The 72,089-nt window shown below is 34.7% G+C and overlaps 2 protein-coding genes across 2 annotated transcripts; both read left to right on the plus strand.

Moving 5' to 3' along the window:
* Positions 1-6,581: 6,581 nt before the first annotated feature.
* LOC136202708 (sister chromatid cohesion protein PDS5 homolog C-like) lies at positions 6,582-46,181 on the plus strand. Its single transcript, XM_065993489.1, has 31 exons — positions 6,582-6,827; positions 7,544-7,750; positions 7,870-8,051; positions 8,671-8,797; positions 8,885-9,082; positions 9,502-10,026; positions 11,399-11,962; positions 12,216-12,292; positions 12,767-12,818; positions 13,575-13,661; positions 13,744-13,845; positions 14,022-14,123; positions 14,346-14,447; positions 14,624-14,725; positions 14,902-15,003; positions 15,180-15,281; positions 15,458-15,559; positions 15,736-15,837; positions 40,684-40,785; positions 40,962-41,063; positions 41,317-41,418; positions 42,088-42,189; positions 42,366-42,467; positions 42,644-42,745; positions 42,922-43,023; positions 43,200-43,301; positions 43,478-43,579; positions 43,754-43,855; positions 44,032-44,133; positions 44,806-44,882; positions 45,632-46,181. The coding sequence occupies exons 1-31, from the start codon at positions 6,726-6,728 to the stop codon at positions 45,732-45,734; spliced, it is 4,239 nt and encodes a 1,412-aa protein (XP_065849561.1). The 5' UTR covers positions 6,582-6,725; the 3' UTR covers positions 45,735-46,181.
* LOC136202707 (sister chromatid cohesion protein PDS5 homolog C-like) lies at positions 34,741-40,596 on the plus strand. The gene is made up of 9 exons (XM_065993488.1): positions 34,741-34,883; positions 35,025-35,194; positions 35,927-36,133; positions 36,254-36,435; positions 37,083-37,209; positions 37,297-37,494; positions 37,893-38,894; positions 39,705-39,756; positions 40,515-40,596. Exons 2-8 carry the CDS (start codon positions 35,093-35,095, stop codon positions 39,711-39,713), a joined length of 1,827 nt encoding a protein of 608 aa, XP_065849560.1. The 5' UTR covers positions 34,741-34,883; positions 35,025-35,092; the 3' UTR covers positions 39,714-39,756; positions 40,515-40,596.
* Positions 46,182-72,089: the final 25,908 nt, after the last annotated feature.

Genomic DNA, 72,089 nt, shown 5'->3' on the forward strand with positions numbered 1-72,089 from the left:
ATTAATTAACATTTAATTTAATATTATAATCAAAATGACTTACGATCTCACTGTTCGAACGAGTCAGAACCTCCGCTGGGTGTGTACGCATATCAGGCATGAACTGTGGATGTGAATGTCGAGTGTACCACGATATGTACGTCTCATCACATGCTGACGGAGTCGGAGCGAGAGTGTACAAAATCAACATGAGCGTAGACGCCGTAGGGAAAAATCCCCAACTATGATTAGCAACCACAACTGGATGCTCTACTCGATACCTAGAGCTACTCCAAGCATGTACAACCTTCATGGGATTGAAAATCTGAATTGGAAAATACCCCAACTGACGGAGGCATCGATCGGGCATATACGGCTCCATCACATCTCAGTATCGTATCCATCCCCTATAAATAGTCCTAGGAGTGCGAGATACTATATCAAGACCGTACGACAACCACATCACCTGCACCCATATACAAGTTAATTAATATATTTAAATACATTATTGTTATAATTAAGTGGAAATCGTACTTGTAACACAACCAATATGTCAAGACGTAAACGAAAATCTCTCAATCGCTCATCTGTCCTAAGCTGCTGTGTCGGGATCCAGATCCGAGCTTGTGGATCATCCGATCGGGGTATGAGTCCCTCTCACTGAGGTCTAAAACACGGGAAATACTTATATATCCACGCTTGAAGAAGAGTCAGACATCCCGTGATATGCCCTTAATCTCATCTACTAGCAATACCTAACTGACGGTATAGGTATGCTAGTGTAGCTGAGTCCTAGGAGTATCCAGCCACGTCCTTTAACCCGTCCTACACCTCTAGTAAGCACGCAGGTTGGATTCAGTCACCACTCTTGTCTATAAACAAGGTGGAACCGAACATCAAAAACATCCACCCGATCACCTCTGAATCTGACATTCGGCCTATAGAACACATAGAGATGATGGAATTGCCATATATCCCGCCACCGCTCCAATAGGTAGTTGGTGTGTTGGATATAGACGCTAGCAAGTGTACTAGGTCTGATGTAGTGTTGGCAAGACCAAGTGTCATATTCCACAGGGATTGAAACAAGTTGGTTAAATGAGTTACCTTAATTGTTAGAGTTGAATATTTGGTTGGTTTGATTTTCAGACAAACTAAATATGAATAGGCAAAGTAAGAATGATAAAAGAGAGATAAATCACAGATTAAACAAGCACAGGCCTAGCACTACGCCTACGAACAACTGTAACTAAACTATTCCTTCTCAATAAAGTAAATCCATATTCCTGATTTGGGTTTCTTTCTCAATATTCACTAATGTCCGGTCTCCCATTTCCAAAGATTCTAACCAAGCAATATTAACCAAGTCTCCTTGCGTTAAAATACAAGCAAGCATTAAGATTCAGAAAGCATTCATAAATGAAACCCCAATATATGGTTGTTTTCATCTCCGTCCACTACAATATAAGCCACATAGTTATTTCAGTTACTTCGGAGCACCGTCGTGCCATCTTTGGTAACTAGCATGTATATTGGATCCTAATACAAGGTCACGTGTTGTGACTGCCTCTGCCCGGAGGCAACGGACGGAGCAGATGATGATGGGGGACGCCCAGAGGGCACAGACTGAACACAACGAGCGTGTTAGACGTCAGGAGATGGCGGATGATGTGGAGATGGACGGAGATGAGTCTATGCCTCCTCAGAGTGCTTCTTCTATGCGAGTACTTCTCGTGCTTCAGGCCTCAGCGGAAGGGAGTTACAGTGGATCCGGATCTTCTGAGGGCTTGCATGTGGCCATCTATAGCGTTAGAAAAGAGTGATGATCAGCTGAGATCATATCGCGCCTGGCTTGATAGATTGCTGATGAGGTACAATTTCCATTTAATTAAATAAACCAAATTCATTACTTGTATGTTAATGTTGTTGTATATGTCTGTAGGTGATGTGGATTCCGTATGGTCTTGATGCCATTACGGGTACCCCTAGGACAACATACGCCGGATGGATACGTTATCGGGATGTGATCGAGCCGTACATATCGGGGAGATGCGAGTAAAATGAGCAAGTACAAGAGGATGAACATTCATGGAAAAGAGCTTCAAAGTCTTAGTTTTCAACCAGAATTGGAAGAAACAGGCAGAAATAACAGTTCGAAGTAGGAATCCTCACAAACAGGCTCTCAGTAGAACAGAATAGCTTAAACAACAGCATTAACGGGTCATATGGAAGGAAACGGATAAACGCGTGGGTCGAGCATGATACAGAAGAGAGAAAGATGTTGAAACACCTTTCCACAAGATTTTGATTTGACAAAATCATCCATGATTAAGAGACAATTAAATTTAAGTGCTTTATTTTAATTGTACTAATCCGTTTGTTCAATGTTGAGTATAAATATAAATAAAGATAAAAAGTAAGACAGGAAGAGGTCAGCATATAAGCCTAAAGTATTAAGCTGAGTGGAATCAAACTTAGCATCAAAAGACAAAGACATACACGCCCACAACAAATGTCTCACAAAGATGAGCTGACTAAAAATATACTCAGCTTGGAAATTGCTGATGACAAATGATTTACGCAGTAGAAGCTGAGTAATTCTTCAGGACAGCATGAAAAAGTCGTTTGCTAAAAGACAATGATTACCGCCCCTCTGCACCAATAATTGAATCCTTGGAAAATATACAGAAGACACATTCCAAGATGTATGGGTCAATGGATTATTGGTAAAGGACAACTGACACAAAAAGACAAGCCAGACACAAGAAGACAAGCCTGACGTCTGAAGGAATGCAGAGGAAGGGAATGGCCGGAACAGTCTGAAGCTGACCAGAATCTGTCCCCTAAAAGAGCCGTTTTAACATTAACGGCTACATCATTTCAAAATGATCCATCACAGATTTTCCCTATTTAAGGACAATCAAACTTCTTGGATCATTGCCGAATTACAAGAAGAAAAATACAAGAGAGAAAAGATACAAAAGCACTTAGATACAAAAAGAGATCTTACACCCATCTTCTATTCCTTGTGTAAATGCTAGAGTGATTACTTGTAATCTTCTAAAGTGTTCTTTATTTGAAAAGGAACAAGTGTTTATCAATTGTAAAATTGAGAGTGTAGTGCTGAGTGTTTGGTTGTAAACATTCAGTGGTAGAGAAATCTAGGTGCTGGGCTGTAGCACTTAGTAGGAGTTGAGTAGACGAATAGAGGAAGGTACTCTTGCATATTCAACTGCCTTGTAATTGGTTTGTGCTCTACCTTTAAAGAGCTCAGTATTGGATTCTAAAAGCCCGGAGGACTCTGGGGACTAGACGTAGGCAGAGAGGCCGAACCAGGATAAGTGATACTGAGTAATCTCTAAACTCTCTCTCAATATATATATATGTGCATGTGTTATGTGTGAAGTTTACTCAGCATATAAAATTATTTAAAGTTGACTCTGAGTAATTTCAAGTGCTAAGTTAGAAGCTGACCTCCAAGAGTGTCAATATCTAACTTATAAACAAAACAGCTTTAGTCAATATCCGACCAAAGCTGTCTTATAGCATATCTGGCCAAGCTGACCAAAAGCTGAGTTGACAAACTCGCAAAAATAACTAAGTCAGCATACAATAAAGCGAAAAAGTTATATTAGTTCCTAACCCCCCCCCTTTGGAACTAATCACACGGGACCAACAAAAGAGAGATAAACGTGGAAAGCAAAACAACTTCCATCTTGCGCCAAGTGTAGGAGGATTGTTCACTTGTCCTTGTATTTACTTTTCGTTACTCTTTACCCTTGTAATTAGGGTTGATGTTAGGAAAGGGGTATAAATAGGACATGAGTCTTATTTTAATGGTGCCTCGTTTTCCACCACCATCAGTTTTTATTCTCTATTTTTATATTATTGTCAGAAGAATGTTTTTGGAAAGAACAAGCTATTCACTCATGTCAATGAGTGAGTAATTCCTTCTGCAGGCCTAGCCAGCCATTAAACGGCGACTGTAAGTATCTTTTGTTGATTACTGAAGTATTTCTATCCATGAATGAGTGTTATTAGTATGCTTAAAGAATAGATTAAGATCAAATCTATATTATGGTTACCGAAGATGGCACGACGGTGCTCCGACGTAACGAAAATAGCTAATCGACATATGTTGTAGTGGACGGACACGAAAACTACCACATATTAGGGTTTCTTTATGAATGCTTCCTGTTACTTAATGCTTGTTTGTATGTTAACGCAAGGACACTTGGTTAATATTACCTACTTAGAATCTTTGGAAATGGGACACCGGGCCTTAGTGAAAAATGAGGGAGAGACCCAACTTAGGAATATGGATTTACTTTACTAAGAGATAACTGTTAGGCATAGTTGTTCGTAGGCATATGGTTAGGTCTGTGCCTGTTCATCTTGAGTTCATTACATTTATCACTGTTTTAGTTGTTGTTTATGTTAAGTTTGATATTATTCACCCACTCAATATTCGAATCTAACACTTAAGGTAACTATTCTTCTCTCTAAGTGCAATCCATGTGGAATACGACACTTGGTCTTACCAAACACTACATCCGACCTAGTACACTTGCTAGCATCCAGATATAACACACCATCGATCTTGAGGCCGTTGAAGTCCGTACGTCCCTGGTCCAGCTTGAAGTATCGGGTAGAAGTGCCCGCCGACATGGCACAGGATATTTGGACCTCGTTTCCCGAGGCGGTCGTGCTTGTATTGTCTCGGTTCACTCTAGCATGGACTCCTTCGGACTGTGAGGAGTAGTACATGTTGTGGTACTACCTGCATTCACACCCTCAGCTACTACCGGAGATGCATGCACCCGGACCGACTATTCATACTCGCTCGAACAGCGAAGTGGTAAGTGATTTAAGTTTTAATCAACTGATTTACAAATGTCAAATTATATTTAATGAAATGATATTTATTCATTTTGGGGTTTTTCTTTTGCCAGTGGGTTAGCCGTTTCGCTAACCGGGGAGAAGGTGCATTGGAGGCGATAAGCCTTCTTGATGAGGATGTTGCGACTGAGTGGAGACAGTCGTACGACCAGATTTTGGATGCTTGACATTCGGCCAAGTGATTTATGACTGTGTTTTAGTAGTTTTTATTATAGTTGTACGGATTATATCTGTATTATGTACTTGGTATTTTAGAACTTTAATTATATAAGTACGTTGTTTATTACTAACTGAAACATATATACAACTAATTGAAACATAACTGAAACCATCCAGAATTATACAGAAACCATTCATAATCAATCTGTAACTTGACTGAACAAAACTGTAACTGAAAACATCCAGAACAGTACAAATTTCCTACAGAATCAACCTGAAAGATATATACAACTAACTAAAACATAACTGAAAACATCCAGAACTATACAGAAACCATTCAGAATCAGCCTGTAACTCGACTGAAAAAAACTGTAACTGAAAACATCCAGAACAGTACAGATTTTCTACACGTAACGTATGATTGTGCTGACCAGTTAATCCAGCCTTAGCCTTTATCCCCCAACCAGAAAGGTCTGGCCGTTGATAGGCTTTAATCTCAAATTTACACTTGCACGCTTTAGTTTTTCTTATTAACCCTGCATCATTCATTCTCCCTCTATAGCGTTCACCCCGTGAACATCTCAATTGCTTTTGATTTCCCCTATGTTTATGCGAAGATATTATAATCTCAAACCCAATTCGAATAGCTACCTGTTTTGCCCAATCAACAACATCTTCACACGAAGGGAAAACGGTGTCCGTTATAAAACGGGAACTGTAATCAATGCTGTTGGTCTGCCAATCTTCTAACGGTACCTGAATATATAAAAAATGCATAATAGGTATTAAAAATACGTGCAAAATTTAAAAAGTGGCATTCGAGTGCATAATAGGTATTAACAATACGCGTAAAAAATAAAAATTCGGGGAGTATTCGGGCAGCTTGCCCGTTAAAAATTAAAATTCTGAGCTTGTTCGGGCCTTTTATAGGCTAAACGGGCAGGCTGCCCGTTAAAAAGTAAAAAACGGGCCAATATTGGCCTAAACGGGCAGCCTGCCCGTTCCACCGTCGGTCGGAACGGGCAGGTCACTCTGCCCGTCCCACGACGGAATGAGTGCAGCGCGCGGCCCGTTCCGCAGGTGGAACGGGCGGTGCGCGCTGCTCGTTCCGCAGGTGGAACGAGCGGCGCATGCCGCTCGTCCGCAGGCCGAACGGGTAGTTCATCCGTTCGGCTTGCGGATCGAACGGCATGAGCCGCCCGTTTAGGCCATATCTTAAAAAAAAAAATTAAAAATTAAGAAATGAATATTTAATTTAAATTTAGATCATAAGATTACCTCGTGTTCCAAATCATGGTCTTCAGAAATGCTTGGGTCCATTTTCGTTAAAGTCGGGTTTTTAGATTTGGAAGAGAAAGATAGAAAAAAAATTTTGAGTTTTAGTCAAAAATAAATGAGGAGGGCATAAATATCAAAAGGGTGCGATGGAAATGGAAAGTATAATAGCTTGTTATATAGCAATACCCAATAAAAAATGGGCGGTAAACGTAAATAGCCATCCACGGCTTTAATCGCAGTCATCCAAACAAACAAAGCCTCAAGTCAAAACATATTACATATGCACAAAAGAGGAAAGAGCAGAAGAAAAACAAAAATTGCTAAGGAAAGTGTAGGCATCAGCTATCGGAACGCGGTCAGAACAATATGGTAAGGGAGAAAGTGTAGGCATTAATTCATTTACAGAGAGAATGGCATCCTTCGATGAAGAGCTTGAGCAGCAGCTTATGGAAGCTGGAAATAAGCTTCTTGCCCCTCCTTCTTCCGTGGATAAACTTCTTCCTCTCCTCGATGTAAGCCCTAATTGTTCCAGAAATTTTGTTTTTCGTTTCGCGAATACTGTGCTTGTCTCGGAATTTATTGTTGCGCTTCACATGGAATTAGGAGATTTTGTCTATTTGTTTGTTCTTCCAGCTCCTGTTTTTCCACCTTTTTTTTTTAATTTTATGTGTGTCCGTCGAGAAATTTGCAATCTGCGTTTAATTTTTACTTTTTTCAGTCTTTTTTTTTGTTGCATTGTTGATATATTATTTGCGATATTATACATAGACATATCAGTGTGTCTCAAGGAAAGGATATACATATTGATATGAATGCCTCTTGCATTGATGAGAATTGTAGGGTGAGAACTGAAAAAAGGAAACATATTGTTCAAACTGTGAAGATAGGATAATGATCATAAAGCCCGTGAACTTTGCACATGTTTTCTGAATAACTTTAACTTGAAAACTATGTTGTACGGACACTTCTAGTAAGTAGAGTTTCTGCATTTAGTTTAAGTGTCCATTTTCGTTTGTAGGCTATTATATGAAGGTTATGTTTTAGAAATAACATTTCTCGTATCCGTGCACCATAGCTTGAAAATTTCAGGTTATGTAGGTCTTCATTAGTTATCTTTATGCTTAAAGCTGGTACTTAAGAGCAGTTGAATTGAGCATACTTGTTTATTTGTTTTGAATACAAGTGCGTTTGCTTAGTCCTGTGTTTTCTGTCATCCCTGTTCCTGCAGCAAATTGAGATTTGTCTATCGAAAGTGGAGAAATCCCCTACAGAATCAACGCAAAGTGCACTTGCGCCGTATAAAGTTAGTCTGAAAGCATTGCTTGCGGATCAACTTTTCAGGTATTCAGAGATGAGAGCAGCAGTTGCTTCTTGCATTAGTGAAATAAACAGGATAACTGCACCAGGTGCTCCTTATGTTGATGATCGGATGCAGGTACACTAGTGCATGTGGTTCTTACATCATAAAACTTTGGCAGATTAGTGAAATATTGAATATTGTATTTGCTTTGGGTCATCTGACTCAATTTTCTTAATAATTTATCTTGCATGCAGGATGTCTTTCAACTAATTGTATCATCATTTGGAAATCTGTCCGACAAGTCCAGTCGATCATATGATGAAAGGACTTCAATTCTTGACACTGTTGCACAAGTTAGGTCATGTGCGGTGATGTTAGGTGTTGAATCTGATGCACGGATAATTGAGATGTTCCAGCATTTCCTTAGTGCTATAAGGTATCCACTAAGGGCTTTAGAGGAAGAACCACGTTTTCTTGCTAATGTTTCATCACGTGCATTTTAAAGTCATGGTTTTATACTTACTGGGTGGTCGATTTTATTATTGCATGATATGATTTCATATGGATGATTTTGCATGGTTCCTTGTTTCCCATAGTTGTTATTCACATCTTACGTTTTTATGGTTATCATATGCTGCTTAAAGTTGGTCGGAGTTTCATGGTCTTGAATGTTTGAGTTCATATTTAAATGCTTGCTTAAACATTGTAGAAATATGAGGGCATGCCAGTAAGGATTGCTCAAAGGCATGCATGCAGATAATGCATTATTGTGAAGTAATATACTAAAAATTCTGCTCAGCATGGTCCAAGGATTTCACTCTGGAGGATACCATAGTTGTGGGGATGCTTGATATTCAGGGAACTGGCTATATAATTCTTTTTTTTTTCTTCCAAAAACCCCTTTAATTTAAGCTGATATCTTCCTTCTTTTTTCAGCATTATTTTTATGGCCCATTTTCAGTATCTTGTAAGGTTATTCTGCTAGGTTTTCATACTTGCCATTTCACTGTTGAACAAAAAAAGGGTATCAATCAAGGATCTATTTTTCTTTTCAGGGATTATCACCCAGAGAATGTCTTTACATCTATGGAGACAATAATGGTTCTCGTCTTACAACAACGTGAAGATATCTCTTCAGAACTACTTTCTCCCCTTCTAGCTACTGTGAAAAAGGGCAATAAGGTTAACACTGTTACTATGATAATTTGTTATCTTTATTTTATTATTATTACTATTTGGTTTTTGGCTCACTTTGTTTACTGTTTTCAGGAAGTTCTACCTATTGCTTGTAAGTTGGGAGAGAAAGTCCTTGAAAACTGTGCTAATAAAGTTAAACCTTACTTGCTACATGCTGTGAAATCTTCGGGTGTCCATTTAGATGGTTACAGTGATGTAGTTGCTTCAATATGCAAAGAATCGTCTAGTTCTGTTAAGCAAAATGACACCCTTACTGCTGATGAAAATAAAGTACTTTTCTCATCCTTCATTTTATTCCACATTCTGATGATTTACTGACAAATTAGCGTGGCATTTGATGTGTCAAGATACTTAACTGATTGTGTATGTTACATTATGACAATTTTCCCCACTTTGTGATCTCTGGAAAGTGTACTCCACATGTTAGGGATTTCTAATTCATGTAAGTGAGCATTTTAAGAACCGTTTAGAAAGAGTTGTAGGTTGGAAGTGAAATCCAACCTGTTTACCATTCCGCTGAAGTTTATTGCCAACTGTTTTCATCTGAAAGATTGTTTATTATATATGCCTTGTATTCCCTGCTTTTACACTGCTCTCTGTTGTTGGTCTCCGTTGTTGTTGTTGTTGTTGTTGTTAGTATTATTATCTGTCAATTCTATTTTCGTACTTGATACTTTATTTTTATTCAGGCTGGTAAAGAAGCAGGTTCTCCTAAACTAGCTGATCCTATAAATGGTAAGTCTCCCAAGTCAGTTGTGAGCAATGGTGGTTCACAGACTTGTGAATATGAATCCTTAGCCGATTCATGTTCCTTAAAGAAGCAGGATGATAGTACTCATGCTGATCAGTCAAAAAGTGTTGATATTCCAAGCAATGCTGATCAGTCAAAAAGTGTTGATATTCCAAGCAATGCTGATCCTAATAGTTTGGATGCTGAGAAATTAGTTCATGATGAAAGCAAGCCTGAAGAGGCTAGCAAGGAGGGGAGAAAAGTGAATTCATCAACAAAGTCGGCTGAACCTTCTTGGAGTTCTCACTTTCATACTGAAAAGGATGCTCAAAAACCACTTGATGATAAAGCTGTTAGCAAGGATATTCTTAGCTCACCTCATGAAGAAACATTTGTTAAAGCTGCTATGGCTTCTGAAAATAAAAAGGAAGTTGGTACTAGTCAGCCTTCCTCTCCCAAGGCACTTGAGGGTGAGTCTGGTGCTGTTGCTTTTCCTTCTAAAAGTGAGAATCTTCCAATGGCTGCACACTCCAAGAAGAGGAGTTTGATCAAAGATTCTAAACTATCTGCAGATGATGTTTCTAGAAAGACTTGTGAGGAGATAAGTGATTCTGAAGCAAAGCTAAATAAACGATCAAAGAAGGAGAGTTCGATACAAAATTCTAAACCATCCATAGGTGATGTCTCCAGAAAGACTTCTGAGGGAATAAGTGATTCTGAAGGAACGCTAAATAAACCATCATCAAGAAAGACACCAGGTAAGATATCCAATGAAGAGAAAACTCTCAAAACAGCTTCATCCAAGAAGGAAATTGGTGCTACTAGTGAATCACAGTCAAACCCACTAAAGAAGCCACCTGAGAAGGTGGATGTCAGCAGCAAAATTGGTGATGGATCGTCTTTCACTCTAGTTGAGAATAAGAAACAACGAAGTCGTAGAATTTCTCTTTCTGAAAAGAATGTGAGCAGAGGTTCTATTAGAGATGATGATAAGGTAATGGCTTTTGATTCTTTGCTGTTCCTTATCTGTGTATGTGCTAATTCCATATCATGAACTTAAAGTTCATGCTTCCTCTTCCCCTGACATACTACCTTCCACAACTTCTCATTTAATGTCCAATATGATACAGAACTGATTGTGTATGTTACGTTATGACAATTTTCCCCACTTTGTGCTATCTGGAAAGTTTACTCCACATGTTAGGGATTTCTAATTCATGTAAGTGAGCATTTTAAGAACCGTTTAGAAAGAGTTGTAGGTTGGAAGTGAAATCCAACCTGTTTGCCGTTCCGCTGAAGTTTATTGCCAACTGTTTTCATCTGAAAGATTGTTTATTATATATGCCTTGTATTCCCTGCTTTTACACTGCTCTCCGTTGTTGTTGTTGTTGTTAGTATTATTATCTGTCAATTCTATTTTCTTACTTGATACTTTATTTTTATTCAGGCTGGTAAAGAGATAGCAGAAGAAGCATCCCAAGTCAGTTGTGAGCAATGGTGTTGCACAGACTTGTGAATATGAATCCTTAGCCGATTCATATTCCTTAAAGAAGCAGGATGATAGTACTCATGCTGATTAGTCAAAAAGTGTTGATACTCCAAGCAATGTTGATCCTAATAGTTTGGATGCTGAGAAATTAGTTCATGATGAAAGCAAGCCTGAAGAGGCCTGCAAGAAGAACGGGAGAAAAGTGAATTCATCAACAAAGTCGGCTGAACCTTCTTGGAGTTCTCACTTTCATACTGAAAAGGATGCTCAAAAACCAGTTGATGATAAAGCTGTTAGCAAGGATATTCTTAGCTCACCTCATGAAGAAACATCTGTTAAAGCTGCTATGGCTTCTGAAAATAAAAAGGAGGCTGATACTAGTCAGCCTTCCTCTCCCAGGGCACTTGTGGGTGAGTCTGGTGGTGTTGCTTTTCCTTCTAAAAGTGAGAATCTTCCCATGGCTGCACATTCCAAGAAGTGGAGTTTGATCAAGGATTCTAAACCATCTGCAGATGATGTTTCTAGAAAGACTAGTGAGGAGATTAGTAATTCTGAAGCAAAGCTAAATAAACGACCAAAGGAGTGTTCGATAAAAAAATCTAGACCATTTATAGGTGATGTTTCCAGAACGACTTCTGAGGGAATAAGTGATTCTGAAGCAAAGATAAATAAACGTTCATCAATAAAGACACCAGGTAAGATTTCCAATGAAGAGAAAACTCTGAAAACAGCTGCATCCAAGAAGGAAATTGGTGCTACTAGTGAATCACAGACAAAACCACTAAAGAAACCACCTGAGAAGGTGTATGTCAGCAGTAAAATTGGTGATGGATCATCTTTCACTCTAATTGAGAATAAGAAGCACCAAAGTCGTGGAATATCTGTTTCTGAAAAGAATGTGAGCAGAGGTTCTATTAGAGATGACGATAAGGTAATGGCTTTTGATTCTTTGCTGTTCCTTATCTGCGTATGTGCTAATTCCATATCGTGAACTTAAAGTTCATGCTTGCTCTTCCCTTGACATACTACCTTCCACAACTTCTCATTTAATGTCTAATATAATATAATCCATCTGTTTGTCCTGTTTTGAATTAAAACTCTCATCAAAAACTCATTTCGAAATGATCTACTTGTCTGTCTATTTTATTTGGAACTGAATTTTGCAATTAAAAATACTTTCTCAGGGATCTGAGGCTCCGAACTATGATCCTGATGATCTGGTTGGTAAAAGGGTTAAAGTTTATTGGCCAGAAGATAAAAAGTAAGCTCTTTCCCCGCCTCTTTATTTCACTTCTTTTCCCTGGGAAATAGTCAGAGCCAAGTATTGATTGATTATACTGAGAATTTTTCGGTCAGAGATGTTGCCATTTTATAATGCCAATTGCTATCTGAAGCTAGTGGTGATAAGGGTTGTTTTTTTTACCGAATGAAATCTCCCTTCGGGGTTGTCTCACTGATAACGAGTTTTTAACATTTTAACATCTGCTCTATGCTGAGCCAACTGTCTTTTCTGCCCATTTCTCCACCCACAACAAAAGAAAAGGAAGGGGTTTGCAAAAATTAAGACACATGCACAGCCTCTTTCTGAGATATGGGCCTAGGAACCATAGAATCTGTGCTGCACCCTTGCCAATTCTCTGTTTAAAAAATCACAATTTTAATATTTGGTTTTTGTTCATTTTAGGTGTTGAAATGCAGTGTATTAATTTCCATATTTCATGATATGGCTTTGCAGATATTATAAAGGTACAATTGACTCTTACAATGCTATGGAGAAGAAGCACAAGGTGAAGACTCAAATGATTCATGTTTGTTTACTTATGTGTTTTTAAATTCTTGTCACTTACTGGGATCTCCTCAGCGTGTTTATATGTGTGATTTTCTGATTCAGAGAGGGGTTAAGAGGAAGAATTTTTTGAAGGTTTTAACCCTAAATGAACAAAGAAATTTCCAAGCTAAAACCTGGAAGAATTAATAATCCCCAAATCTTGGGGTGTGAACCCTAACTTATATCCATTGAGAGGAAATCAGAAAGTTAATTGATAAAAAGTTGCATCTTACAACGAAAAATATGAATTTATACTCCCTAAGCCCTAGGACTAATGAATTACAAGAAAACCCACATTTAAAAAACATAAAGGACACAAAGTAAGGCTAAATAAGTAAAATACATAAATTAAAATGAGGAAGGATTAAAAGAGAAATTAGCCAGAGAGGAAAGACCAATTATTTTCCCTTTCCAAGAGCTAAGAACTCGTAAAGCTGGCATGCCTCGGAAATTTCTTTTCTTCACCATTTTTCGTTTTCCTGCTTCATTCCTCGGTTTCGACTCCGGGTTTTTTCTTTGGCTCTGAAATTGTCTTGGGAACACCTTGAATACACTTCCATGAATTAATATCGTCATCATTAAGTAAAGCAGCTTGATGATTTACGCTTATCCATTTTCCATTCTTCATTGACTTGATGTCCTCATCATTTTCATGAAATTTTTTGTATTCATATGTTAATCAGTTACCACTGCCATTATATTTTCTTTTCTATAGGTTCTCTATGATGATGGGGACGTGGAGATCTTAAATTTCAAAAGTGAAAAGTGGGCATTTATCAAAGCTGCTCATGTGCAAGATGAAGTAAGTGGCTTTTGATTATTTTCTGCGTATTTGCTAATTCTATATATTAGGAAAGGAAGTTAACTCTTGCTACTTTTTAAAGGTCTCTCCACCAAAATCAGTTGCAAAATTAACAAAAGATGTGCATCAATCGGAGATCCCTGAGACTTACTCCAAGAGGAAACGTGCATCAGGCAATGAAAAGGTAAGGGTTTAAAAGGGTGAAAATCATAGTTGTTTCATATGAGACATTCAGGATGAGTCCTGAGTATATATATTTTAAATAGGAGAAACAGCATAGCTGTGGCTTTTGGTTATTTTCTGCGTATTTGCTAATTCTATATATTAGGAAAGGAAGTTAACTCTTGCTACTTTTTAAAGGTCTCTCCACCAAAATCAGCTGCAAAATTAACAAAAGATGTGTATCAATCGGAGATCCCTGAGACTTACTCCAAGAGGAAACGTGCATCAGGCAATGAAAGGGTAAGGATTTAGAAGGGTGGATTAGTTATGTACAGGCAATGAAAATGTAAGGGTTTAGAAGGGTGAAAATCATAGTTGTTTCGTATGAGACATTCAGGATGTGTCCTGAGTATACATATTTTAAATAGGGGAAACAGCATAGCTGTGGCTTTTGATTATTTTCTGCGTATTTGCTAATTCTATATATTAGGAAAGGAAGTTAACTCTTGCTACTTTTTAAAGGTCTCTCCACCAAAATCAGCTGCAAAATTAACAAAAGATGTGCATCAATTGGAGATCCCTGAGACTCACTCCAAGAGGAAACCTGCATCAGGCAATGAAAAGGTAAGGGTTTAGAAGGGTGAAAATCGTAGTTGTTTCATATGAGACATTCAGGATGAGTCCTGAGTATACATATTTTAAATAGGAGAAACAGCATAGCTGTGGCTTTTGATTATTTTCTGCATATTTGCTAATTCTATATATTATTAAAGGAAGTTAACTCTTGCTACTTTTTAAAGGTCTCTCCACCAAAATCAGCTGCAAAATTAAGAAAAGATGTGCATCAATCGGAGATCCCTGAGACTTACTCCAAGAGGACACCTGCATCAGGCAATGAAAAGGTAAGGGTTTAGAAGGGTGAAAATCATAGTTGTTTCATATGAGACATTCAGGATGTGTCCTGAGTATACATATTTTAAATAGGAGAAACAGCATAGCTGTGGCTCTTGGTTATTTTCTGCGTATTTGCTAATTCTATATATTAGGAAAGGAAGTTAACTCTTGCTACTTTTTAAAGGTCTCTCCACCAAAATCAGCTGCAAAATTAAGAAAAGATGTGCATCAATCGGAGATCCCTGAGACTTACTCTAAGAGGAAACCTGCATCAGGCAATGAAAAGGTAAGGGATTAGAAGGGTGAAAATCATAGTTGTTTCATATGAGATATTCAGGATGAGTCCTGAGTATACATATTTTAAATAGGAGAAACAGCATACCTGTGGCTTTTGATTATTTTCTGCATATTTGCTAATTCTATATATTAGGAAAGGAAGTTAACTCTTGCTACTTTTTAAAGGTCTCTCTACCAAAATCAGCTGCAAAATTAAGAAAAGATGTGCATCAATCGGAGGTCCCTGAGACTTACTCCAAGAGGACACCTGCATCAGGCAATGAAAATGTAAGGGTTTAGAAGGGTGAAAATCATAGTTGTTTCATATGAGACATTCAGGATGAGTCCTGACTATACATATTTTAAATAGGAGAAACGGCATAGCTGTGGCTTTTGATTATTTTCTGCATATTTGCTAATTCTATATATTATTAAAGGAAGTTAACTCTTGCTACTTTTTAAAGGTCTCTCCACCAAAATCAGCTGCAAAATTAACAAAAGATGTGCATCAATCGGAGATCCCTGAGACTTACTCTAAGAGGAAACCTGCATCAGGCAATGAAAAGGTAAGGGATTAGAAGGGTGAAAATCATAGTTGTTTCATATGAGACATTCAGGATGAGTCCTGAGTATACATATTTTAAATAGGAGAAACAGCATAGCTGTGGCTTATGATGATTTTCTGCGTATTTGCTAATTCTATATATTAGGAAAGGAAGTTAACTCTTGCTACTTTTTAAAGGTCTCTCCACCAAAATCAGCTGCAAAATTAACAAAAGATGTGCATCAATCGGAGATCCCTGAGACTTACTCCAAGAGGAAACCTGCATCAGGCAATGAAAAGGTAAGGGTTTAGAAGGGTGAAAATCATAGTTGTTTCATATGAGACATTCAGGATGAGTCCTGAGTATACATATTTTAAATAGGAGAAACAGCATAGCTGTGGCTTTTTATTATTTTCTGCGTATTTGCTAATTCTATATATTAGGAAAGGAAGTTAACTCTTGCTACTTTGTAAAGGTCTCTCCACCAATATCAGCTGCAAAATTAACAAAAGATGTGCATCAATCTGAGATCCCTAAGACTAACTCCAAGAGGAAACGTGCATCAGGCAATGAAAAGGTAAGGGTATAGATGGGTGAAAATCATAGTTGTTTCGTATGAGACATTCAGGATGACTCCTGAGTGTACATATTTTAAATAGGAGAAACAACATAGCTGATGCTATGGCCTTCATGTGCACTTTTGAATCTTTACCCTGCATTTTCTGGATTGTTCGGTGATAAATGGAACATTAATCTTTACACTATTTTATATAATGTGCTTTAAATTCATGGTTCCTCTTCCTTGAAATACTACCCTTCACAACCTGTCATTTAATGTCTAATAAAATGCAATCCATCTGTTTGTTCATTTTAGGAATAGATTTCTGTAACATTTTGACACTGATAAGTCTTTTTAACATTGGTACAAGTAACTCTAGTTTTGTTTTTGTAATGTTGATCCATATGATGTGAATTCTGGTCGCATAATTATCCACATAACATTTCCTTTGTCGAGCATTTTCCTTTTTCCTAATACTATATATTCAGTTATTTTCCACCTTAGCATTACAAAAATATTCTATGGAATAGAACTCTTATAAAGTGCTCACCTTTGGAAATGATCTACTTGTTTGACTATTGTATTTGGCACTGAATTTTCAATTAAAAATACTTTTTCAGGGATGTGAGACTCCGGACTATGATCCTGATGATCTGGTTGGTAAAAGAGTTAAAGTTTTTCAGCCGCAAGATAAACAGTAAGCTGTTTCCTTCTCCTCTTTATTTCACTTCTTTTCCCTGGGCAATAGTCGGAAATTATTGATCAATTGTCCAAAGAATTTTACAGTCATGATGTTATACCATGTGTGCTGTGTCACGGGGCGCAGTCTGGCCAAAACCCGGTGTGGCGCCAATACTTTCCTTAAGTCTTGGCCAGCCAACTCTTACCGAAAGGGTCTATCCTCTTTTAAGCGTCCCATCAATGCCTCGGTCGGTAATCCGTCTCAGAAGGTCTCCATGTGTTCAAACCTCGCCCTAGAAAAGGCACGCACTATGGGCTATCTAGGAGCCCATAGTGTCAGTAAAGTTCCTCTATATGGGGACATCGCCTCCCTTCACGAAGGATATATGCCCGATTCTCCTGTATCTACTGGACTAGGGTGGATTTTTTAAGCAAGTACTGGCAATTGACCCAGGAGTGGCGGAGATCCAACAGCATGTGTAGTCCCTTTCCCCTATAGTGTTTCTTATACAAACTTAGCCTCTACCGTCGGCGAACATGCTCCATTCTCCACTCTATGTCGAAGTCTTTTTGTAGCCTTGCCCATGCTTGGGGTTGAGTTTGCCTATGGGCCACTCTCCCCCTTACACTCTCCCCCACTTAGAGGATCAATGTTCACGTTGATCGGGCTCGCCCCCTTACACGCTGCATCCTTGCCAATTCACTGTTTTAAAATCATGCTTTTAATATCGTTTTCTTGTTCATTTTAGGTGTTCAAATGCAGTGTATTAATTTCCATATTTTATCACATGGTTTTGCAGATATCATAAAGGTATAGTCGACAGTTACAATGCTAGTAACAAGAACCATAAGGTGGTGATGGGCATGGCATCTCTTCGGTAGGTCCCAAACCAAGGCTGAGGAAGTAATAACGCGACGAATCTCGATGAACAGGGGAAGGCGTATAACCTCCATGGCGTATCATTCCTCTCGACATAGCGTATCACTCCCAACGTATCCAAGGGGATTACTTCTTGAGCAAGGAGACAAGTCTAACACCAGTCTACCCGATTCATTTTACTGTTTTGCCATTGTTAATTGCTGTTTTGCCATTTACTCTTATTTGCTAGCGTGCCAATATATTCCCTTTATCCTACCAGTAGGAAGTGAAACCGGCTTTGAGGTCTTTGTTTTCACTCTATTTGGGTATTTAACACCTATAGGTTGTAAGGATGAAACAACTTTTTATCAATCAAACAATATTTCTCTTTGAGAGTAAATATTTCTATTTATATCTTGGGATTAACTCCTGCTAGTCTAACTAGTGAAGAAACTCTTGTTGATTTATGATCAAAATCAACACGTTCGTCTTTACATCTATATCAGTTGGTGAAGACTCGATGCCTCATGTTTGTATGGTTATGTGTTTTCATTTCCTGTCACTTCCTGAGATCTCCTCAATGTGTTTATATGTGTGTGAATTTCATTAACCACCGGACATATATTTTGTTTTCTGTAGTTTCTCTATGATGATGGAGATGATACTGTGCAAGAAGAAGTGACTTTTGATTATTTTTTGTTCATTTTCTGTGTATTTGCTAATTCCATATATTAGGGAAGGAAGTTAACTGTTGCTCTATTTTTTAAAGGCTCTTTTTAAGATGTGTATCAATCTGAGACATGCATCGTTCAATGAAAATGTATGCATTTAGAATGGTGAAAATCACGATGTCGTAGTTGACTACTAAAGGGGACAGAGACTTCTGCATAGTTTCTTCCCGGCCCCCTTACCTAGTGATTGACATTAGATTAAGTTGATCCACCCTAATCCATCAGGGACTAGGAGATAGGTATCAGTCTTGTGCAAGAGAGTCTGACGTCTCTATTGGGAAGTAGCCTTGTGGACAACATGGCTATTGGAGCTCATAGTACTAGCTCCTACGAGGGTCGAGGTTGTATACAAAGGAAATATTACGGGATGGTATTTGGAAGAGTGTTACAAGGATCGGCTTAGGTTTTGCCATGCTCTCGGAAATACGAATTGACAGAACCCATACAGGGGCCAAAAGTAGTATTTCCTATAAAGTCATGCATAAGTGATGCGTTGATTTCAACAATTATCAGTATACCAATTTGGTAACAGTTTAGGAATGCGTTAACTCAACAAAATTTTACCAAATACAGGGGTTAAAATAACTTTCTTTTTCTATCAAATTATGCACAAGTCATATGTTGATTTTAATCATTAGTGACAGTTGTGAATACATGATTGTTCAATTGGGGATTGGGGGTGATTTTACACGTGGTGTGTAAAAAAAAATTTTTTTACTAAATCGAACTTGTCCAAAAAAAAATTCGTACATATACATGTTATAATCTGAGTGGTCAATAACCAATTTTTAAGTATGAATGTAAAACTTCTCAAAATTAAGTTATATTGTGTTTAACATTCTTAACATATAATTTTTTTTTTATGTCTAATAGAAAAAGTCGGATTCAGGGAGAGCCTAGTAGATCAAAAAAAAATTTAGAAATTTGAATTTAAAGACTTATCAGGTCAAAAAATTTAGAAATTTGGATTTAACAAGGGTCTGCCAAAAAAATAGTATTTGGATTTAGAGAGGCACCTGAACCAATTTTGGGGTGCTAATTCAACATCCGTTATAAATTTTTTGGAGATAGAGAGACCGGAACCACCACAACCTCAAATTTTGTGGAGACAGGTCAACCGAAACCATTCGTGGTCATGGTGGTTCCGGCGGCCGGAGCCCGATCCCCCTTGTATTTGCCCCTGATTAGCTGAAACATGAAATCTGTCCCGTATCATTGATGTAATTTGAATATCATAGATTGGTTGTTCCTTTTTCACCTCATGTTTGCCCTTTCACTTTGAAAAGGAGAATTCTAGGATAACCGCGTAAAGAATAGCAGTGATGGTTATACTAGGCTTACTACTACTGAAAGTATTAGTAGCACATGCATTAGTACACCTGACATCGACGACGACTCTGGAGCAAAGAAGATGTTTGATAATCCTAGAATTCACGACGCGTTTATGTGCATTGGCGAGTTCAAGAATTTTACCACCAATCATTGACTGTCACATAGAACCTTCCAATCATTAATTATGTCTAAGTTATTAGTGTTTTATGAACACAGTTATAAAAAAAAAATATGTTAAATTGCTAACAACAAAGGAGGGTTGCGGTAGGTTTGTGAGGGTCACTTGGTGGCCTTTACAGCCGGTCCCAAGCCCGGACAAAGGAGGAGGGTTGCGGTAGGTTTGTGGCGGCCAGCGTAAAACTTAGCCACATCTTATGACATGAACCATAATATAAATACCGTTGGGGCGTTCCCTACTCAGCGACGCGCTGCACTTCCTAGACCCGGGTGTAGTGATAAATGTGCAAGGGTTGCTAGGTCGTCGCCCCGAAGCGGCGCGCCACCCCAGGACCCGGGGGTGGTGTCAAATATGCAAGGGTTGCGGGTAAATAAGCTAGTCCACGGTAATGGTAGGGGTAGGGGTAAGGGTAGTAGGTTACGCTTTGGGACATGGAACATAGGTTCTTTGACAGGAAGATTAGCTGAAATTGTAGATGTTATGAAGAGGAGGAGAATAAATATATTATGCCTACAAGAAACCAAGTGGGTTGGAACCAAGGCTAGAGAGATAGCTCCTTGGGGTTATAAGCTTTGGTACTCAGGAAAGGATAAGGGTAGAAATGGAGTAGGTATTCTTATTGATAGGGAGTATATTGATGAGGTAGTAGCGGTGTCTAGGAAGAGCGATAGAATTATGAGTGTTAAGCTAGTGATAGGGGATGAGGTTGTGAATGTCATTAGTGCATATGCGCCACAAATAGGATTAGATGTGTCTATAAGACAAGCTTTTTGGGATGATTTAGAGGAAGTGGTGCAACAGGTTCCTAGGGATGAAAAAATGGTACTAGGGGGTGATCTCAATGGACACGTGGGTTCTAGGCGAGATGGGTTTGAGAGTGTTCATGGAGGGTATGGCTTTGGAGATAAGAATGAAGCAGGAAATGATATTTTGGAATTCGCATCAGCCTATGACTTGAGTATCATGAACACATGGTTTATGAAGAGAACATCCCACTTAGTGACTTATCGGAGTGGCGGTAATGCGAGCCAAATTGACTTCTTCTTAGTAAGGAGTGCTTGGAGAAAGAGTTATATTGATTGTAAGGTGATCCCTGGTGAGAGTACGACAACCCAACATAGAGTAGTGGTGCTAGATTTTCGAAGTAGGAAATGTATAAGAAAACAAACACCTCAAGTAGAGACTAAGATTAAGTGGTGGAAATTGCAAGGGGAGAATCAACAAAAATTTGTGGATGAGATGACCAAAAAAGATATTTGGACTTGCAATATGGATTCAGATATAGATTCGATATGGAATAAGATGGAGCATAGTATAAGGGAAGTAGCGAAGGAAGTTCTAGGGAAATCTAAAGGTAGCATGCCACCGGGTAAGGACACATCTTGGTGGACAGAAGAAGTACGACAAGCAGTAAAGAGTAAGAGAGAATCCTATAAACTATTGGGGAAATGTAGGAGTGACGAGAACTACGAAAAATACAAAGAGGCTAAAAGGGAAGTAAAGAAGGTCATACGAGATGCTAGAGCAAAGGTGAATCGGGATCTGTATACAAGATTGGATACGAAAGAAGGGGAAAGAGACATATATAGAATTGCTCGGATGAGAGATAGGAAGACGCGAGATCTCGGAAAAGTTAATGTGTGAAGGATGTGGACCAGAAAGTCCTAGTTGGAGATAAGGATATCAAGGAACGATGGAGGTCCTATTTTGATGACTTATTTAATGGAGATCGCCAACAAGATGTTGGAGATATAAGTATCCATCACGATATGATAAATCATGAATGCCTGCGGAGAATTCAAAAGGGTGAAGTCAAAATGACATTAAGTAAGATGAAGTTGAAGAAAGCAGTAGGACCTGATGGCATCCCTATTGAGATTTGGAGATGTTTGGGAGAAAGAGGAATCGAATGGTTGACGACGTTCTTCAACAAAATTTGGAGAAACAATAAGATGCCATCAGAATGGAGGAAAAGTACCTTAATCCCTTTGTATAAGAACAAAGGCGATGTCCAAGATTGTGCCAACTATCGGGGAATCAAATTAATGAGTCACACTATGAAACTTTGGGAGCGAGTGATTGAACAAAGGCTAAGGAGGACGGTGAAGATCTCGGAAAACCAGTTTGGCTTTATGCCGGGAAGATCAACTATGGAAGCCATCCATCTAATGAGACAATTAATGGAGCACTATCGAAATAAGAAGAAAGACTTGCATATGGTTTTCATTGACTTGGAGAAAGCATATGATAAGGTACCAAGGGAAGTACTTTGGTGGGCCTTGACAAGGAAAGGCATTTCGCGGAAATATATTGACATCATAAAGGACATGTATGAGGGAGTATGCACGAGTGTACGTACTAGTGTTGGGAAGACTGAAGAGTTTCCTATTACGATTGGAGTGCATCAAGGTTCCGCACTAAGCCCATTTCTTTTTGCCATCGTTATGGATGAACTAACAAGTTCACTTCAAGATGGTATACCATGGTGCATGCTGTTTGCAGATGATATTGTGTTGGTTGATGAGACGAAAGAAGGAGTGGAGATGAAGTTGGAACTATGGAGGCAAACTCTAGAATCTAGAGGCTTTAAGTTGAGTCGAAGTAAGACAGAATATTTGGAGTGTAAGTTTAGCGGCCGTAGGAGTAGGGAGGTAGGGACAATCACCCTAGATGGGAGAGTTGTTCAGGCCTCGGATTGCTTCCGGTATTTAGGATCTATTATCCAAACGGATGGAGAAGTAGATAGAGATGTTGCTCATAGGATTAAAGCTGGTTGGTCGAAGTGGAAGAGTGCTACGGGTTTCCTTTGTGATCCCGGCATGCCTAATAGATTGAAGGGAAAATTCTACCGGACGGCAATTAGACCAGCATTGTTATATGGTACGGAGTGTTGGGCAGTGAAACACTGCCACATCCATAAGATGTCGGTGGCGGAGATGCGTATGTTGAGATGGATGTGTGGTCACACGAGAAAGGACCGGGTGCGTAATGAAATAATTAGGACAAAAGTAGGGGTCACATCTATTGAGAATAAAATGAGAGAAAACCGACTAAGGTGGTTTGGCCATGTGAGACGTAGAGCGCTTGATGCGTTGGTTAGGAGAACCGAAGAGTGGCAAAGGGATGTAGTGGTGAGGGGTAGGGGAAGACCTAAGCAAACTTGGAGGAGGGTGATCGAGAGTGATATGAGTTTATTGGGAATTGAGGAAAATATGGTAGTGGATAGGACGGAGTGGAGGGAGCGAATCTATGTCGCTGACACGACTTGATTTTCACGGTTTTATATGATGGTTCATGTTAGCCGACCCTGAATCATTTCGGGACTAAGGCTTTGTTGTTGTTGTTGTTTGCTAACAACAAAACATGCTACTTATAAACTAATTGCAAAAAAAATTGTCAAAGTGTCTAAGGTATTAAAAATGATTCTGGCATAATTACGAAAACACAAGTCTTTCATGAATATTTTTTTAAATGGTATGTAATACTCCCTCCGATTTATATTACATGTCTTTTTAGAGAGTTTCACATAAATTAAGAATATTAAAAAAACGACTTTGCTACCCCTTATTTATTGATTTCACTATTTATTTATTTTATAATAAATTCATTATTCTAATTACTTTTCAAATTGATCCAACTTGTCAACATTATGGGTAAAATTATGCTTAGGTGGCGAAATTATGGATAAAATTACACAATTTTAGACATTACATGTAAAATTGCTTCTGTCTGTCAACATTAGAGGCATTGTTGCATCTTATCCCTTGTATATATGCATAGTATTATGTTCAAGAAACGTGTACAAGCAGGGATGGATCTAGGATTTATACACAGTGGGGGCAACTATATATGTGGTGTAAAAAAATGTAGAAAAAATCAATAACAACATAAATAAATAATTTTAAGGGATAATGTGAAAAATGTCACTAACGTTTACCGTCAGGAGCTATTTTACACCTAACATCTAAAATAATGCAATTTTACCTAACATTGGCAGTCATGAGCAATTTTACCTCTAACATTGATAAGTTGAGTCAATCTAAGAAATAATTATCAAAATGTTTTTTTTAGTGATGAATCTTGTCATTTACACTTCATATGTGCGTCATTTTTATCATTAATTAGTAACATATAACATTAGACTTGAAAAAAAAACTAAAAATAAAAAATGTTGTATTTTGTACGTGTTGGACAATTTTAGAGTTAATTTCGTAAAAAATAATAATTTTAGAGTTAATAATTTTACATTAGTCATTTTCTTTATTTGAAAACAATGTATGTAGAGTTAATTGAACAACTTAATCTTTTTGTGGTTCAATTAGTCAAAAACTATTTTTTTAATTTACAAAAATATAATAGTTTTTTTGTTATTATTATTAGGGATAAGATGCACCCGAATATTGTTGGGGAAGTGCATATTTAACCCTAGGCTATAAAAACTGTGCAATTTTACCACTAATATGTTATCAAGCAAGACCAATTTTACCCTTGCATAATAGAAAATTTAAACAAAACTCATGATCTTCATGTTGTGTCCCATCTTCTTTTGATCGAATTCCGTATGTTAGGATCTACAAATTGTGATTTGGTTATTTTCACGCCTTTTTTTAATTGTAGTTTTCTTTACTTCTTTCTTTTCTTTTTCTTTTAAATGAAATAAATACATTGAAACTGTGGTCAATTTATTTTTAACACAATAGGTTATGACAATTGACTCGTGTAATAAGTTGAGGTCAAACTAGTCGAAAATGACGATAGACTGGAATAACAAAATGACATGTGTCAAAAAGCTACCAATTATATGTTAACCTATGTTGGTTTACACTGATTTGATCCTAATGCCAAGTTGAAGGGTCAAACTAATCGAAATTTAATATTGAACTGAATTGACACACTTTATAACTTGAAGGGCTAAAGCCATGTTCTTTATTCTTTAATTTCAGTATGAATCGTTTGGTTCGCGGAATAGAGAGGGAATAGAATAGCTATTCCTAAAGAATGGTTATTCCCACATTTGGTTGAATTTTTTTTTATGGAATAGCTATTCCATGGAATCTCTATTCCTTGATTTTGTGGAATAGTCATTCTTCATTTTAAGTTAGGAATAGCTATTCCTCATACTACATTTTTATAATTTACCAAATTGTCCTCCATAGTCTTCTATCTAGCGAATTTCTCAAATCCTATAAATTTTGGCACATCCATAATTCATATCTTAAAAAAAAATGTGAAAATTGAAAAAAAAAATGAAAACATGAAAAATGTGAATAACGTGAAAATGTTACAAAATAGAAAAACACGAAAATATGCAAACAAAAAAACATGAAAACACGCGAAAAATACGAAAACGCGAAAAAAGCAAAAACACAAAAACAAGAATAACATGAAAAAGTGACAATATGAAAAATACACAAAACACAAAAACGCAAAAAAAAAAACGAATTGTGAAATAATATGATAAACACGAAAACACAAAAACGTGAAAAATGCAAAAAAAAAAAAACGAAAACATGAAAAAAAGGAAAATAACAAGAAAAAGTAACAAAATGCTAAATATAGAAAGCGTGCAAAAAACATAAAAAAAAAACACGAAAATAAGAAATCGAGAAAAAATGGAAAAACCGAAAAACAAAAACGTGAAAAAACGGAAAAACACAATACCGTAAATAACAAAAACGTGACAAAACGCGAAAAATACTAAAACATGAACAAACATTTTTTGTGTTTTTACTGTTTCCACCTCTTTTTTAGTGTTTTTACAATTTTTCTGTTTTTGTGTTTTTCATGTTTTTACCGTTTTTTCGTTTTTTATGTTTTTTTGTGTCATGTTTTCCATTTTCTGTTTTTACCTACATATTTTTTTAAATAATATATATTAAATATTTAAAAAAATTATAGTAATAAATACATTTTTAAAAGAAATAAGGAATTATATTTTAGGGCAATATGATCTTTTGAATAAAAAAAATATATATTCTATTCTATCTTATTCCACCAACCAAACATAGGAGTAGATATTCTATTCTATTCCTAAAAATATCTATTCTATTCTTTGTTATTCTATTCCTCTAGAATACTCATTCTATTCCATTCCGCGAACCAAACGATACCTCAGTTCAGTTAAGTAATTTATCATTACTTATTATAATTATAATTATTTTTTTTCATTATTATTAGAACCATTATTATTTTTATAAAAATTTTATTTTAATTATTGCTATTTTTAAAGAATTACATTATTATTTCAGTTTCAGTAGAATTCAGTAGACCTGACAATTTTCGTGTTCGTGTCGTGTCAGATTTCGGATTCGTGTCAAAATCTGAAACACGAACACGACACGAAAACTTTTCGTGTCACAAAATCAAAACACGAACACGACCTGTTCTTGACACGGTAAACACGACATGCCACGAATTTTTTACACAACCAATTAAATTGACACGATCTGACCTGCTAACACGACCTAACATGCTCAACACGACCTGTCTAACACGATCCGACCTGTCATTCCAAATATTATGAATTTTATTTCAAATTCATAATTGGAAAAATTAAAACCTAATAAGTTAAGATAATTATTGCAAACAATCTGAAATATCTTTCAAATTTTTAGAAAAAGGATTTTCCTATTAAATACCCTTACATTTCGAGACCCTAAAATCATAAGGGTATATCTGTAATTAAATTTCGGGTCAATTTCGTGTTTTCGGGTTGACACGAACATGATACGAAAATTAACGTGTCATTTCGTGTCGTGTCATAAAACCATAAACACTAACATTAAAAAAGTGTGTCGTGTTCGTGTCGTGTCATCGGGCCATGTGTCGCTTTGCCGGGTCTAGAATTCAGTTCAGTTCAGTAGCGTTCAGTTCAATTTTTTTCAGTAATAAAGAACAGCGCCTAAATTGATCAAACTTAATGCATCTGCGTACTTTCGTCTATGTTCCATAAATTTAATACAAATCAATTATTTCCTTAAGACGTGTGATTTTGTAAAATGTTATACACGGGTTTAGATAGTTATACACAAAAAATTTAATTTTTTACACTATTAAACATATCTGGCAATTATTCCAAGTAAGTTTGCGTAGTTGGTTGCACTTCAGGTTTCTTCTAATTTAAATTTTTCCATGACAAAAAAAAACTTTAAATTTAATATCAATTACTGCAAATTAATTCGTTTCGGCCTCTGAAAATGCAATTTACTGTTTAAAACATAGATCTTCAAATCAAATTGTAGTCGCGTAAAATAAAGTTAAACATCAATTTAGTTCATAAACTGTCAAATTATTAAAAAATATAAAATTTCCACCATACAATTTATGATTTCAATTAAGGCTGTTGCGTTTTGGAAGAAGGTTGTGTTTTTGGATATACCATAATCATTTTTAATACCTTAGACACTTTGACAATTTTTTGCAATTAGTTTATACGTAGCATGTTTTTTTATTACAATGGAGAGGCTAACCCCGAGAAAACACAAAAAACAGACCGACCCTTAAAGACGGGTCATTTTGAAAAGCCCACGCCCACAAAAATCAGAAAAAGAATGTCATGGATGTCTGCAGAAGGCGCATCACACTCGTGAAGACCTAAACTCAAACTCCCTACGTAGTTTTCCATCCAATCAGCTGCCCTGTTCCCTTCCCATAGGATATGAATGAGTCGCACCTCCCAATCTCTGTCATATAGATCACGACACGCCATAATAAGCCAAGAAAACCGATGTTGTTGAACCACCTCATGACTAACAAGCCGAATTACTACCAAAGAGTCTATTTCGAATACTACCTTGCGGTAATACCTAGCCCATGCGTACTTGAGGCCAAAATACAAACCTCATAGTTCTACCAGTACTTCCGTGTAAAAACCAAGATTCACCGCCACACCTCCTAACCACTGACCATGCTCATCACGTAGGATCCCTCCAGCCAAAGCAAGCCCTAGGTTCCCCTTGCTTGCACCATCACTATTAAATTTAACCCATCCTACATCCGGGGGAACCCACCTAACCAGCACTTCTCTAATAGGTCGATCACAGTACCTCTGTTCTATACGAAACGCCTTGGTAATTTCTCTCGCTTTGGCCAAAATAAAATCCAGCTTATTGGGGATTATCAGGATGCTAAGCTCAAAGATCAACGAACAGCGCCAACACCAACACCAAATCCACCAAATTGTGGTAGCAAAAAGGACCGACCACTCAGTCCCGAGCCAAGTTCCCCTCCTACTCAAACCATCACGAATCCAATCCACAAACTCTAAGCTATTAAAAACCAACCAATATGCTACTGGAATTAAATTTCGCCAAATATCAGTAGCTTTACTGCAGTCGAGAAGAATATGGATAGCAGATTTTGGGTAGCCACAAACTGCACAAGAGGCATCATCGCTCAAGTGACGCACCACCCTTTTAACATTAGACAAGATACCATCATGGAATAATAACCAGATAAAGTACCGTATACATTCAGCAATATGTAAGCTCCAACCCGCCTTCCAAATTGCAGGAGGAAGAGTGCTAGTCGCCTCAACATGGGTAAGAGCATATGCAGTAGCAACACTAAAATTTCTCGAATTCGTCAGCCGCCAATGCCAAGAATCAGTATCATTTGCGAGTGGGAACAACATCATAGATGTTGAGCGATTTCCGCAAGTGCACGGTTTCGCTTGTAGTAATAAAAAGATATCGAACCCACAGAGAATGCTTTTTAACGAAAACTTATTTTAATTCAGTTTGATCCACGTTTTAAGTTTATAATATAGAAAATCGTTTAATTGAATTGGATTGTATTGAATTGAATTAATCAGAATCAAATGAGAAATATATGTTAGAAATTTAGAAAACAATTCTGTCTTGAGATTGGATTACAAGACAGAAACATTTAGCGTTTAAAGTAAGAAAAGCGTTGAACTCATTTGCATTAAGCAAAGATACCAACTTTAAACTTTGTAAAAATTATAAGTGTGTAATAAATGTAAATTACTTCAATTAAAAGGCTTTGAACCGTAGAGAATCCCCCTGACGTTGAGTAGATTTCTACCTTAACCAAGTTTATACTTATTTCCGATAAGCCGACCCAACGATCATATCGTCCATAAATACGAACTTGTTCAAGTGTTCAACAAAGTTTCCTTGTAAAGATATGAATTAAACTCGTTTTAATGAAAACACCAGAACCTTACTTCGGATCAATTACCAAAGTAACTACATAAACATATATTGAATTGCGTGAACTTTTATTAGATGAATTGTGAATTGATACAAGTTTACAGAGAACAAAAAGCATGGAAGCATTCAAAACGATATTCGAGTTCCGGATCGTCAATCCTTTCCTCAAACCTCGTTAGAGTTTATCAGGCTCCGAGGTCGAATCCGCTACTTGATCTTCTCACTGAATCTTCGGAATAGAGATGATATTTCTTCTACCGAAATGTAAACTCGTCTTCGAACAATTCTTAATCTAAACTTAATTGCTACTGTGTTTGTAAGAAATCTAAGAACAACTTGTGTACGGCAAGATTGCTTTTACATAAATGAAATCTAATCTTTGACTCATTTCCGAGTCAGAGTTTCTACATAAATTCTACTCTCTAAACTCTTAATTAATCTAACTCTTACTGAACTCTGAAATCAACTCTTTATTTATAGATGTTGAAGAGTTGTGTTGAAGGGTCGTGTCTGCTGCGAAGAAACAATTCTATCCATTCGAACAGACGTGTTTTTTGGAATTAAAACATATGAAAACAGTGCTGAAAGACCTGCTGATCCTACAGAGATCTCAGAATCTCTGCCGAGATAAGGGGAGCAGTTTTCAGTCTTCAGAATGAAAGGGCGAATTGCCTCAAAACAGCGTGTCGCGACCGAGATTTGGGAATCTCGGTCGCGACACCAGAATCCCTGTCGAGATTCCAGAATATCTACCGAGATTCGAGATGTTCCTCCCGGTTCTGACTCTGTTCCCGTCTTCCTCGTATCGGTGTGCTGAATTCTTCGTCTTTTTGGCTCGTAACTTAGGGTTTTTCCTTCGTTTTTGATCCGTTTTCGCTCCTATTTGGATTTTACCAAATATTTAGGTACCTTGCATGAAAGAAACATATTCAGACGTAAAAGTACTCTAAATAGATATAAATAGCACGATTTCATAACAAAACCGATATGAATATTAATGATATTTTAGGTATATTTTGGGCTTAACAATAGACACAAGCTGGAGGATAACCGAGTGCGAGAGAATACCACTCAAGTCATCCCATTTCTAGCCACCATTTGACAACCAATACGAGCCCACCGTTCGAAGCCTGTCCACAATCAGAATACTTCCCACACTCAACTCCGCCAGCGGCTTCACCCCGACCCAACAATCCGACCAAAAAAGAGTAGACTGACCATCACAAATGTGGCGCTCTAGACCCCTGGCTAACAAATCTTTGCTTTTAACGATACACTTCCAGACGTGACTCTGATTATTCTTAGGACAAATACGATCAAGCTTTGAAGTCCCTCCCATATATTTCTGACGCAGAACACGCACCCAAAGAGTTGAATCCTCCAACAAAATCCGCCAACCCAACTTTGCAGCCATTGCTATATCAAAATCCCGAGTTCTCCTAATCCCCAAACAACCAATGAGTCGTGGCCTGCAAACCAAATCCCACCTAATAAGGGATAACCGTTTTTGCCCAGGTGAGCCTCCCTAAAGGAACCACATGTTCAGTGCATCGAGTTTTCGACAAATGTTCATCGGGAACAATGATGTCTGTATATTGTATGACGGGATAGTTGAAGTTACTGATCGAATTAAGGTTGTTCGCCCTGCAAGAGATAAGCAATGCGCCTTCAATCCATTCAGTCTCGATTGGACTCGATCCACCACATGCTGGAATGAATGCTTACAGACCCGTTGGTGGTGTAATTGAACCCCAAGGTATTTTCCCAAATTTAAGGTGGAGGCAATATTTAACTCATGACCAATTTGATTTTTCAAGCATATACGTAGCATGTTTAGTTGTTAGAAATTTAACATATTTTTTTGTAACTGTGTTCATAAAACACTAATACCTTAGACATAATTAATGATTAGAAGGTTCTATGTGACAGTTAATGATTGATGGTAAAATTCTTGAACTCGCCAATGCCCATAAACACGTCGTGAATTCTAAGATTATCGAACATCTTCTTTGCTTCAGAGTCACCGTCGACGTCAGGTGTACTACTTGTGCCTATGCTACTAATACTGGCAGTAGTAGTAGTAGTAAGCCTAGTATAACCATCACTGTTAATCAACACATAACTTATGCATAATTTGATGGAAGAAGAAAGAGTTATTTTAACCCCTGTATTTGGTAAAATTTTGTTGAGTTAACATGCTTCCTAAACTGTTACCAAATTGATAACATATCACTTATGCATAATTTGATGGAAAATGCTACTTTTGATCCTTCTATATAGCAAAATTCATTGAATTAGTCGCTTCATGGCGTCGTGTCGTACTTTTTATTTATTTTAAATTTAGAGTAAATAATCTATTAATTTTTATATTTTTATGTATATACTAGTGAGATTCTATGTTTTTATGAACTAATTATATAGTTCATAAGTTCTAAATTGGTAAAATTATCATGTACCATATTTTAGGTTTTTCTTTTCCTTTTCACATAATTCAAAGAACTTTTTACATAAAAATAATAATTAGTAAAATTATAATTAAATCATACTAAAATTAATTCTTAATATGTCACTTATATACAGTAAAACCTCTATATAGGAATACACTTGGGACCGGACTATTTATATAACAATTGGGAGGTTATTACTAAATAGAGGTTGGTATAATTATACCTATAATTATGTCTATAATCAATATCCAAAAGTTTACAAAATCAAGCTTTATAATTATGCCTAAGTTTACAAAATCAAGCCTTATAATTATGCCTATAATCAAGCCCTATAATTATGTCTAATACAAATCAATCAATAATATATTTCCTAAATAATAATAGGGTGTTTCCCACTCATAGATAATTTCAATAGTTTTTTTTAATATTTTATAATTTAGTTTGAATTCTTAATATATATTACTATATAGAGGCATAGTTTCTCAAGGTGGGATTTGAAAAGTGTATAACAAATAACATTTGGGAGGTTGTTCCTATTTATAATCGGACCCAAGTTGGGACCGAGTTTTTTTATAACAAAATAGAGGTTATTTCTATATAGAGTATTCCTATATAGAGGTTTTACTGCATCACATATCAAGTATGTTTTTATACCCAAATTTAAAAAAATTAGATCTTAATTCATAATTTCTAAATCCTAAAAAATATATCATAGATCTTTAATTTATAAATTTTACTTTGTAAAATAATAATTTATTTAGTTGACATAATTCAAATTCAAATTATTATTTAATATAATTATAGTTTTTTAAAACTCAATTCCTATATAAATTTTCTTAGTTGAAGTCACTGTAGTTATTTAAATTATTAATTTTATATAGGTGTGAAAATAAATGAAAAAGATTTCAAAGATTGTAAAATTATAAATTTGATTTTTCTTATTCCTAATAAATTTTAGGAATAAAAAAATTGATTATTTAAATTGTCAAGATTCAAAATAATGTTGGTCGCGGAATATATCAGATCCTTTCAATTTAGCCCAAAAAAAAATAATTATTGGCCTTTTAAATTTTGAAAATGTTTTATTAGCTTTCTCAACTTGTTTAGATTGTATATTGCAAACACTAAAATGCCAAATAAAAATTCACCCTTTTAAGTGAAACGCTCTCAAAATAGAACATAATTGTTGACATCACAATTAAAGCCAATAAAATTATACCACCTAAGTTATGACTTAACTTCTCCTTCATCAATGTCCACGAAAGTCGTGGCAACCATTGCTGCATGCATCAGAAATTATTACTTGAAGCGATTTCGTCTATAAAATTTTAGTTTATCTTCATATGTGGTCGGACTGTAGATACTAGACTTCTAAAGGAAAGTGTATGTTTTCTGTTTGATACATAAGAAGCAATCGTAAAAGTTGTTCTTTCATACATTTTATCAAACAAAACCTACAAAGACTGTACACTATGGCTGAACCAGAAATTCATGGTTGGGGTCTAATTTTAACGTTACATTTAGCTATCAGTAGTGGCGGAGTCTGAAAGTACTAATTCAATATATTAGATGATTTTATACAATTATCTTATATGTTGGTTATTTTTTAATACAAATCTCTAATACAGTAAAATAAACAACCATATGGCAATTGAGTTTTACATATATTCAAAGCATACTTATGTGATCACTAAAGTTTCTAATTAATATATACGATTATAATTGATCAAATTTAATGTATATATCAGATTGAAAATCAAAAAACTAATCAACAAAATCCAAAACATATTGGCTATTTTCGTTATACTTTATGTGTAACAACTCGATCTGGAGTAAGTGGTGTTGAGATTAACTTCATATTGCCCGTTTACAGAAGTTCATTCATAATATTTTTCACAATTTTGAGTTTCGATATTTTCTAGATGATATGGTATTAAATAAATTAGCCCAAACGCTCAAATAAGGACTTTAGGCCTGAAACTAGCATTTGGACCTAAATCTGAGAAGCTCGTGTCTAATGGAGGTACAGAATCTCATTTATGGAGAAGCTGATACATGAGCTGTCTAAGCAGATACGTGGATCAATAGTTATTCGGATCTTAAAGACTAAGGTCTTGTTTGGATGGAGTGTAATTAAAGTAAGATAATATAAGGTAAAGTAAGTGGTATGTATAAAATAATTTGTCGTGTTTGGATGAAATGGAAGGTAAGTAATGGTTTAATAATGTAATTATATATAAAAGGCTTAATACATCATCTGCCCCCTGACCTTTCAAAGTGTTCTGATAGCTCCTTGAACTTGTATAAAATGTTCAGTTAGCTTGAACTTGCGTCAAATGTAATCAATTGATCACTCGGTCGTAAAAATGTAAGTTAAATGCGAAAAATGTATTCCCCGAGTCTTAAAAAATAAAACGACCAAAATCGGAATATACAGTTCTAATATTAGAGAATACAAGTTTTATAGTTGAGCAAGTAATAACTTCCTTTTTAATCTATTTTTGAATTATGTAATAACATTCTAAGATGCATGGAAAACATCTTTCGCATTTAACTTACTTTTTTTACGACCGAGTGATCAATTGATTACATTTTATGCAAGTTCAGGGGGCTAACTGAACATGCTATCGAAACACTTTAAAAATTCAGAGGGCTTTTTTAGACAAGTTCAATAGACAAATGATTTATTAAGCCTATATAAAATTAGTCTCATATATTTCCTTTCATTTACATAAATAAAAATAGAAGACAAATGGATAATTTTGGAATGTAAGAAAAATTAAGGGTTTTGCTATTTACCGCCTCAAATGACTTATCACCGCTCTCATTTGGACAATTTTACCCTTTGCATAATTTTTTTTCAAAACTAAAAAGAATTTGAGAGAATCAGCCAAAATTTGGCCTAAACGGGTGCCGCATCCGTTCGGTCCATGGTGGGAACGGATAAAATCGTGAAAATTTTAGTGACGAAAACTACTAAATCGTTCAATTTTTTTGTGACAAAAGATGCAAAATCATCATGAAAAATATGTATTATTTTTATGAATTCTTTGATAAAAAAAAATATAAATTTTAATGTTTCTGACTTGTAATCATCCATTTTTGAGGTTCGGATTGTCACACATCAATTATTTTTATAATTTCAATTATTGTTGTTTGGGTGTATGATTTTAGAGAGACAATTTTTAGTTTTTTATCAAAATTATGAGAAGGATAAAAAACTCCAAATAACAAAGGTTATAAGTAATTTGGGGCTGGCCACGCCTACTTCCAAATAGCATCCTCCAAACAATGCACAAGTAAAAGAGGAAGAGCAGAAGAAAGACAAAAGTTGATAAGGAAAGTGTAGGCATCAGCAATCGGAACCCAAGGTCTGAACAATATGGTAAGGGAGAAAGTGTCGGCATTAATTCAGTAGTATAAGGAAATTACATTGCTAATTGCTAAGGAAATTTGAACAATCAATTAATGATTTGATTACCATTGAAAAACGCTTCATTCAAACTCTTATTTATACCTTTTGCAGACGGCAACAAAGAGGTTCGGAAATTCTTTTGTGAATCAAATTATTAGTATTATTCCTTTACAGAGAGAATGGCATCCTTCGATGAAGAGCTTGAGCAGCAGCTTATCGAAGCTGGAAATAAGCTTCTTGCCCCTCTTTCTTCCGTGGATAAACTTCTTCCTCTCCTCGATGTAAGCCCTAATTGTTCCAGTAAATTCTGTTTTTCGTTTCCCGAATACTGTGCTTGTCTCGGAATTTATTTTTTCGTTTGACATGGAATTAGGAGATTTTGTCTATTTGTTTGTTCTTTCAGCTCCTGTTTTTCCAGCTTATTTTACTCCCATTAATTTGCAATCTGCGTTTAATTTTTACTTTTTTTCAGTCTTTTTCTTTTTTGTTGCATTGTTGATATATTATGTGCTATATTATACATAGACGTATCAGATATACAGTTAGTGTCGTCTCAAGGAAAGGATACAGAATTGATATGAACGCCTCTTGCATTGATGAGAATTGTAGGGTGAGAACTGAAAAAGAAACATATTGTTCAAACTGTGAAGATAGGATAATGATCATAAATTCTCGTGAACTTTGCACATGTTTTCTGAATAACTTTAACTTGAAAACTATGTTGCACTGACACTTCTAGTTAGTAGAGTTTCTGCTTTTCGTTTAAGTGTCCATTTCGTGTCCGTGTCCATTTTCGTTTGTAGGCTATTGTATGAAGGTTATGTTTTAGAAATAACATTTCCAGTGTCCGTGCACCATAGCTTGAAAATTACAGGTTATGTAGGTCTTCATTAGTTATCTTTATGCTTAAAGCTGGTACTTAAGAGCAGTTGAATTGAGCATACTTGTTTATTTGTTTTGAATACAAGTGTGTTTGCTTAATCCTGTGTTTTCTGTCATCCCTGTTACTGCAGCAAATTGAGATTTGTCTATCGAAAGTGGAGAAATCCCCTACAAAATCAACGCAAAGTGCACTTGCGCCGTATAAAGTTAGTCTGAAAGCATTGCTTGCAGATCAACTTTTCAGGTATTCAGAGATGAGAGCAGCAGTTGCTTCTTGCATTAGTGAAATAAACAGGATAACTGCACCAGGTGCTCCTTATGTTGATGATCGGATGCAGGTACACTAGTGCATGTGGTTTTTACATCATAAGACTTTGGCATATTAGTGAAATATTGAATATTGTATTTGCTTTGGGCCATCTGACTCAATTTTTCTTAATAATTTATCTTGCATGCAGGATGTCTTTCAACTAATTGTATCATCATTTGGAAATCTGTCCGACAAGTCCAGTGGATCATATGATGAGAGGACTTCAATTCTTGACACTGTTGCACAAGTTAGGTCATGTGCCGTGATGTTAGGTGTTGAATCTGATGCACGGATAATTGAGATGTTCCAGCATTTCCTTAGTGCTATAAGGTATCCACTAAGGGCTTTAGAGGAAGAACCGCGTTTTCTTGCTAATGTTTCATCACGTGCATTTTAAAGTCATGGTTTTATACTTACTGGGTGGTCGATTTTATCATTGCATGATATGATTTCATATGGATGATTTTGCATGGTTCCTTGTTTCCCATAGTTGTTATTCACATCTTACGTTTTTATGGTTATCATACGGTGCTTAAAGTTGGTCGGAGTTTCATGGTCTTGGATGTTTGAGTTCACATTTAAATGCTCTCTTAAACATTGTAGAAATATGAGGGCATGCCGGTATGGGTTCTGAAATTTGTCCTGAGGTTGTAGCACAGTAAGGATTGCTCATAGGCATGCATGCAGATCATGCATTATTGTGAAGTAATATACTAAAAATTCTGCTCAGTGAGGATTTCACTCTGGAGGATACCATAGTTGTGGGGATGCTTGATATTCAGGGAACTGGCTATATAATTCTTTTTTTTCTTCCAAAAACCCCTTTAATTTAAGCTGATATCTTCCTTCTTTTTTCAGCATTATTTTTATGGCCCATTTTCAGTATCTTGTAAGGTTATTCTGCTAGGTTTTCATACTTGTCATTTCACTGTTGAACAAAAAAAGGGTATCAATCAAGGATCTATTTTTCTTTTCAGGGATTATCACCCAGAGAATGTCTTTACATCTATGGAGACAATAATGGTTCTCGTCTTACAACAACGTGAAGATATCTCTTCAGAACTACTTTCTCCCCTTCTAGCTACTGTGAAAAAGGGCAATAAGGTTAACACTGTTACTATGATAATTTGTTATCTTTATTTTATTATTATTATTATTTGGTTTTTGGCTCACTTTGTTTACTGTTTTCAGGAAGTTCTACCTATTGCTTGTAAGTTGGGAGAGAAAGTCCTTGAAAACTGTGCTAATAAAGTTAAACCTTACTTGCTACATGCTGTGAAATCTTCGGGTGTCCATTTAGATGGTTACAGTGATGTAGTTGCTTCAATATGCAAAGAATCGTCTAGTTCTGTTAAGCGAAATGACGCCCTTACTGCTGATGAAAAAAAAGTACTTTTCTCATCCTTCATTTTATTCCACATTCTGATGATTTTAGTACTGACAAATTAATGTGGCATTTGATGTGTCAAGATACATAACTGATTGTGTATGTTACATTATGACAATTTTCCCCACTTTGTGATCTCTGGAAAGTGTACTCCACATGTTAGGGATTTCTAATTCATGTAAGTGAGCATTTTAAGAACCGTTTAGAAAGAGTTGTAGGTTGGAAGTGAAATCCAACCTGTTTGCCATTCCGCTAAAGTTTATTGCCAACAGTTTTCATCTGAAAGATTGTTTATTATATATGCCTTGTATTCCCTGCTTTTACACTGCTCTCCGTTGTTGTTGTTAGTATTATTATCTGTCATCTCTATTTTCTTACTTGATACTTTATTTTTATTCAGGCTGGTAAAGAGATAGCAGAAGAAGCAGGTTCTCCTAAACTAGCTGATCCTATAAATGGTAAGTCTCCCATGTCAGTTGTGAGCAATGGTGTTCCACAGACTTGTGAATATGAATCCTTAGCCGATTCATGTTCCTTAAAGAAGCAGGATGATAGTACTCATGCTGATCAGTCAAAAAGTGTTGATACTCCAAGCAATGCTGATCCTAATAGTTTGGATGCTGAGAAATTAGTTCATGATGAAAGCAAGCCTGAAGAGGCTAGCAAGAAGAACGGGAGAAAAGTGAATTCATCAACAAAGTCGGCTGAACCTTCTTGGAGTTCTCACTTTCATACTGAAAAGGATGCTCAAAAACCAGTTGATGATAAAGCTGTTAGCAAGGATATTCTTAGCTCACCTCATGAAGAAACATTTGTTAAAGCTGCTATGGCTTCTGAAAATAAAAAGGAGGCTGGTACTAATCAGCCTTCCTCTCCCAAGGCACTTGAGGGTGAGTATGGTGCTGTTGCTTTTCCTTCTAAAAGAGAGAATCTTCCAATGGCTGCACACTCCAAGAAGAGGAGTTTGATCAAAGATTCTAAACCATCTGCAGATGATGTGTCTAGAAAGACTTGTGAGGAGATAAGTGATTCTGAGGCAAAGCTAAATAAACGATCAAAGAAGGAGAGTTCGAAACCATCTGTAGGTGATGTTTCCAGAAAGACTTCTGAGGGAATAAGTGATTCTGAAGCAAAGATAAATAAACGATCATCAATAAAGACACCAGGTAAGATTTCCAATGAAGAGAAAACTCTGAAAACAGCTGCATCCAAGAAGGAAATTGGCGCTACAAGTGAATCACAGACAAAACCACTAAAGAAAGCACCTGAGAAGGTGCATGTCAGCAGTAAAATTGGTGATGGATCGTCTTTCAATCTAATTGAGAATAAGAAACAGCAAAGTCGTGGAATATCTGTTTCTGAAAAGAATGTGAGCAGAGGTTCTATTAGAGATGATGATAAGGTAATGGTTTTTGATTCTTTGCTGTTCCTTATCTGCGTATGTGCTAATTCCATATCGCGAACTTAAAGTTCATGCTTCCTCTTCCCTTGACATACTATACTACCTTCCACAACTTCTCACTTAATGTCTAATATAATATAATCCATCTGTTTGTCCTGTTTTGAATTAAAACTCTCATCAAAAACTCATTTCGAAATGATCTACTTGTCTGTCTATTTTATTTGGAACTGAATTTTGCAATTAAAAATACTTTCTCAGGGATCTGAGGCTCCGAACTATGATCCTGATGATCTGGTTGGTAAAAGGGTTAAAGTTTATTGGCCAAAAGATAAACAGTAAGCTCTTTCCCCGCCTCTTTATTTCACTTCTTTTCCCTGGGAAATAGTCAGAGCCAACTATTGATTGATTATACTGAGAATTTTTCCGTCAGAGATGTTCCCATTTTATAATGCTAATTGCTATCTGAAGCTAGTGGTGATAAGGGTTGTTTTTTGTACCGAATGAAATCTCCCTTCGGGGTTGTCTCACTGATAAACGAGTTTTTAACATTTTAACATCTCCTCTATGCTGAGCCAACTTTCTTTTATGCCCATTTCTCCACCCACAACAAAAGAAAAGGAAGGGGTTTGCAAAAATGAAGACACATGCACAGCCTCCTTCTGAGATATGGGCCTAGGAACCATAGAATCTGTGCTGCACCCTTGCCAATTCTCTGTTTAAAAAATCACAATTTTAATATTTGGTTTTTGTTCATTTTAGGTGTTGAAATGCAGTGTATTAATTTCCATATTTCATGATATTGCTTTGCAGGTTTTATAAAGGTAAAATTGACTCTTACAATGCTATGGAGAAGAAGCACAAGGTGAAGACTCAAATGATTCATGTTTGTTTACTTATGTGTTTTTAAATTCTTGTCACTTACTGGGATCTCCTCAGCGTGTTTGTATGTGTGATTTTCTGATTCAGAGAGGGGTTAAGAGGAAGAATTTTTTGAAGGTTTTAACCCTAAATGAACAAAGAAATTTCCAAGCTAAAACCTGAAAGAAATTAATAATCCCCAAATCTTGGGGGTGTGAACCCTAACTTATCTCCATTGAGAGGAAATCAGAAAGTTAATTGATAAAAAGTTGAACCTTACAATGAAAAATATGAATTTAAACTCCCTAAGCCCTAGGACTAATGAATTACAAGAAAACCCACATTTAAAAAAACATAAAGGACACAAAGTAAGGCTAAATAAGTAAAATACATAAATTAAAATGAGGAAGGACTAAAAGAGAAATTAGCCAGGGAGGAAAGACCAATTATTTTCCCTTTCTAAGAGCTAAGAACTCGTAAAGCTGGCATGCCTCGGAAATTTCTTTTCTTCACCATTTTTCGTTTTCCTGCTTCATTCCTCGGTTTCGACTCCGGGTTTTTTCTTTGGCTCTGAAATTGTCTTGGGAACACCTTGAATACACTTCCATGAATTAATATCGTCATCATTAAGTAAAGCAGCTTGATGATTTACGCTTATCCATTTTCCATTCTTCATTGACTTGATGTCCTCATCATTTTCATGAAATATTTGTATTCATATGTTAACCAGTTACCACTGCCATTAAATTTTCTTTTCTATAGGTTCTCTATGATGATGGGGACGTGGAGATCTTAAATTTCAAAAGTGAAAAGTGGGCATTTATCAAAGCTGCTCATGTGCAAGATGAAGTAAGTGGCTTTTGATTATTTTCTGCGTATTTGTTAATTCTATATATTAGGAAAGGAAGTTAACTCTTGCTACTTTTTAAAGGTCTCTCCACCAAAATCAGCTGCAAAATTAACAAAAGATGTGCATCAATCGGAGATCCCTGAGACTTACTCCAAGAGGAAACGTGCATCATGCAATGAAAAGGTAAGGGTTTAGAAGGGTGAAATTCAGAGTTGTTTCATATGAGACATTCAGGATGAGTCCTGAGTATACATATTTTAAATAGGAGAAACAGCTTAGCTGTGGCTTTTGATTATTTTCTGCGTATTTGCTAATTCTATATATTAGGAAAGGAAGTTAACTCTTGCTACTTTTTAAAGGTCTCTCCACCAAAATCAGCTGCAAAATTAACAAAAGATGTGCATCAATCGGAGATCCCTGAGACTTACTCCAAGAGGAAACGTGCATCAGGCAATGAAAAGGTAAGGGTTTAGAAGGCTGAAAATCATAGTTGTTTCATATGAGACATTCAGGATGAGTCCTGAGTATACATATTTTAAATAGGAGAAAGAAGGCTGAAAATCATAGTTGTTTCATATGAGACATTCAGGATGAGTCCTGAGTATACATATTTTAAATAGGAGAAACAGCATAGCTGTGGCTTTTGATTATTTTCTGCGTATTTGCTAATTCTATATATTAGGAAAGGAAGTTAACTCTTGCTACTTTTTAAAGGTCTCTCCACCAAAATCAGCTGCAAAATTAACAAAAGATGTGTACCAATCGGAGATCCCTGAGACTTACTCCAAGAGGAAACCTGCATCAGGCAATGAAAAGGTAAGGTTTTAGAAGGGTGAAATCATAGTTGTTTCATATGAGACATTCAGGATGAGTCCTGAGTATACATATTTTAAATAGGAGACACAGCATAGCTGTGGCTTTTAATTATTTTCTGCGTATTTGCTAATTCTATATATTAGGAAAGGAAGTTAACTCTTGCTACTTGTCATAGAACCGATTGAACTAAAAGCTCGAGCTAATAGTTAAGGCCCAATCATATATTAATAGCTGACACACCCCCACACGCGAAAGCACACTTGGGCTTGAAGCGTGACAACACAGGCCCATATTACCATGTCCTGCAAATAACTCAACAAATGGGGCTGCCAGGAATCGAACCCAGGACCACTTGGTCACGCTGGCTCTGATACCATGTCATGAAACCGTTTTAGCTAAAAGCTCAAGCTGATAGTTAAAGGTCCACTTCATATTAATAGCTGACACACCCCCACACGCGAAAGCACACTTGGGCTTGAAGCGTGACAACACAGGCCCATATTACCATGTCCTGCAAATAACTCAACAAATGGGGCTGCCAGGAATCGAACCCAGGACCACTTGGTCACACTGGCTCTGATACCATGTCATGGAACCGTTTTAGCTAAAAGCTCGAGCTGATAGTTAAGGGTCCAATCATATATTAATAGCTGACACTACTTTTTAAAGGTCTGTCCACCAAAATCAGCTTCAAAATTAACAAAAGACGTGCATCAATCGGAGATCCGTGAGACTTACTCCAAGAGGAAACCTGCATCAGGCAATGAAAAGGTAAGGGTATAGAAGGGTGAAAATCATAGTTGTTTCATATGAGACATTCAGGATGAGTCCTGAGTATACATATTTTAAATAGGAGAAACAGCATAGCTGTGGCTTTTGGTTATTTTCTGTGTATTTGCTAATTCTATATATTAGGAAAGGAAGTTAACTCTTGCTACTTTTTAAAGGTCTCTCCACCAAAACTAGCTGCAAAATTAACTAAAGATGTGCATCAATCGGAGATCCCTGAGACTTACTCCAAGAGGAAACCTGCATCAGGCAATGAAAAGGTAATGGTTTAGAAGGGTGAAAATCATTGTTGTTTCATATGAGACATTCAGGATGAGTCCTGAGTATACATATTTTAAATAGGAGAAATAGCATAGCTGTGGCTTTTGATTATTTTCTGCGTATTTGCTAATTCTATATATTAGGAAAGGAAGTTAACTCTTGCTACTTTTTAAAGGTCTCTCTACCAAAATCAGCTGCAAAATTAACAAAAGACGTGCATCAATCGGAGATCTGTGAGACTTACTCTAAGAGGAAACCTGCATCAGGCAATGAAAAGGTAAGGGTTTAGAAGGGTGAAAATCATAGTTTTTTCATATGAGACATTCAGGATGAGTCCTGAGTATACATATTTTAAATAGGAGAAACAGCATAGCTGTGGCTTTTGATTATTTTCTGCGTATTTGCTAATTCTATATAGTAGGAAAGGAAGTTAACTCTTGCTACTTTTTAAAGGTCTGTCCACCAAAATCAGCTGCAAAATTAACAAAAGACGTGCATCAATCGGAGATCCGTGAGACTTACTCCAAGAGGAAACCTGCATCAGGCAATGAAAAGGTAAGGGTTTAGAAGGGTGAAAATCATAGTTGTTTCATATGAGACATTCAGGATGAGTCCTGAGTATACATATTTTAAATAGGAGAAACAGCATAGCTGTGGCTTTTGATTATTTTCTGCGCATTTGCTAATTCTATATATTAGGAAAGGAAGTTAACTCTTGCTACTTTTTAAAGGTCTCTCCACCAAAACCAGCTGCAAAATTAACTAAAGATGTGCATCAATCGGAGATCCCTGAGACTTACTCCAAGAGGAAACCTGCGTCAGGCAATGAAAAGGTAAGGGTTTAGAAGGGTGAAAATCATAGTTGTTTCATATGAGACATTCAGGATGAGTCCTGAGTATACATATTTTAAATAGGAGAAACATCATAGCTGTGGCTTTTGATTATTTTCTGCGTATTTGCTAATTCTATATATTAGGAAAGGAAGTTAACTCTTGCTACTTTTTAAAGGTCTCTCCGCCAAAATCAGCTTCTAAATTAACAAAAGATGTGCATCAATCGGAGATCCCTGAGACTTACTCCAAGAGGAAACCTGCATCAGGCAATGAAAAGGTAAGGGTTTAGAAGGCTGAAAATCATAGTTGTTTCATATGAGACATTCAGGATGAGTCCTGAGTATACATATTTTAAATAGGAGAAACAGCATAGCTGTGCCTTTTGATTATTTCTGCGTATTTGCTATTCTATATATTAGGAAAAGAAGTTAACTCTTGCTACTTTTTAAAGGTCTCTCCACCAAAATCAGCTGCAAAATTAACAAAAGATGTGCATCGATCGGAGATCCCTGAGACTTACTCCAAGAGGGAACCTGCATCAGGCAATGAAAAGGTAAGGGTTTAGAAGGGTGAAAATCATTGTTGTTTCATATGAGACATTCAGGATGAGTCCTGAGTATACATATTTTAAATAGGAGAAACAGCATAGCTGTGGCTTTTGATTATTTTCTGCGTATTTGCTAATTCTATATATTAGGAAAGGAAGTTAACTCTTGCTACTTTTTAAAGGTCTCTCCACCAAAACCAGCTGCAAAATTAACTAAAGCTGCGCATCAATCTGAGATTCCTAAGACTAACTCCAAGAGGAAACGTGCATCAGGCAATGAAAAGGTAAGGGTATAGAAGGGTGAAAATCATAGTTGTTTCATATGAGACATTCAGGATGAGTCCTGTGTATACATATTTTAAATAGGAGAGATAGCATAGCTGATGCTATGGCCTTCATGTGCTCTTTTGAATCTTTACCCTGCATTTTCTGGATGCAGTTATGGATTGTTTGGTGATAAATGGAACATTAATACATACTCCACACTATTTTATATAATGTGCTTTAAATTCATGGTTGGTTCCTCTTCCTTGAAATACTACCCTTCACAACCTGTCATTTAATGTCTAATAAAATGCAATCCATCTGTTTGTTCATTTTAGGAATAGATTTCTGTCCTGTTTTTATCATGTACAGAGGCTATAATATCCTCAATTACAAAACATTTTGACACTGATAAGTCTTTTTAACATTGGTACAAGTAACTCTAGTTTTGTTTTTGTAATGTTTGATCCATATGATGTGAATTCTGGTCGCATAATTATCCACATCCTTAACATTTCCGTTGTCGAGCATTTTCCTTTTTCCTAATACTTTATATTCAGTTATTGTCCACCTTAGCATTACAAAAATATTCTATGGAATAGAACTCTTATAAAGAGCTCACCTTTGGAAATGATCTACTTGTTTGACTATTGTGTTTGGCACTGAATTTTCAATTAAAAATGCTTTTTCAGGGATGTGAGACTCCGGACTATGATCCTGATGATCTGGTTGGTAAAAGAGCTAAAGTTTATTCCCCGCAAGATAAACAGTATGCTCTTTCCTTCTCCTCTTTATTTCACTTCTTTTCCCTTGGCAATAGTTGGAAATTATTGATCAATTGTCCGAAGAATTTTACAGTCATGATGTTATACCATGTTCGCTGTGTGACGTGGCCAGTCTGAGATAGACCAAAACCCCTTGCAGCGCCAATACTTTCCTTAAGTCTTGGCCAGCCAACTCTTATCGAAGGGGTCTATCCCCTTTTAAGTGTCCCGCCAACGTCGGTATTCCATCTTGGAGGGTCTCTCTGTGTTGAAACCTCGCCCTAGAAAAGGCACGCTCTATGGGCTATTTAGGAGCCCATAGTGTCCATAGAGTTCCCCTCTATGGAGACATCCGCCTCCTTCACGAAGGACGTATGTCCGACTCTCCATGTCTAGGGGTGGATCCTTTAAACAAGTACCGACAACTGACCCAGGTGTAGTCCCTTCCCCTTATTATATTGTTTCTTCTACCAACTTGACCTCTACCTTCAGCCTCCATTCTCCACTCTATGTCGAAGTCTTCTTGTAGCCTTGCCCATGCTTGGGGTTGAGTTTGCATATGGGTCAAACTCCCCCTTTTACACTCTCCCCCACTTAAAGGATCAACATCCCCGTTGATCGGGCTCGCCCCCTTACACGCTGCACCCTTGCCAATTCACTGTTTTAAAATCACGCTTTTAATATCGTTTTCTGTTCATTTTAGGTGTTCAAATGCAGTGTATTAATTTCCATATTTTATCACATGGTTTTACAGATATTATAAAGGTACAGTCGACTGTTACAATGGTAGTAACAAGAACCATAAGGTGATGAGGGGCATCTCTTCGATAGGTCCCAAACCAAGGCCGGGGAAGTAATAACGCGGCGGATCTCGATGAACAGGGGAATGCGTATAACCTCCATGGCTTATCACTCCCAGCGTATCCAAGGGATTACTTCTTCAGCAAGGAGACAACCACCAGCCTGCCTGATTTATTTTACTGTTTAGCCATTGTTAACTGCTGTTTTTCCATTTACTCTTATTTGCTAGCTTACCGCTATTTTCCCTTTACCCCAGTAGTACCCTTATCTTACCAGTAGGAAGTGAAACCCTAGTAAGGGCTTTGAGGTCTTTGTTTTTACTCTATTTGGGTATTTACCACCCCTAGGTTGTAAGGATGAAACAACTTTTTATCGATCAAACATTATTTCTCTTTGAGTGCAAAGTTTTATACCTATACCTTGGGATTAACTCCTACTAATTTAGCTAATGAATAAATTGTTGATTTACGATCAAAATCAATACATTCGTCTTTAAATCTGTATCAGTTGGTGAAGACTCGATGCCTCGTGTTTGTATGGTTGTGTGTTTTCATGTATGGTTATGTGTTTTCATTTCTTGTCACTTCCTGAGATCTTCTCAATGTGTTTATATGTGTGTGTGAATTTCGTGTTCATATATTAACCACCGGACTTATATTTTCTTTTCTGTAGTTTCTCTATGATGATGGAGATGTTGAAAAGGGAAAAGTAGAAATTTATTGAAGATGACACTGTGCAAGAAGAAGTAAGTGTGGCTTTTGATTATTTTCAGTTCCTTTTCTGTGTATTTGCTAATTCCATATATTAGGAAAGGAAGTTAACAGTTGCTCTATTTAACCCTTCAGCAAATTTAACAGAAGATGTGTATCAATCTGAGAATGTTTGTAAGCATTTAGAATGGTGAAAATCGTGATGTCCTAGTGGACAGAGACTTCTGCATAGGATCTTCTCTGCCCCCTTATCTAGTGATCGACACTAGGTTAAGGTGATCCACTCTAGTCCATCGGGGATTAGGAGGTGGGCATCAGCCTTGTGCAAGAGAGGTCGACTGCTCCATAGAGAAGTAGCCTTGTGGACAACATGGCTATTGGAGCTCATAGTGCTAGCTCCTATGAGGGTCGAGGTTGTGTACTCAGGGATATTAAGGGATGGTATTCGGAAGAGGGTTACGAGAATTGGCTTAGGTTTTGCCATACTCTCAAAAACAGGAATTGAGAGGATCCATACAGGGCCAAAAGTAGCATTTCCTATCAAGTTATACATAAGTGATGTGTTGATTTCAACAATTATCGGTATACCAATTTGGTAACAGTTTAGGAAGCCGTTTACTCAACAAAATTTTACCAAATACATGGGTTAAAATAACTCTTTCTTCTTCTATCAAATTATCCATAAGTTATGTGTTGATTTCAATGATGATTAGTGATGAAACAGGATTTCAGCCAAGTCGGTCCTGTGTCATTGATATTATTTGAAAACCATAGATTGGAATGATCTCGCTGAAATCATGTTTTCGTCACTAATCATCGTTGAAATCAACACATAACTTATGCATAATTTGATTGAAGAAGAAAGAGTTAATTTTAACCCCTGTATTTGGTAAAATTTTGTTGAGTTAATGGCTTCCTAAACGGTTACCAAATGGTAACACATCGCTTATGCATAATTTGATGGAAAATGCTACTTTTGACCCCTCTATATGGCAAAATTCATTGAATTAATGGCTTCATTTTTTTTTTGTGTGTGTGTAATGTTGTGTATTAAATTTAGGGTATATAATTTATTACTAGTTTTTATATTTTTATGTATTACACTAGTCAGATTCTGACCCTATTTGGCAAATAGTTGTTAGCTTATTACATTAGTTGATTATCTTTTTTGTTAGCTGGTTTGACTAGCCGATCGTATAAATTTGTTTGGTAAAACTTAGCTGATTGTTAATAGTTGTTTGTGTAAAATGATAAATAAGGACATGGTAAAATCTTTATTTGGGATTAGATGGTAATAAATAGGGGTAAAAATGTCCTTCAAAAAAGATTGAGCAATAAGCTAATTGAAAAAGCTTCTAAAATTAGTTTTATTGGATCCTCTTTCAAACCTCTTTCTACCAAACATACTATTAGAGGAAGTGGTTCAAACCTCTAATTTTGCCCAAAGGCTCTTTACCAAACAAGGCATCTATGTTTTTATGAACTAATTATAGTTCCTAAATTATAAATTGGTAAAATTACCCTTTAGGTTTTTCTTTTCTTTTTCACATAATTCAAAGGGTTTTTACATGAAAGTAATAATTAATAAAAATTACAATTACACTAAAATTTATTCTCAATGTCACTATTTTTTTTGGAACAAATATGTATCAAGTATATTTTATACCCTAATCTAAAAAAATTAGATCACAATTAATAAATTCTGAACCCTAAAAAATATATTATAGATCCCTAATTTATAAATTATAGTCTTTAAAATAATAATTTATTTACTTTAACATAATTCTAATTCAAATTCAAATTATTCTTGATATAATTATAGATAAAAATTTTAAACTCAATTTCTATATAAATTTTCTTAATTAGAATCTCTATTGTTATTTAAATTATTAATTTTATATACTTGTATTTGGCTTGAAAATAAATGAAAAAGATTTCAAACATTATAAACTTGTAAATTTGATTTTTTTTATTCATAATAAATTTTATCGATAAAAACATTTATTATGTAAATTGTCAATATTCAAAATAATGTTGGCGGCGGAATATATCAAATCTTTTGAACTTAGCCAAAAAATAATAGAATTAGCAAATACGCAGAAAATAACCTTTGAACTTTAAAAATGTCTTATTAGTTTTCTCAGCTTCTTTAAAATGTATACCGAAAACCTTTAAATATCAAATAAAGATCCACCCTTTTAAGTGAAACGCTTTCAAAATAGAACATAATTGTTGATATCATAATTAAAGCCAATAAAATTATGCCACCTAAGTTATGATTTAGCCTCTCCCTCGTCAATGTCCACGAAAGTCGTGGCAACAATTGGTGCATGCGTCAGAAATTATTATTTAAAGCGATTTCGTCTATAAAATTCCAGTTTATCTTCATATGTGGTCGGGCTGTAGATACTAGACTTCTAAAGGAAAGTGTATGTTTTCCGTTTAAAACGTAAGAAGCAATCGTAAAAATTGTTCTCTCATACATTTTATCAAACACTCTATCCGCATCAAACATAAATCTACAAAGACTGTACACTATAGCGGAGCTTGAAATCCATGGCTGGAGTCTAATTTTAGCGTTGAATTTAGCTATCGGTAGTGGTGGAGCATGAAAGTACTAATTCAGTATATTAGATGGTTTTATACAATTATCTCATAAGTAGGCTATTTTTTAATACAAATTTCTAATACAGTAAAATAAACAACTATATGTTAATTGAGTTTTATATACATTCAAATCAGACTTATCTGATCACTAAAATAATTAATATATGCAACTATTATTGATCAAAGTTTAATGTCAACAAAATCGAAAACGTGTTGGCTACTTTTGTTATACTTTATGTATAACGGTCGGGTCTGGAGTGGATCATGTCGGGATAGAAGGTTTGAGCAATGAGCGACCCTAAAAAGTGATGATGCGGCCTTAGATGAACTGAATTCCATATCGATATAGAGGAAGAGTGATTAAAGCTTATTAGTAAGATGAAAACTCATACGTGTTTTAAAACTATTTTTAAGGTGTTGGATTTGGGACAAAACAGACTAGGATATTACGCTAATTCAATTTTTATTTCTATATTAGTAATCCGGGCTCTATTTTACTATTTTCCAAATAAATACCGATAAAATCCCTTAAAAAAAGGATAACCTTGAACTAGAGTTTCTATTATAAGGATCACTTTGAACCTTTTTTTTTCAATTTTAATTTTAGGCCTAAAATTGATTGTTATCTTATTCTTTTAATGGGTTACACCAATGGACATTGAACTTTACTAATTTTTACGGTATAGCTACAAAACTTTAAAACGTAACATGAAAACCACTCAACTTTATACTTTCTAACATTATGGTCATTAAACTCAAATCAATGTCTCAAAATAGCTGTTAACGATCTCAAAATGAAAAAAATAACAAAGAATTGATGATATTCTGAGTAATTTTTATTTTTCAAAATTTTCGTTTTGATGTCATTTAAGTATTGTTTGGTTAGAGGAGAGAAAGTGAATTTTTAGAGAGAAATATGCATAAATGGCAGTTTTAAAAAATAAAAAAATGTGGTTTCATGTTAAATGTCATTCAAAACCATTTTAATTCTTGAGTTAAAGGTGATTTTGAGGCGTTAGTTAGAAGTTAGTGACCATAATATAAGAAAGTAGGGTTAAGGTGTAAAAATACCCTAACATTTTAGAACCCCTAATGTTGGAAGCCAAGAGCAATTTTACTCCTAACGTTGATAAATTGGGTCAATTTGATAAATAATTCATCAAACTGTCTTCTCGGTCATGAATCTTGTCATCTACACTTCACACGTGCGTCATTTTATCAGTAATAAATCACAAACATATGTTGGGATGTGAAAAAAAAAATAAAAAAAATATATTATCTTTTTGTACGAATTAGACAAAAAAAAATTCAAAAAATTCACCGAATTTATAAATATTATTCTCCAATTCTATTATTAAATTATAAAAAAACATGAAATTCTTTTTTTAGAACGAATTGTTATGCAATTGGTGCAAAATAAAGAACACAAATATTTGTGTTTTATAATAATGTCTAAAATTGACCCAATTTATCAACGTTAGAGGTAAAATTGCTCCTAACCCAAAACGTTAGGGCTATTTTTTTTATCTTAATCCTAAAGTTTAGAGGCTTTTATATTGTGTTTTGAAGTTTAGTGGTCATATCGTGAAAATGAATAAAGTTTAATGGCTATAAGTGTAATTTACCCATTTCCTTTTTTATTGTGATATTAATAAAGAAAAAGATTGGCTACAAATTTCATAAATAAATGGTCCTAAAGAAGGTAGGCTGAGAACTAGCCCAACAAAAAGCCCATATGCCAACAAATTTCATATATATGTGGTTCAAAGAGATGAGAACTAGCCCAACAAGGCCCAAATGCTATTGGCATCATCGAAGGCAGAAGAGGACGTATAAAAACACTTTTGAAAATTATTTTACAGTTTGATAATTCTATTTTCTGTTTTTATCATTTTCTGTTTTTTCTTAGATTTTTGTCATTCTGTCATTTTTTATTTCTGTTTTTCTCACATTTTAATTATTTTCAATTAAAAAAAAAAACTCAGCAGTTGCAATGTGTGATGATATAACATACACTAATGGTTTGTTGTAAATAGTTAACCAAATCTGACTAAGATGTAACTAACCCAAGGAAGAAAGGGATACTCGGTGGTGGCACCCACAACTGGCGGCGCTCTCCCCGAGCTCTGGGCTGTTTCTGCCTCTGATCGTATATAGAAACAAACTTAGTGTTAGAAAAATGAATTATTTGGGTATGAATTCGTTGGGCCTCTAACTGAACCTTTCAGCATCCACAAAACTCAAATATCAAAATCAGATAAAATTGTTCAAACCGGGGGGTGAACACGAACCATTTGACCCGGTCCCAATTAAAGTCAGATTTGATTAGCTTTGACCTATGTTTATGTTAAAGCATGAACAAGAAAAACATAATTTTATCGAAATGGGATGAGTCACGGATGAGATCGTTGTCTTAAGATGTTCATGGAACTGTTTTCAGAAAGTGCAAGTAGTGTGTAATCCAACCGCCTCCATGATAAAATAACCCACTCGATGAAAAATACAAGTTCGTATTGCACAATACAAACTCAGTCAGAATACACTCAAATAATTGCTCCATTTCAATTTCAATTTTTAGAAGTAGACAAGTATTTTCAGTGTATAGAAAACGAAAATCACGCAGCTATATATATAAGGAAAAAAGAGATGTTGTGTTTACTGGTCTAGTGGAGCAACAGGTGGGAGAGTAAACAGGGAAAGTGGTGAACAGAGAAGACTGATTCAGGTGAACCAAATCAAAATAACTGTTGAGGAAGATAAAAAAAAATTTAATTAAAGAATTCCGAAATTAATTAAATAAAAAAAAATATTTTCTCAAAAAATATAGTGTCCACACCAACCCAACTCTGACGGACGGTTCGCGCGCGTGTGGTGTTCAAGTATTATGTAGGTCCTCACTCTTTCACAAAAGTGGTATTCGTAAGAATATGAGGACCTTATTTATAAAGAACACTTCAAAGTGTTATGTAAGCAATGCGATATGCTTTTACACTTCTTTATCCCTTTAAAGGCAAAACTTCAAGGCTTTTTTCACAAATCCAATTTGGCCAAGTGATCTAATCCAGGGGGGCTTGGGCCCCTCCAACTGCCAGGACTACCATGACCACGAGTAGTTTCGGCCTTTCTAGTGGTTTTGGCCTCTCTGTCTCAAAAAAATTTAGATCGGATGCTGAATTAGCACATCTAAAATTGGCCCAGCTCCTGTTAGACTCTCTCTCTCTAATTCCAAAATTCTAGTTTTTTTGGCCTGTTAGACCTTCTTTAAATCCAAAATTCTATTTTTTTGGCCGGTAAGGCCCTCCTTAAATCCAAATTTCTAAATTTTTTGGCTTGTTAGGCGCTTCTTAAATCCGAATTTTTAAATTTTTTTTGCCTATTAGGCCATCTCTAGATCTGATTTTTTCTATTAGACAAACTTTTTTACATATTAAGAATCTTAAACACAATGTAGCTTAATTTTGAGAAGTTTTATATTGGTACTTAAAAATTGGTTATTGACCTCTCAGATTATAACACGTATATATACGGAAAAAAATTTAACATGTTTGATTTAGCAAAAAGAAAAATTACACACGTACGTGTAAAATCGAGCCCTCCAACATATTATAACATGTATATATACGAAATTTTTTTAAACAAGTTTGATTTAGTAAAAAAAAAAAAAATTACACGCGTACGTGTAAAATCGGTCTCTCCAACCAAACAATCATATATTCCTGGTAGGGAGAGTTACATATATAACTTAGCACCAACTATGATTACTTTCATAACGTTAACATATATAGTTTATGTTACAAAATAATATTTTGTATTAATTTTTTTTATGTTTTGTTTTAAATTTCGATAAAATTTAAACTTTTTTTTTTTTTTGAAAAGATAAAATTCAAACTTTATATGTATCGAATTTTAATTTTTTATTTAAAATCTAAATATTTAAAAATTAAAGAGAGCAAGTTGGTTTTGAGTCTGATTGTAGAGAATGGGATTCCAGACTGCATTTTCCAAATATATCAAAAATTTATCTTTTTATTTTAGTTTTACTTAGCAGTTACTTATTTTAAATCCAGTAAAAAAATCTATGGATTCATCATTTTCCATTACCGATTTTGGGCCCAAGCCCAATTCAATGAATTTGAGATAGTTAAATTGTTTTGGGTATGAAAATTAACCTTAGTTATAAAAATTATAATTACATCTGAAATTTAATTTTAAATATATTATTATTTTTATATATTATAAAATAAACATATTTTTATATTTTATAATTTATAAATTTTATAACATAATTTATAAATTTTAATCTTAAAAAATATATTCTAAATTTCTAATTTATAAATCTTAATCCTTAAAATATATTAAAAATGATGATTTTCTTAATTTAATATACTTCAAATAATAAGTTATAAATAATTTTAAAATTATATTTCTATGTAAATTACCTAATTACTTTTCCTATTAAGGAATTATTAACTTTTATGTAACTGGCCATAATAATAATAATACAAATTCTCAAAAGATAAATTATATCTATGACCACTAAATTTTACCTATTTTAATATTATGGTCACTGAATTTCAATTTTTAATAGTATGACTACTTAATTTTTTCCACTTTTTAATATTGGTGGCCACTCAATTCCTCAAAACGACCGTTGACATCCTCAAAATAAAAAATTTGAAGAGTTAATAATATTTAAGGAACTTTAAATCTAGAAAATTTTAGTTTTGAAATCATTTATGTGTCGTTTGGTTAGGAGAGAGTGAATTAGAGAGAAAGCTCAAAAAATGTGATTTTGGAAAATAAAAAATATGGTTTCATGGTAAATGTCGTTCTGAACGACTTTAATTGTTGAATATTTTAATTTTGAGGTCGTTAACGGTCATTAGGAGTTAGTTAAAATTGAGTGGCTACCGGTGTTAAAAAAGTGTAAAGTTCAGTGGTTATACTATTAAAAATTGAAGTTTAGTGGTCACAATATTAAAATTGATAAAATTGAGTGGCTATAGGTGTAAGTTATCCAATTTTCAAAATGACATAAATTGTATTCCAGGCCCAGCCTATAAATATTTGGGCCAATTTTAGATTTGAAGCGGTAGAACTAAAAATAACAAAATATGGGAAAAATATGGGAAAATTACACCGAAATTTATCTTTTAAAAACTATTTACTATTTACAATTATGTAAGATTATGTTAAACTAGTAAAATCAATAGTTTTAATATATTTTAAGGATTAGAATTTATAAATTAGAAGTCTAGAATATATTTTATAGAGTTTATGATTTATAAATTAGAGTCTAAATTTTTTAAATTATGGTGTAAAATCATAATATATAGAGAATAATAACATATTAAGAATTAAATTTGTTGATATGATTGATTCAAAAAAAAAAAATTTGTTGATATGATTTAGTTCTAATTTTGTATTCATGTATTTGACTCAAAAAAATATTGTTCAAACTGGAAATTTACAGTACAGACACCTAAACGGGGGATAAATCGCACCAAGAGTCATTGAAGTTGGAATCTATTTCAGAAAAAACATTGGATTTTATTTAGGATAAGGTATTAAAATAGTATTTTAGAAGGCTTATTTGAACTTGTTTAAAAAGTTTGATCGGCTTTCTGAATTTTTAAAGTGTTTCGATAGCAGTCTCAACTTGCATAAAATGTACAGATAGCCCCTTAACTTGCTTAAAATGTAATCAATTAATCAATTGGTTGTAAAAAGTAAGTTGCATGTAGAAGATGTGTTGCACGCGCTTTAGAATGTTATTACATAACTCACATAATAAATTAAAACATATTTAAAATGAAGTTCTTACTTGTTCAAGTGCATGGCTTATTTCAAAAAAAAAAAAAAGTGCACGGCGAGCCCTAAGCCTAGGCTCGGGGTGCGCCGGCCTGGAGCCCAGGGCTAGAGGTGGTCCAAAAAAAAATGGTGTTATATGTATATATGAAAGTTATTTTTTTTTTTTAATATAGATGGTGATAAAATCATTTATGATGGTCTAATTCTTTCTGAAAGCTCATTGATAAAAAAAAAAAATTTAAAAGATCTGTCCAATCTTTACACTTTAATTAGTAAATTTTATATATTAAATGGATCCTTATTGCTTGTTTTGCTTAGGACTCTTAAATTGTCAGGACCGGCCATGCTCAAGTGTAAAACATTCTCTAATATTATAACCGAATGTATCGACCTTGTCGTTTTACTTTTTTAAGACGCCTGCAACACACATCCTGTATGTAACTTACTTTTTTTTTTGCAACCGAGTGATTAATTAATTACATGGCTATCTGAACCTTTTATACAAGTTGAGTATGCTATTGGGACAGTTTGAAAATTCAAGAGGGCCAACCAAACTTGTTAACAAGTTTAAGGAGCAAATGATGTATTAAGCCTTTTGAGAAAAATCAAATGTAACCACCCCATATAAAATACAATTTCAGTCCTAGCATTAATCAAATTGTGCAATTGAAGTCCTTTTAACAGAATTGATACATCAAATGTTCTCTACACCTATACACAGTATAATACTTTCGGGCTTAAACCACTATCTGCGCTCAACCAATACAAAATTTTGTTATCTTGGTTACATTTCACCCCTGATTTATTCGAATCAGTGCAATTTCACTCAATTTAAATAGAGACTTGACATAATTATTATTCTATTAGTACGTGACGATATTTTGATATTTAAATTTGATAAATTTTTGTTTATAGTACGTGACGATATTTTGATATTTAAATTTGATAAATTTTTGTTTAGAGATTTGTTTTTATTTGTTTTACATTTTTAATCTAATTAATTATTTTGACATAAAGAGTTTATGTGATAAATAAACTTCAAGACGTGTGACATGTCAAACTCATATGTCAAAATATAATTATATATGAGGGGATAACGGGTTTTTCAAGTTTCCATCTAAATTTGATGAAATTTCACCAATTGGGATAGTTTAGAGGCCAAATATGACCGAATAAATAGATCAGAGGCTAAATGATAAAATTCTGAATAGGTCAGAGACTAATAACACCTTAAGCCTCAAATATTATATTATGCTTTCATTGTGTAGTCTTTTTATTTTGAAAAACACATTATAAAATCTTTATCTTTTGTCAATACAGTTAAACCTCGATAAATGAATATTTGATAAAGTAATAACCCCGTTTATATAATAACAAAATTCGGTCCCAAGTTGGGCCAATGGACTAAAGTAATAACATCGCTAAATGCATTAAGTAATAAAAATATTTAAATCCTTAAGGTCCCAGTGAAAATATAAATTAATAATTATTGAATTACATGCATATATATATATATATATATACTAAAACCTTTCAATCAATCAACTAGATGTCATTTCTTCTGAAAAAAATACATCTATAGTTGATTGTTTTTCTTTCCACCTAAACCAAAATGAACACCATCCTTAACTTTTTGTAGTGCAAATACAACTTCTGGTATATTTTGTTCATGTTGTAGCAAGTAGTTGTTTAAGATGACCATTGCTTGAAATGCTTCTTTTGACGATGCATTTGCGACAACGTAACTATCATCTGGCTCTGGATCATTTCCATCATCATTGTTCATTATTGACTCTGTAATACTTTAATTGATGTCTTTTGATTTTTCTTACCACATAAAATGTATGTATTTTACAACGAAAATTATCTATAAAATAATAAATATTGATTTATCGATAAATGAATAATTTATTCATTTATCGATAAATAAATAATCTCATTGAATGAATATTTTTTTCCAGTCCCAAGGATATGCATTTATCGAGATTTTACTATATTAACTCTTTGATCTTTTTGTCTATTTTGTTTTTAGATTTTTAATAGTTATATTTGTCATAAACAGACATACAACAAATAACAAAGTAACATGATCATTTTTTATCGTACTATATCAGTCTTAAAAGCTATGTTCGGTTCAAAATCTAAAAAATAGAAAAAAAATTTCAAAATGTTAATATTGGCGGGAAAAAAACCCTTATAATATATGTTTTAAAATAAAGAAGCTAAAAAATATGTTACATAAAAATAAAAATAGAAACTAATTATTTACCCTTTATTAGTTGAGATTGAAATTATATAATTTTTTATACGTGGGGCTAAATTAGTTTTTTTTTTTAACTTTCAAACTATTTTGATACGTTAGTCCATTTTATTTTCTAAAATTTCTGACCGATAATTAGGATGCGGCATGACTGCCACATAAGCATGTTAACGTGGATACTTATCTTGTTGACATATAGTTTTATATATATATAAATAAAAGTGAATCTTGACTTATAGTTAATTTTGTTTTAGTGAATTTAATGATTTTGTTAAAAGTAAATATGAAATTGAAAAAAAAAATGAGGAATGAAATTCAATAATTTTAGTAAAATAAAATGAATTTTAATAACTTTTACAAAACTTACTCTCAACTTCGTTAACTATGACTACATTTCATTTTATGGTACCTTCTATGTTTACTTTATTTTTGACAAAGTAAGCTTTACTTTGTTTTTTCTACCATTGGATAAACTTACTTTGTCAAAGTTCATCATCATCCATTGGTGGAAAAAACAAAGTAATGCTTATTTTGTCAAAAACAAAGTAAGCATAGTCTAACCCATTTATTTTGGATACATGAACAAGTTAACTTATTTTTAACTAGTAAAGTTTTGTTATGGTTATTTTCTTAATTTAATCATGATTTTTTTACAGTTTATCCGATTTTTCGGTTCGAGACTCGTCAGACACCTTTTAGGTGGATTCTCTATCAAATTCTAATTTAAATGACGTGAGACCCTTAACCACTCAAACCAACCTTAATTAGTTAATCATTATATTAATCAAGTTGAATTAAAGTCATATACATTTTTTATGATGTGCCAAAATTCTAAACAAAAAATTATTCAAGCTTGCAGTTTTATCTTTCTTATAATTTTGATCAAAAACTGAAAATTCTCTCTCCAAAATCATAAACCCGAACAACAATAATTGAAATTATGAAAATAATTGATGTGTGACAACCCGAATCCTGGAAATGGATGATTATGAGTCGGAAACATTAAAATTTACGTTTTTTTATCAGAGAACTCATGAGAATAATACATATTTTTTATGACGATTTTGCATCTTTCGTCACAAAAAATTGGAGAATTTTACATTTCTCGTCACAAAAAATTGAACGATTTAATATTTTTCGTCACTAAAAATTTTACGACTTTGCACCGGCCAAAATTTGGCCTAGGCGGATGCGGCATCTGCTCGGGCCATGGCAGGGGCGGATGCCGCATCCACCCGGGCCATGGTTGAGGCGGATGCCCCATCCGCTCGGCCCATGGCACAGGCGGATGCGGCATCCGCCTAGGCCAAATTTTGGCTGATTCTCTTAAAAAAATCAGTTTTGAAAAAATTTATGAAAAAAAAAACAAAATTGTCAAAATAAAGATGGTAATAAGTAATTTTGGTCGGTAAATAGTAATGCCTTTTTTTCTATTTTCAACTCTTTCCCTCGCGGTCTAACTCTTCGTCACCCTTAACGTTTTTAATCTCTCACATTCCTCTTAAACTCATTCTCTTGATCTTTATTATTTTCTTTAAATTAATTCTTATATAAAAATCAGCTTCACCATCTTTAGAATCTCTAGCAAATATATTGAACCTCGACCAAAAAAACAATCGGCCATTTTTTTTTTTTTTTTTGTGTTATCTACGTCTATATATTTTTGGAAGCAAAAATGTACTTCGAAGCAATTTCAAGGATTTTTTTTTCTAATTATGTAATACAAGGCGTATTAGCCTATCTATAGTAAGATGTATTTTCTTATTGGGTTTGAATATTTACCTTATTATTGTGAAAAGGGGAAAGAGACAACCAACATAGGAAACACTAGCTTGTTTCCATTGGTGGCGGACGAATGCTCCTATTATATTTTTTTCGTCTTTCTCCTTTTTGTTTCATATTATAATTTGGCTAATCACATAGATGAAGCAGGCTCCTATTAGAGGTGGTAAAATGACACACGACCCGATTACACGACACGAACACGACACGGATTTTTAGTGTTAGTGTTGAGCTTAATAGGTAATGGGTTATTTTTGGGTTGACACGAAACTGACACGCTAATTTTTGGGTTGGGTTAGTGTTGATATGTGAACCCGAAAATGACACGAAATGACACGGATATTGAAAATTATTGTTATATTCTCTCATGTTTTTTATGTCACTTTATTAATAAAGATAATAAAATTATAATTATTAATTGCAAATATTAATTTGAATTTCCTAAATTGTTATAAACACATTACATGACCCTATTATATAAATCTTGGAGAAAGTCCAACACAAGTTTTGGTAATGTCATCGTTTAGTTAAAGCAATTATCATTCTTGGAGTGTAAAATACGAAGCTTTCTCTCATCTCAAAGAACAAGCTTAATTTTATCGATGGAACTACCACAAAAACACTCAGAGTAATTATTATTCTGCCTAGAGAATATGTAACAATTTAGTTTTATCATGAATTGTTTTAGAAAAATTTGTTGAATTAATGGCTACATGAAGCGTGTCATGTATAGAGGTGGCAACGAGGCGGGCTGGCATGAGGATGCATTCCCCACTCCATCCCAACACTTGCAGAGACGGTTTTAGGGAATCTCCATTAAAGGTTTTGGAGATATTTTTGCAGCACGGATCTTCATGGGTGACGGAGAATCCTATCTAGGGATGTAAACGGGGCAGGGAATGCGTTTCTCATTCCTGTCCTGCATGATCCTCATATCCCGTTTATAGATGTTTCAAAAAATTTATCGCTGTTTTTCATTCTCCGTAGGAAATCACCGTTTATGTTCCAAAAAAATCAGTAATACCTATAAATTTTAAGAAGCAATAACTAATAATATCAAACATCAACAATTATTCTCAAATATTTCAAAGCACAAAAAAACTAAAAATTGAAAACAATCGATAACCTAATTAAAATGTATTTATCATCCAAAAAAATCAATTAAAAACTACTCAAACACATTAAATTTGTTCATTTATTGTTGTATAGGTTAGGAATAGGAGATAGCCAAATAGGAATAGAATCATTTTATTAATTAGGTTAGCAATTTTAATTTAGTCTATTTAAGTAAAAAAAAAGTATTTTATAAACATACAAGTATATGTATAAGCCCATTTAATTTATAAGGCTTATAAATTATAATAGTAAAATTATAAATATAATAAAATTATAAATTCAATTATCACAGAAAATAATTGGAACTATGTGAGAGATCCCCATTGGAGATTAACAGGGCAGGGATGGGGATCTTCGCGGACAGATACCTTTTCTCATTCCCGTCTCATCCTCACCACGGGAGATAAAATTATCTCCGTCCTATGCGAATCCCGTCTCATTTATATTCCTAATCCTATTTCCAAGGGAAAATGTTTATTATTAGGAAATTAGGGGAAATTTAGAAATATAAAATCAAATTGTAAGAAAAAATAATACATATCAGTTAATACTTATATATATATATATATAAATTCTATATCTTTTTGATAAATAAATTCGATATACAACCATGATATAGGGAGCGGAGGTTAACAACAAAGTGAAGGTAAGGTAACTATATACAGGAACGTATATATAGCGTATATACAGTATAGATATAGTATAATTATTTAATATTTAATATAAATAACTTATAATTTTATATCGTGGAAGGGGCACGAATCATCACAGTTCGGAGATAGTATATCCGTCCACATCCAGGTTTCGGGTTCAGGGATAAAATGTCCCTCCTTCCCCATCCCCATCCTCGAACATTTCGGGGCTTCGCAATCCTCATAGGTTCGGATCCCCACGGGTTTCTAGGATTTCTCGTTCCATTGTCACCCCTATTATCATGCACTATTGGTAATATTTGGCCTAATACACAAATAACCCCTTGAACTTGTCCAAATGTTGCAACTGCCCCCTTAAACTTGTCCAATTGTAAAAACTTACCCCTCAAACTTGTCCAATTGTAACAACTTACCCCTTAAACTTGTCCAATTGTAAAACACAACCCCAAATTGCTGACATGGGCTGCAATTGAAGAAACACGTAAAATACAAAATCTGCAACGCTCGTGGAGTATGATAATCAGATCTTTGGCGTGATACGAATCCGGAAAAATTTTTTACGGTTGCTTCAAATACGGGGTAAAGAAATTCCCAATTTGGGATTATGTTTTACAATTGGACAAGTTTAAAGGGTAAGTTGCTACATTTGAAAGTTGAGGGGGACAGTTTCAACATTTGGACAAGTTTAGGGGGTTATTTATGTATTAGGCCGTAATATTATGCATTAAATTTAGGATAAATAATTACTTCTTATGTTTTTAATATTACACTGGTCAAATGTGTGTTTTTATAAATAATTATATAATCTCTAAATTTTCAAATAATAAAACCACCATTTACCATATTTTATTAATGTTTTAAAAATTCTACTGGAAGTTGAACCAGATTTGTAATTGAATTAGGGTCAATGAGTTTAATTGGCTGACTCGGATTAATTGAACTGGATTAATAATAATAAGAGATAAGGTATAAAAATACCCTTGATGTTTACATCTAGGGGCAATTTTATCTCTAACATTTAAAATTGTACAATTTTACCCATAACGTTGGCTGCCAAGAACAATTTTACCCTTAAAGTTGGCAAGTTGGATCAATTTTAGATATTATTATAAAACACATATATTTTGTTCCTCATTCTGCACCAATTGTACGTAAGTCGATTATAAAAAAAACAGATTCCATATTTTTTATGATTTAATAATAGAATCGAATATTAATATTTTTTAATTCGGTAAAATATTTGAATTTTTTCGTCCAACTCGTACAAAATGTAGTATGTTTTTCAATTTTTTTAAATTTCACGTTTAATCATATGTTTGTGATATGTTACTAATAAGTGATAAAATGACGCACATGTGAAGTGAGATAACAAGATTCATGACCAAGAAAATAATTTGATGAATAATTTCTCCAATTGACCCAACTTGTCAACGTTAGGGGTAAAATTGCTCTTAGCGGCCAACGTTAAGGGTAAAATTGCACCATTTTAGACGTTAAAAATAAAATTGCTCCTAAATATAAATGTTAAGGGTATTTTTGTACTTTATCCCTAATAATAATAATAAATGAAATTAGCAGCAACATCCATCGGAATATTCAAACATAAATTCTCAGAACCATAAATACATTCTCATATAGAGCACAGCAAAAAGACAAAATAGTAAAACCGAACAAATAACAAATTATGATAAATCGCCAGCTCATCATAACAGTAATAAAAAGGATAATAACAATTTAACTACTGAAATAATTGTAAAATCCATATTTGATCCTCAATATAACTAGATCAAATTCTAATTTCTCTTATTATAGCAAATAGGAAAAGAGACGAAGTAGAAGAACAACAATTGAATTTCATATTCTTACCGGGCATGAATTTAAGCTTTTCGAATGGAATTTTGACGATGAAGCGATGACGAGTCACGAGTCCAAAATTTGACGGTAGAAGGTAGGAGTGTGCATCAGTTCAAAACCGAACCAAAAAAACAATACGAAGACCGAAATTACCAAAATAATTGATACCGACACTAACACGAATAATATGTAAAACTGAAATATAACCGAACCGAATGCAGTTAAAAAAAATAAATAAAACTTATTATATTTCCTCGTTAAAATTACCTGGGCAATATAAAAAAATTGAAATATTTTCAAAATATATCTATATTGACTTTTTATCTCAATAACAATAAAAAAAAATTAACTTTTTTCATTAAACTTGTAAAATTATACATATGTATATATATATTAGATCTGTTCATAGGCTAGGTCGGTTCAGGTTCGGATCTATATATTCATTTTGTCCAAGCCTAGCCCAGTCTGCATTATATTCACATCGGGCTTGGGGCGAGCTGGGCTGAGTTAAAGAAACTAATTCTCTCATTATATTCGGTGCGGTTCGGTTTTTTTTTAATTTTTTTGTCGAACCAAGAACCGAATACCAAAATGCACTTAAAATTAAAACCGGTCCCTAATAAAAAAAAAACGAATTCAATCGGTTGAGTTTGATATACGGTTTAAACATCTTAATGGAAGGATTATATCATATTCATGGATGCTAATTATGCTCTAGTGATGAAGGAATTACTAATTAGAAACTCTGAATGAAATCGTTTGGGGGACATTGGGAAAATGAAATCGAAATTCTGAATGTCCATTTTTAGTTTACTTTTTATTTTTAAGGGCTCGTTTGTTTCCGTTGTTCCTGTTTGCTGTTTGTTGTTGCTGATATACACTAAATATTAATTGTTTTTGCAAAAAGCAGCTGTTTCGGAGTTGTACCAAACATTTTTTATCTCATGTTTAGTATTAAAGGACAAAAAGCAGTTTCGAAAAATGGAAACAAATGAACACTAATTTTTAATTTGACCTTTTTTTAATTCTTAATAGGAATGACCCCTAACACATATACGGTCCGCGGTCCAACCGACTGATCCGGTCTAATTTTTAAACCTTTGTATTTTATAATAATAATTCTTTTTTTATTTTAATTTTTTTTTTCTTTTTCGCATAATTCTAATCTCTTTAATACATAGTTTTTTTTTATCTAATTTTAGGGTTAATTAAAAAAACTATGTAATTGCACTGATTTACAGATAATGCTTGGTGGTTCTCTTTTATAAAAAAAAAAAAAAAATTGTGGTTGTCGTTATCACCAAATTATGGATTTTCGGTTAACACTATAAAAAAAAGATGACGTGATAAATGGCAAGTTTGATAAAAAAAAAAAAAAAAAAAAACTAAAAGGCTAAATACATCAGTTACTTATCGAATTTGTCCAAAAAAAAAAAAAAAAAAAGTTTGATTAGCCTCTTAAATTTATACGACGTCTCATCAGTCCTCTAAACTTACTTAAAATGTCATTAATTCCTCAAATCTATAAAAATATCATAAAAATGTACAAAATAGAAAGTTAATTTATTTTAAACACTTAAGGTCCATTTGTTTCAATTGCTCATGTTTGCTGTTGCTGATAGGTAGTAGATATTAGTTGTTTTTTCTGCAAAAAAAAAAAAATAAACAGTTATTTTGAGATTTTACCAAACATTTTCTATCTCCTGTTTAGCATTTAAAGGGAAAAGACAGTTCCGAAAAATAGAACATAAACGGGCACTTAAGGTCCTTAGAATATTATTAACGCTTTGGATTTTTTATTTTTCACCATCAACGGTCGTTTTGAGGCGTTGAGTGGCCACCGGTATTAAAAAATGTAAAGTTCAGTTCAATGGTCATACCGGGAATAAATGAAGTTCAGTGGTCATAATGTGAAAATGGGTAAAATTCAGTGGCCATGGATGTAATTTACCCAACGATTGAGTGATGGGTTAAGTTGGTCCTTTTTCTTACTCTATAGCCTAAGTTGACCATCTTCTCCCGTTTCATGACCCAATCTTACACTTTATTCAAGTTGCTCCATAGATATAAGGGTAAATTACATCCATGACCACTGAACTTTATCCATTTTAATATTATGGTCGCTCAACTTCAATTCTTAACAGTATGACCATTAAACTTTACACTTTTTAATATCAATAGCCACTCAACTTTAACCAAGTTCTCAAAATGACCGTTAACGATCTCAAAATGAAAATATTGGGTAAATTACACTCATGGCCACTGAACTTTACCTATTTTCACATTATAGCCATTGAACTTCATTTCTTCCCGGTATGGCCATTGAACTTTACACTTTTTAACACTGGTGGCCACTCAACACCTCAAAACGACCGTTGACGCCTAAAAATAAAAAATCCAAAGCGTTAATAATATTCTAAGGAACTTTAATTCTTGAATTTTTTTTGTTTTGAGGTCATTTAGGTGTTGTTTGGTTATAAGAGAAATAGTGAATTTTTAGAGAGAGAAAGTTCCAAAAAATGTGATTTTCGAAAATAAAAAATGTGTGTTCATGTTGAATGTCGTCCTGAACAACTTTAATTCTTGAATATTTTCATTTTGATGTCGTTAATGATCGTTAACGATCATTTTGAGAAGTTAATTAAAATTGAGTGGCCACTGGTGTTAAAAAGTGTAAAGTTCAGTGGTCATATTATGAAGAAATGAAGTTCAGTGGCCATAATGTGAAAATGAGTAAAGCTCAGTGGCCATGGGTGTAATTTACCCTGAAAATATTCAAGAATTAAAGTTGTTGAGAACGACATTTACCATGAAACCACATTTTTTATTTTCCAAAATCACATTTTTTAGAGCTTTCTCTCTCTAAAAATTCACTTTCTCTCTCCTAACCAAACAACACCTAAATGACATCAAAACGAAAATTTTCAAAAATTAAAATTCCTTAGAATATGATTAACTCTTCGAATTTTTTATTTTCAGACCGTCATTGGTCGTTTTGAGGCGTTGTAAAAAGTATAAAGTTGAGTAGCCATGCTGTTAAGAATTGAAGTTCAGTGATCATAATGTTAAATGGATAAAGATCAGTGGCCATGAGTGTAATTTACCCATAAATATAAATAAAACTATTTAGGAAAAAATCATATTTCACTATAAAATTACAACTAAATCATACTATTAAAATTAATCCTAAATATGTTACTATTTCTTATATATCATAAATAAAATATGATTGTATATCCTAATTAAAAAAATTACCTTAATTCATAAATCCTAAAGTCTAAAAAATAAATCTTATATCCCTAGTTTATAAACCTTAATCTTTAAAATATAATAAAAATAATGATTATTTAATTTGATATACTTGAAATTCTTATGTGATATAATTATAAATAATTTTTTAAAAATAAATTTATATATAATTTTCCCTTTTAAAATATGATCCAAACTTAAAGGGAAAAATAAAAAACAAATCTAATATCTTTTTTTTTGTTACATTACTTATTTCTGAAATTGTTGTTTTCCACATCATCATTTTTTTATAGAAATTGGGATAAGACAGAACTTGGGAGGAGTGAGCACCCATGGTCCAAAAACTGACAAACCCGTAATATATAAATAAAAGAAAAATGTGAGTGTTTGAACAAGAGAAGAAGGAAAACAAACAAAAGAAGGGGAAGGAGAAAAGATAGGAAAACTCAAGAAAAACGTAATTGTGAAATACTACAGATGTCATCATTGATAAACCTATGGCAAAAAGCAGGAGCTGAAGGCCACCAATTGATCACGGAGGAAGAGACACCAAACTTTGCCAATGCATCAGCAACTCTATTTCCGTCCCTAAAGATGTGAGCAAAGATAATGTTCATTCTAGAGCAAATGCTGAGACAATGCAACCACTCTTGTCGAATACTCCAAGGAACATCCATGGAGCGGTGTCTAAGCAGATTAACTACATACATTGAGTCTGACTCAACCCAAAGCCGATGCCAATTTTTCTCACAAGCAAGTTCAATTGCAAAAATAGCGGCTCTTAATTCAGCCATATAAGCAAAAGAAGGCGGGGTATAAAAAGCAAAACAACCTTTGGGAAAGCCTCGATAGTTGTGAAAAATGTCTCCTGCTCCTGCATCGCTAGGAGTGCCAAAATTAGAGCCGTCCATATTGACTTTAACCCAGCCCGGAGGAGGTTTAAGCCAATGGACTGGAATAATGTTGGGAGCAGGAGGCGGCCTAAGAGAAGCCAGAAGGCGGGATAAGATAGCAACATCTCTCCGAGAAGAGTAAAAACCTTCAGAAGTGGCCAAGGACTCTCGAATCATTCAAAAGAGGGTGATCTTCGAGTGCTGAATAGAAGAAGAAACTTCCTTAAAGATTGCTCATTCCTGCAATGCCAGATTAACCAGATGCAAGTGACAGCGGCAACACGCTAGATCATCGACACCTGTGAGCTAAAATGAAGGCTTCGAAGAGTGCTGAAGAAGTGGATGAATTGGGAATGATGAGGTAAGAGCAGTCAAAATGAATCTCAAGGGCCCTCCAAAGAGAACCTGCAAAAGAACATCTAATGAATAAGTGGTTAATGGACTCAGCATCCCTACCACATAGAGCATAATGAGAGGCAATGGAGAATCCTAGACGCTGCAGGAGGTCATGAGTCGGAACCCGTCCATGCAAAACTCTCCAGAAAGTGAAGGAACCAGAAGGGAGAGTGTGAGCATTCCAAACAAATTTATACCAGTCCATCGAGGAGGAACTAAGACTGATAACCGAATAGTACTCTTTGGCAGAGAAAATACCCTTCATAGAGGGCTGCCAAGCGCAGAAATCAAAATCATCTCTACCACGGTGAATAGATCGAATACTGTCTTGAACAACCGAAGGTAGAGTACCTAAGTCAAGCCACTTCGAATTTACCAAAAAATCATGAACAGAATTATAGCGAGAACACTTATCCTGGTGATCAAGACCCAATCTGTCCGTCACCGATGGTACGATCCACCTATCTGTCCAAAAATTAAACGGTGAAGACTGGCCAATCCACCAAAAGGTCTGGTCCCAAATGGATGAATAAATAAACTTACAAGAAGACCAAATCGAGGAAGGAGTGGTACCCAAAAACTCGTGATTTCCTAAGATTTTTCAGATTGTATTTCCTCTGGTATTCAAAATGATGCCTTTTCCTCTTGTATTCAAAATGATGCTTTTTTTTCTTGGTTAGTAATACAAATTTGTTCATAAAAAAACAATCACAATCTTTTTTTTACAGAATTAATCCTTAATTTTATATAATTATATAACTGTTAGACTAGACCACTTGGTTCAAATTTGAATTTATACAAAATAAAAAAAACTTAAAGCTTTGTTCTTAAAGAGATAAATGAAGTGTAAAGCATTCCGTATTGCCTAAATATCACTTTGAAGTATCATTTACGAAGAATGTCCTCACATACTTTGGTATGATTCCAAGGGGTATCCTAATTTTGTAAAAATGTTGGGATCTACATGATGCTTGACCACCACACACATGCTTGCCTCATTGTCGTCCGTCCGATCTAGATTAGGTTGGACACTATATTTTTGGAGAAAATATTTATTTATTTAATTAATTAATTTTTTGGAATCCATTTAATTAAAATAATTTCAACAACTATTTTTGTTAAGTTGATTTGGTCCACTAGAATCAGCCTAACATTATTACTGCTACCTTGTTTTCTCTTCCACTTTTTACTTCACTAGACTAGTAAATTTACAGCTCTTTTTTCATCTATACATAGCTTTGATATTTTGTTTTCTTCATACTGAAATTTATTCTCTTCCTTTACAAATCAAAACTAAGCAATTATTAAGTATATTTGACTGAGTTCGTACTGTGCAATACAAACTCGTATTTTCATTGAGTGGGTTGTTTTATCCTAGAGGCGACCAAATTACACGACTATTTGCACTATCTAAAAGCAGTTCCGTGAATGTCTTAAATAGAACGACCCCGTCCGTGGCTCATCCCATTATTGTGTTTGGTAAAATTGCATGTTTTTGGTTCATGCTTTAATAATCTTAAGACGATTCTCTACTGTTATGGCTACCAAACAAACAAATGGGTTGTCTAATATCAACCAACCATTCTGGTTCGAAGGGGTGCACTTTCGATGGTGGAAACAACAGATGTTATTCTAACTTACTACGAAGATTCTGTTCACACCACTAAAAAGCCTGTTGTTCCTGAAAATGCTACTGAGGCGGAAACACGTGCCGTTGAAAAATGGTTAGAGACCGATTTTATGTACGAAAACTATATTCTTAATGGCTTGGCATATGACATATACAATTATTACAATGCTAAACAAAAATCTACCAAGAATATATGGAATGCTTTGCAAACTAATTATGACACATAAGAGGCTAGATCGAAGAAGTATGATGTCAGCCGCTACCTCTAATTCTAGATGACTGGTGAAAATTATGTGAAGACTTAATCACATGACACTATACCATTTTCCCTTTCACATGACACAAGATACATGACAGACATTTATTTTCGTGTCGTCTGAATATTTTTCGTGACAGTATTTTAACTGTATGTCATCTGAAAGCGAAATAAAAAATGCGCTCGATTCTCAGATGACATTATGATTACATAATCCTGTCATCCAAAGAAAACGCGCGTTTTCATTAAATTTCACTTACTCAACAGATGACACTTATAATAAATGAATGTCATTGTTTGCCGAAAACAAAAAAGCGGCAAATGAAATTTCACTTATGCGGTCAATCCCCAAATTTTAGGCGCTCTTGTTTGACTGAAATTTTCAGCTGATATATAAACCCTCTCTCTAATCTCAAACCCCATTTTAGGTTACGCAAGAGCTTCATCCCTCTCATCCCTCTCTATCGTCATGGTTGATTTGAACATGCAATCACTGGGTGAGCTATAAACACAGTACTGGTAAGTATCTATTGATTGGCATTGTTCCTTACTCTCTCTTTTCCTCATCCGATTTACTTTTGTGTATGTCGATTTCAGCAGCTGAAATAAAGATCTATTGATTTTCAGAGCTATGATTTAAAGGGTTAGATCTCTCGCTTAGATACTGATTTTATTGTATTCATTGTTAGATTCACCGATGAAATTCTTGGGTCATTATCTTTTTTAACCTAGGGCAATACATTGCCGGTTGCTGAAGATGTGGCTGATTAGGCATACTCTAAAGCTTTGAATGTTCATTATGATTGGCACTACTCTTACACCTATGAGTTATACTGCTAGAAGTGATTGAGTATGTGTATGTGTATGAAACATGTTTATATATGATGTTCTGTTGATGTTTATGTTTGAGGTTCTGTATGAGTATGTCTACGATTGTTCATTTGGGCATGTAGCTTATTAATCATGCATCAAGTATTAGAGGAACATTGTAAAAGGGTCATTGAGCATGTGGCTGATTAGGCATACTCTAAAGCTTTGAATGTTCATTGTGATTGGCACTACTCTTACACATATGAGTTATACTGCTAGAAGTGATTGAGTATGTGTATGTGTATGAAACATGTTTATGTATGATGTTCTGTTGATGTTTATGTTTGAGGTTCTGTATGAGTATGTGTACGATTGTTCATTTGGGCATGTAGCTTATTAATCATGCATCAAGTATTAGAGGAACATTGTAAAAGGGTCATTGAGCATGCGGCTGATTAGGCATACTCTAAAGCTTTGAATGTTCATTGTGATTGGCAATACTCTTACACCTATGAGTTATACTGCTAGAAGTGATTGAGTATGTGTATGTGTATGAAACATGTTTATGTATGATGTTTTGTTGATGTTTATGTTTGAGGTTCTGTATGAGTATGTGTACGATTGTTCATTTGGGCATGTAACTTATTAATCATGCATCAAGTATTAGAGGAACATTGTAAAAAGATCATTGAGCATGTATGAAGCATGTATTAAAAGGTAAATTTAGGCTAATTGATATCACCATTCTCTTTTTTATTTGAACATGACCTATGATGATAAGTAAGGAATAAGTTGGATGCTTGTTATAGCATGTTCACTTGAATAAGTTGTCTACTTGTTATAGCATGTTAGGCATACTCCTAAATCTCCATTACTATGTATCATGTCACTTGGCTTGTTATGCTTATGGAAAAGTGTTTAACATGGTGATGAAGTTGTATGATTCTAACAACACAAGTTTATGACTAAGCTTGTGGTGACAGTATCATACACTTCATCACCATGCTAACTTCATCATGAACTGTACAATCCAAGTGGCAGGTACATAGTGGTGGCTTTATGATGCTATGAGAACAAGTTTTAGATATGCACGAATAAGTTGTCTATTTGTTATAACATGTTAGGCATACTCTTAAAGCTGAAAATGTTATGAAACCATTCAGGATGGTGATGAGATAAGTTTACAATATACCTTCCACTTGGCTTGTTATCTGATTGAAACCATTTAGGATGTTGATAGGTTTTCGATGCTATCAGCATAAGTTATGAACTTGATATTATGTTTAGGAAGGTAGCTGATCATGCATACTCTTAAAGCTGAAAATGATGAACTTGCCTGATTCTTTTCTATTTTAACATGAGTTATGCTGATGAGACATATGTTGGCTTGTTTGATATTCTGTTTATGAAGTAACTGGTTCAAGAATAGACATATGTTTCATATCAATTTAGCATGTTATGTGTTAGGAAGTAGAACTGATTCAACTTAATAGACATAAACGAATAAGTTGACTACTTTGTTATAGCATGTTATAATCCACTTGAATATACATATATATGTCTACTTGAATAAGTTGTCTACTTTGTATTGCCTATCAAAAAAGGATAGCGTGCAAGGGGGGCATTATGATGTGACGTGCGAATAGCGTACAGGGGGGGCGTGATGCGCGATTGGAAAGGGGATTTTGATGCTAAAGAAACACTGGAGCTGGATGGATGGAGTGGAGTACTGGAGGGGCATGGAGCCAACATTGAAGATCAGATTGATTACCAAGTACATTTGTAATCAGTAATCATTCTGTTCTTCAAGATTGGCTCTATGCCCATACAGTAGTCCACACCATCTAACTCAATGGTTGCCCAGCATCCAAATTTCCTTGCTATTCGCACATCACGCCCCCCCTTGTACGCTATTCGCACGTCACATCATAATGCCCCCCTTGCTTGCTATTTGCACATCATATATCCACTGCATGCTCTTCAGTCCATCTCCTGGCAGTTGCTATGTAACCTGCCCTGTTGCTGATGTATCGTTCAACAATTCGCTCTCGGCCAGGAAATGGCCCCTCAATGAAGGGCTCTACCAGCAGTCCATAAATATTCCACAGCAGCTATAAAATGCATAGATAAATTAAATTAGACCCCAAACATGAGTAGATAAACCATACCCCAAACATGAATAGATAAATTTACGGGTAAAAAATACATAGATTTACATCTTACTGTGGCAATACTATGGGTAGGGCGATCAAGTAGCTGGGGCATAGAAACATGCCCTAAGGGACCGATATTAGGATGGTAAATTTTGGTCCTGAATATTACCTACGAACAATAGTAATATCATGAGTGTATTTACAAAGATATGAACTGATTTATGTGTGTTA

Source organism: Euphorbia lathyris, chromosome 8, assembly GCF_963576675.1.
Source record: "Euphorbia lathyris chromosome 8, ddEupLath1.1, whole genome shotgun sequence".
Taxonomy (NCBI): Eukaryota; Viridiplantae; Streptophyta; class Magnoliopsida; order Malpighiales; family Euphorbiaceae; genus Euphorbia; species Euphorbia lathyris.

What these genes read in the sequence shown, in the direction of transcription:
- LOC136202708 (XM_065993489.1), top strand. Translation starts at nt 6,726, where the DNA reads ATGGCATCCTTCGATGAAGAGCTTGAGCAGCAGCTTATGGAAGCTGGA. An exon ending in ATGTTGATGATCGGATGCAG is followed by an intron (nt 7,751 to 7,869) that starts GTACACTAGTGC and finishes TCTTGCATGCAG; the next exon opens with GATGTCTTTCAACTAATTGT. An exon ending in CTGCATCAGGCAATGAAAAG is followed by an intron (nt 42,190 to 42,365) that starts GTAAGGGTATAG and finishes TACTTTTTAAAG; the next exon opens with GTCTCTCCACCAAAACTAGC.
- LOC136202707 (XM_065993488.1), top strand. Translation starts at nt 35,093, where the DNA reads ATGGCATCCTTCGATGAAGAGCTTGAGCAGCAGCTTATCGAAGCTGGA. An exon ending in AACTTCTTCCTCTCCTCGAT is followed by an intron (nt 35,195 to 35,926) that starts GTAAGCCCTAAT and finishes CTGTTACTGCAG; the next exon opens with CAAATTGAGATTTGTCTATC. An exon ending in CATTTCCTTAGTGCTATAAG is followed by an intron (nt 36,436 to 37,082) that starts GTATCCACTAAG and finishes TTTTCTTTTCAG; the next exon opens with GGATTATCACCCAGAGAATG.